Source organism: Kogia breviceps, chromosome 14, assembly GCF_026419965.1.
Source record: "Kogia breviceps isolate mKogBre1 chromosome 14, mKogBre1 haplotype 1, whole genome shotgun sequence".
Lineage (NCBI taxonomy): Eukaryota > Metazoa > Chordata > Mammalia > Artiodactyla > Physeteridae > Kogia > Kogia breviceps.
In genome coordinates, this window is record NC_081323.1 from 7,265,678 (window position 1) to 7,337,766 (window position 72,089).

The following is a 72,089-nucleotide window of genomic DNA, read 5'->3' on the forward strand; positions in this document are numbered from 1 at the left end:
TTCCTCAGTGGAAAATCAATTGGGATGTTGTTATTAAAGGAGGGAATGTGTGCTGAACAGATACAAAAATAAGTAATGGTAATAACAATAAAAATTAATAATATTAATAACACAATAGATATATACTCCACTGGGAGAATGCTTTCTCCTTAGAGACAGAGAAGTGACTATGGCTAATTCTGTGATATGCTGTGACACTACAGCATAGCTGGCTATAAGGAGATTTCTTTCATGGTCCCAAAACATGCAGAATCACGGAAGTTTAGCACTAAATCCACCTTTAGACTTTACGGTACAATACCATCATCTTAGAGATTAACAAATGAATGAGCCAAGAATGTTAAAAATTGGTTTAAGGGCAATCAAATAAATAAGTGGTAAAACTGGGGCATTAAGTAAAAAAGCCTAACATGTCCGTAATTCGTAAAGAGCTGGAGTAAAAGGGAAAACAGATTGAAGAGAGGTGTTATAAAGATGGCACGATTCTGAAGTATTCGTTGAAGACATTTGAGAACTGTTTTTTTATAACTCTGAATGTTAAGTATCCTTCAGAAGCTTGAATCTGTAATTCTTCGAAAACTTATTCACTTAATGTATCTTCAGTTTCCATTTAGTTAAGGCTTATTCATAACAAAACTTTATTTTGTCAGCTAAGGTCATAATAAATCCAGCTTAATAGCATATATACCTAAATTTCTATAGCAGATAATTCATGTTCATACAGTATAATCTTACATTTTAAAAAAAGCGATCCGATTCAACTTTCTTTTTCATGCCAAAAGTCAAACTTTCATGTTTTCATATATTAACTATCAACTTCACTTATATTTCAAAACTACTTTTATTTTAGCTGCTCAGAGGGAGGAAACAACATCTAAAGAACTGATTTTTGTCATGGTTTTCCTAGAAAATCTTCTGGGTTTATTTTATTTGCCTCTTACTAGGACATTAAGCATAAGAAGTCTTACTTACCTATTCTGAGATGTGGGCTACTGAGCCAGTGTGAAGGAGCAGATTTGCAAAAGGTGCCTTCTCATTAACAATCAAAGTGGAGCTTATAGAAATGTCAACTCAGTTCTCTATCTCTGGAGTAGCTGCAAAATATCGTAGGCCCTGGGCATCTCAAAGCCTATGTCCAGAGACCTTCTCCAGGCTCTTATTCCACATTTCATTTCAAAAGCATCATAATTACAAACTGTAGTACTTAATGACTGTTAATGCATATGAAATGATAATAGGAAGCAACTACATCATACTGAAGTAACAATACTAGGAAACTGACTATGCTCAGGCCCTGACTTAGTGACAGACAACTCCACATCTGCATAACAACAGCAGAGGAAATTTAATTTCTCAATATTTTTTATTATGAAAGATTTCAGACAGTAGATTATAATAGAAAATAACATTTTAAGCACCCATTTATCCTCTACCCAGACTAACATCTTAACAGTTTACAATATTTGCCTCCATTTACTTTATTTTAGTTTTTAATAATTCATTACAGGCACAGCTCAGGTCCCTTTGTGCTACATATGGCAGATATGTGAATTAAGAGTGAACATGGAGAGAGGACCTTCAACATGGCGTAGGAGTAAGACATGGAGATCACCTTCCTCCCCACAAATACATCAGAAATACATCTACATGTGGAACAACTGCTACAGAACACCTACTGAATGCTGGCAGAAGACCTCAGACCTCCCAAAAGGCAAGAAACTCCCCGCATACCTGGGTAGAGCAAAATAAAAAAGGAAAAACAGAGACAAAAGAATAGGTACGAGACCTCCACCTCTGGGAGGGAGCTGTGAAGGAAGAAAATTTTCTACACACTAGGAAGCCCCTTCACTGGCGGAGACAGGGGCTGGGCCAGGGGAAGCTTTGGAGCCATGGAGGAGAGCACAGCAACAGGGGTGCAGAGGGCAAAGCGGAGAGATTCCCGCATAGGGGATGGGTGCCGACCAGCACTCACCAGCTGGAGAGGCTGGTCTGCTCATCCGCTGGGATGGGTGGGGGCTGGGAGCTGAGGCTTGGGCTTCGGTTGGATCGCAAGGAGAGGACTGGGGTTGGCTGCGTGACACAGCCTGAAGGGGGCTCGAACGCCACAGCCGGCCGGGAGGGAGTCCAGGAAAAAGTCTAGACCTGCCTAAGCGTCAAGAGACCATTGTTTCAAGGTGAGCAAGGAGAGGGGATTCAGAGCACCACCTAAACGAGCTCCACAGACCGGCACGCACTGCGGCTATCAGCGCAGAAACCAGAGACGGGCATGAAATGCCAAGGCTGCTGCTGCCGCCACCAAGAAGCCTGTGTGCGAGCACAGGTCACTATCCACACCTCCCCTCCTGGGAGCCTGTGCAGCCTGCTGCTGCCAGGGACCCGTGATCCAGGGACAACTTCCCCGGGAGAACACACAGTGTGCCTCAGCCTCAGGCTGTTGCAACGTCACACCAGCCTCTGCCACTGCAGGCTCGGCCTGCATTCCGTACCCCTTCCCCCCCCCCCCCCCGGCCGCATGAATGAGCCAGAGCCCCCAAATCAGCTGCTCCTTTAACCCCCTCCTATCTGGGTGAAGAACAGACGCCCTCAGGCGACGTATATGCAGAGGCAGGGCCAAACCCAAAGCTGAACCCAAGGAGCAGTGCGAAGAAAGAAGAGAAAGGGAAATCTCTCCCTGCAGCCTCAGGAGCAGTGGATTAACTCTCCAGAATCAACTTGATGTACCTGCATCTGTGGAAAACCTGAACAGACAACAAGTCATCCCCAAACTGAGGCGGTGGACATTGGGGGCAACTGTAGACTTGGGGTTTGCTTTCTGTGTCTAATTTGTTTCTAGTTTTATGTTTACCTTAGTTTAGTACATACAGCTTATTATCATTGGTAGATTTGTTTATTGATTTGGTTGCTCTCTTCCTTTTTTTTAATATATATATATATATTTTCCTTTTTGTCTTTTTGTGAGTGTGTATTTGTATGCTTCTTTGTGTGACTTTTGTCTGTATAGGTTTGTTTTTACCATTTGTCCTGGGTTCTGTCTATCCGGTATTTTTTTAGTATACTTTTTAGGACTTGTTATCATTGGTGGATTTCTCTATTGGTTTGGTAGCTCTTTTCTTTTTTTTTAAATTAATTTTTAATATTATTTTAATTTTTTAAATTTTTTATTTTAATAACTTTATTTTTCTTCCTTTCCTTTTTTTTTTTTTTTTTTTCTTTACTCCCTTTTCTTCTGAACCGTGAGCAGATAGGGTCTTGCTGCTCCAGCTGGGTATCAGGCCTGAGCCTCTAGGGTGGGAGAGCCTAGTTGAGGACATTGGTCCACCAAAGACCTCCCAGCCCCTCATAATATCAGTCAGCGAGAGCTCTCCCAGATATCTCCGTCTCAATGCTAAGACCCAGCTCCACTCAATGACCAGCAAGCTCCAGTGCTGGACACCCAATGCCAAACAACTAGCAAGACAGGAACACAACCACAACCTTTAGCAGAGAGGCTGCCTAAAATCATACTAAGTTCACACACACCCCAAAACACACCACTGGACACAGTCCTGCCCACCAGAAAGACAAGGTCCAGCCTCATCCACCAGAACACAGGCACCAGTCCCCTCCACCAGGAAGCCTACACAACCCACAGAACCAACCTTACCCACTGGGTGCAGATACCAAAAACAACAGCAAATATGAACCTGCAGCATGTGAAAAGGAGACCCCAAACATAGTAAGTTAAGCAAAATGGGAAGACAGAGAAATATACAGCATATGAAGGAGCAAGGTAAAAACCCATCTGACCAAAAAACTGAAGAGGAAATAGGCAGTCTACCTAAAAAAAAATTCAAAGTAATGATAGTAAAAATGATCCCAAATCTTGGAAATAGAATGGAGAAAATACAAGAAACATTTAACAATGACCTAGAAGAACTAAAGAGCAAACAAACAATGATGAAGGACAGAATAAATGAAATTTAAAATGCTCTAGAAGGAATCAATAGCAGAATGAGGCAGAAGAACGGATAAGTGACCTAGAAGATAAAATAGTAGAAATGACTACTGCAGAGCAGAATAAAGAAAAAAGAAGGAAAAGAACTGAGGACAGTCTCAGAGACCTCTGGGACAACATTAAATGCACCAACATTCGAATTATAGGGTTCCCAGAAAAAGAAGAGAAAAAGAAAGGGACTGAGAAAATATTTGAAGAGATTATAGTTGAAAACGTCCCTAATATGGGAAAAGAAATAGTCAATCAAGTCCAGGAGGCACAGAGAGTCCCATAAAGGATAAATCCAAGGAGAAAACCACCAACACACATATTAATGAAACTGTCAAAAATTATATACAAAGAAAAACATTAAAAGCAGCAAGGGAAAAGCAACAAATAATATACAAGGGAATTCCCATAAGGTTAACAGCTGATCTTTCAGCAGAAACTCTGCAAGCCAGAAGGGTGTGGCAGAACATATTTAAAGTGAAGAAAGGCAAAAATCTACAAACAAGATTACTCTAACCAGAAAGGATCTCATTCAGTTATGATGGAGAAATTAAAGCCTTTACAGACAAACAAAAGCGAAGAGAATTCAGCACCACCAAATCAACTTTACAACAAATGTTAAAGGAACTTCTCTAGGCAGGAAACACAAGAGAAGGAAAAGACCTACAATAACAAACCCAAAACAATTAAGAAAATGGTAATAGAAACATACATATTGATAATTACCTTAAATGTAAATGGATTAAATGCTCCAACCAAAAGACATAGACTGGCTGAATGGATACAAAAACAAAACCCATATATATGCTGTCTACAAGAGACCCACTTCAGACCTAGGACACATACAGAGTGAAAGTTAGGGGATAAAAAAATATTCCATGCAAATGGAAATCAAAAGAAAGCTGGAGTAGCAATTTTCATATCAGAGAAAACAGACTTTAAAATAAAGGCTATTACAAGAGACAGAGAGAGACACTACATAATGATCAAGGGAACAATCCAAGAAGAAGATATAACAATTGGAAATATTTATGCACCCAACATAGGAGTACCTCAATACATAAGGCAAATGCTAACAGCCATAAAAGGGGAAATCGACAGTAACACAATAATAGTAGGGGACTTTAACACCCCACCTTTCACCAATGGACAGACCATCCAAAATGAAAATAAATAAGGAAACACAACCTTTAAATGACACATTAAACAAGATGGACTAAATTAATATTTATAGGACATTCCATCCAAAAACAACAGAATACACTTTCTCCTTAAGTTCTCATGAGATATTCTCCAGGATAGACCATATCTTGGGTCACAAATCAAGCCTTGATAAATTTAAGAAAACTGAAATTATATCAAATATCTTTTTCGACCACGTTATGAGACTAGATATCAATTACAGGAAAAAAATCTGTAAAAAATTCAAACACATGGAGGCTAAACAATACACTACTAAATAACCAAGAGATCACTGAAGAAATCAAAGAGGAAATCAAAAAATACCTAGAAACAAATGACAATGAAAACATGACGACCCAAAACCTATGGGAGGCAGCAGAAGCAGTTCTAAGAGGGAAGTTTATAGCAATACAATCCTACTTTAAGGAACAAGAAACAACTCAAATAAACAACCTAACCTTACACCTAAAGCAATTAGAGAAAGAAGGACAAAAAACCCCAAAGTTAGTAGAAGGAAAGAAGTCATAAAGATCAGATCAGAAAAAAATGAAAAAGAAATGAAGGAAACGATAGCAGAGATCAATAAAACTAAAAGCTGGTTCTTTGAGAAGATAAACAAAATTGATAAACCATTAGCCAGACTCATCAAGAAAAAAAGGGAGAAGACTCAAATCAATAGAATTAGAAATAAAAAAGGAGAAGTAACAATTGACACTGCAGAAATACAAAGGATCATGAGGGATTACTACAAGCAACTATATGCCAATAAAATGGACAACCTGGAAGAAATGGACAAATTCTTAGAAAAGCACAACCTTCCAAGCCTGAACCAGGAAGAAATAGAAAATATAAACAGACCAATCACAAGCACTGAAATTGAAAATGTGATTTTAAATGTTCCAGCAAACAAAAGCCCAGGACCAGATGGCTTCACAGGCGAATTCTATCAAACATTTAGAGAAGAGCTAACACCTATCCTTCTCAAACTCTTCCAAAAGATAGCAGAGGGAGGAACACTCCCAAACTCATTCTATGAAGCCACCATCACCCAGATACCAAAACCAGAAAAAATGTCACAATAAAGAAAACTACAGGCCTATATCACCGATGAACATAGACGCAAAAATCCTGAACAAAATGCTAGCAAACAGAATCCAACAGCACATTAAAAGGATCATACACCATGATCAAGTGGGGTTTATCCCAGGAATGCAAGGACTCTTCAATATATGCAAATCAATCAATGTGATATACTGTATTAATAAATTAAAGGATAAAAACAATATGATCATCTCAATAGATACAGAAAAAGCTTTGACAAAATTCAACACCCATTTATGATAAAAACTCTCCAGAAAGTAGGCACAGAGGGAACTTACCTCAATATAATAAAGGCAATATATGACAAACCGACAGCCAATATAGTTCTCAATGGTGAAAAACTGAAACTATTTCCACTAAGACCAAGAACAAGACAAAGTTGCCCACTCTCACCACTATTATTCAACATAGTTTTGGAAATTTTCACCACAGCAATCAGAAAAGAAACAGAAATAAAGGGAATTCAAATCAGAAAAGAAGAAGTAAAGCTGTCACTGTTTGCAGACGATATGATACTATACATAGAGAATTCTAAAGATGCTACCAGAAAGCTATTAGAGCTAATCAATGAATTTGGTAAAGCAGCAGGATATAAAATTAATCCACAGAAATCTCTTGCATTCCTATACACTAATGATGAAAAATCTGAAAGTGAAATTAAGGACACACTCCCATTTACCACTGCAACAAAAAGAATAAAATACCTAGGAATAAACCTAACTAAGGAGACAAAAGACCTGTATGCAGAAAACTATAAGACACTGATGAAAGAAATTAAAGATGATACAAACAGATGGAGTGATATACCATGTTCTTGGATTGGAAGAATCAACATTGTGAAAATGACTATACTCCCCAAAGCAATCTACAGATTCAATGCAATCCCTATCAACCTACCAATGGCATTTTTCACAGAAATAGAACAAAAAATTTCACAATTTTTATGGAAACACAAAAACTGCTTTGATTGCCAAAGCAGTCTTGAGAAAGAAAAACGAATCTGGAGGAATCAGGCTCCCTGACTTCAGACTATACTACAAAGCTACAGTAATCAAGACAGTATGGTACTGGCACAAAAACAGAAATATAGCTCAATGGAACAGGATAGAAAGCCAGAGAAAAACCCATGCACATATGGTCACCACCTAGAGGGATGGGATAGGGAGGGAAGGAGGGAGACGCAAGAGGGAGGAGATATGGGGATATATGTATATGTATAGCTGATTCACTTTGTTATACAGCAGAAACTAACACACCATTGTAAAACAATTATACTCCAATAAAAAAGAGTGAACCTGGCTTAGGGGTAAAGTGTCCTATTCTGGTGCCAACATTCTGGATTTGAATTCCAACTCTGCAACTCCTGGCTGTGTGACCTTAAGCAAATTACTTAACTCCTCTGTGGGTCAGTCTGCTCATCTATTAAAGGGGAATAATGATAATAATTTACTTACCACATATGACTGTTGTGAGGACTAAACAAATTCATTCGTGTAAAACACTTTAAATATGTCTAGCACCCAATGAGCATGCTTGCTATTCTTCCCATGGAATTCATGTTAGTTGCATTTTCCACTAGTGTTGAGACAAAAATAGAAGTGTTTGCCTGCATGCTCTAAAATACTCACCTTATTTCATAAATCTGAACTTTAAGGGCCTTAACTCCTAATGTGAATTAAAATTGTGACTGACACAAAATGTATCTAATATATCACAGTATATCAAGTAGAAATATATCACATCATAAATGTTGGGAGACTTTGAATACATCTATAACAAAACATCAAACTTTAAGTGGAAATGGCTAAAAAATACTCTTACTCCATAACCCTGAGACTTAGAAATAAATTCAAAAATATTTGTTTTATTTTATGTAAAGTTTTAAGTTTGACACTTGGTAACAAATAGAAGTAAATAAAAGTTTTTTTTAAAGATGTTCAAATACCTTGCAGATAAATTAGAACAATATGCCTGTGATTATCATCCATTCCACCAGCATAGTTTATTACATTCAGAGAGCCAAATTCATTTAACATGCTGACAAATTCAATTTCCCTACCGCTTTATTACCCAAATTACTTATAACCCAGGAAAATGTCAAGTGTCAACTCTTTTAAAGGGTAGGCATAGCTCTTAAGCAAATTTGTGAAGTCTCTGATTGGTTGTCTAGAAAAACAGTTTTTTTAGCATTCATTTTCATGAAGTTCACTCTTTTGCTCATTTTCTATCTTTCCAATTATTAATTTGCTTAACTGATCAGGCTGTTGAAGTTGAAATTCACTGATAATTATTCATTTAAATAACTTCATAGGAAAAAAACATTACACAATTTAACTGTAGACTTAGTGAATATTTTGGGATTATCCAATTCTTATTTTAAAAAATCTCCTCATAGGGTTTCCCTGGTGGTGCAGTGGTTGAGAGTCCACCTGCTGATGCAGGGGACATGGGTTTGTGCCCCAGTCCGGGAAGATCCCACATGCTGCGGAGCGGCTGGGCCCGTGAGCCATGGCTGCTGAGTCTGTGCATCCGGAGCCTGTGCTCCACAACGGGAGAGGCCACAGCAGTGAGAAGCCCGTATACCACAAAAAATAATAATAATAATAATAAATAAAAATTAAAAATCTCCTCATAGACTGGAATATACATTAGAAAAATGCATACACACTATAAAATACTGTGAGACAAAAACTTGAAACTTAGCATTTGTGCAATAAATGATTCTTCAATATATAATCGTGTCATATACCTACGCTAAAATATATCTTACATTCGTAGTCATAGTTTCCTTAAGAAAAAGGAATAATTATTCTGATGCTAATGATTGGCATACTAAGGCACAGACAAATAAACTGTCCAAAATTACAGATAACAAGTGTATAGTGAAGATATAATTTGAACCTTGAACGTCTGAAGCCAACATCTGTTTTCTTAACGGATCTGAGGTATGTTTGTATCAAGAAAGAACACTTTTGCAAATCACGTACATTGACATGGATAACATTTGATTATAACATCACTATGCTTAGCCATAACAGGATAGTAGACATCTATACCTAATCAATGCACTTCTGTCAAAGAAATGGTCACTGGTCACTTAGAAACAGCTTAATATGGAAGGTGGTGAATATTGTGACTTAGCACTTCTAGTGCAATGAGTTATCTTTACATGTAGTTTCTATTCCTGTCTATGAGCCATACATATATTTCTCCAATGAATTCGAAAAGTCACAGATACTGCTATTTAACTATAATTTACCTAGTTAATTAATTCTCTTCAAACAGTAGAAATCATTAAAAATACCAACTCCCTTTCCTCAGCCATGTAAACTTGTGATTACATCTTACAGTTTCCAAAACAAAAATGACAAAGAAAATTAAGTGCCCATAAAAGAGATGGAAATGTAATAAGTCTAACACTGATGAGAGAGAGAGAGAATGAGATTGAGAGGAAGAAAGGGCATTGTAAACAAATTAATCTTTAGGCACATCAAATGTGGAGAGATTGAAAAGACTAATAAAATGCCTTTCTTATCGTTGTACCTTATGTCACCAGAGAAAAAAATTTTAAGAGATAAAATGACAAGATGTTAGCAAGTGATCTTGTTTTTCTGTAATTCTTTTTGTACATCTTACTGATTTTTACTAAATGATAATTTGCTAAACAATCAAAGGTGATGCCTCCAAGTCAGCACCTGTTCCATTATTCTACTATAAATTTATATATAATTACATATGGAATATGATAGAGTGCATCTGGTGCATCTTAATAAGGTGTGGATATACACGTATATGACAGTAAGTAGGCTCCATATTGTTGAAACTAATTATTTATGAATCCCCAATTGCCCAGAAAAGTGCAAATCTTCATCTCTTTATGTTATGTATAAGTATGCAAAATATCAATATCGTAACATTTTTCCCCAAAATAAATAACCAGAGAGTCTCAAAATATCAAAATCCCAATTTATTTATAGGCTCTTTTTCTAGAGGAAAATATGAGATGAATGGAATAAAAAAAAAACAACAGGCAAAATGCTACTACATAGTTGGCATTGCATTCATTATGTTAACTGAAATATAAATGTATACCCACTATACTGGAAAGAAAATTAAATGAAAACTTTTACATTGCAAGTGCTCCTCAAAGCTTGGCCTTTAGCAATCCTTTCAATATCGGAAGTCCCTTTACAAAAATCTTCAAATTACTGATATATGTATTTAATTATCTTTAAGGAGGTCAAAATATTCATGAACTTCACCATCTACTAAAATGTGTGTGTGTGTGTGTGTGTGTGTGTGTGTGTGTGTGTGTGTGAAATCAAGAAAACAAACTAAATGCTGGTCCTTCCCTTTTATACAATCTATCTGAAAATTTACTAATCTATGCATATAACTTTAAAAACCCACATATAAATTATGCTTAAGTATACAAACTTATTTGGCAGTGCTACATAATGGGCAACAATGTGAGCTGTGGACTCAGACTTCCTTTGACTGTGGCCCTGTTTTTTCCCTTGAAATCATTGTGCGAATGTGGGAAAGTTACTTAGTCTCCATAATGTCCAACTCTGTAATATGGGATAACATCCTTACATGTATTAACTTGACTTTATACATATAAATAGTTTAGAAAAGTACCTGCCACGTGGTAGACTTAATTGTTTGTTGTCATTTTCTCTTGATAGAAACACTGAGTTATTGGTGATGCAAAAAAACATTATTTACTAAATAAAATGATTTATCATAAGAATGACTACTTGGGGAACTCTAACAGCCTATTCAAACTGTTTCCTTTTAAAATTACATATTTGCTATACAACTGTATTAGCTTTGCTGTGCTAATGTTGCATAACAGATAATCCCAAAACATCGTTGGCTACAACAAATCTATATTTCTTCCTCATAGGTGGGGTGAGTGTGCTGTGACTGCTCTACTCCAGGCTTGAGTTGGAGCTTTGTGTTGTTCCACATGTCTTCTCATTCCAGAACTCAAGCCAAATAGGCACTGGTTACCTGAGTCTTTATGTTCTCATCACAGAAGCCAGGAGCTCAAGAAGAGTGGAAACTCACGGTGGCTTTTAAAGTCTCTGCTTGAAATTTTCACACTGTGACTTATACCCATATCCCACTGGACAAACCAAGCCACCTGTGCAAGGCCAAAGCTGACAGAGCAAGGAAGAGTAATGCAAGAAAAAAGAACTTTTAAAAATAACACAGGGCTTCCCTGGTGGCACAGTGGTTGAGAGTCCGCCTGACAATGCAGAGGACACGGGTTCGTGCCCCGGTCCGGGAAAACCCCACATGCCGCGGAGCGGCTAGGCCCGTGAGCCATGGCCTCTGAGCCTGCACGTCCGGATCCTGTGCTCCACAACGGGAGAGGCCACAACAGTGAGAGGCCCGGGTACCGCAAAAAAACAAACAAACAAAGAATAAAAAATTAAAAAAAAATAAAAATAACACAACCGGGCTTCCCTGGTGGCGCAGTGGTTGAGAGTCCACCTGCCAATGCAGGGTCGTGGGTTTGTGCCCCGGGCCAGGAAGATCCCACATGCCGCGGAGTGGCTAGGCCTGTGAGCTATGGCCGCTGAGCCTGCATGTCCGGAGCCTGTGCTCCGCAACGGGAGAGGCCACAACAGTGAGAGGCCCGCGTACTGCATAAAAAATAAATAAATAAATAAAAATAACATAACCTACTGCAACAATCTGTTGTTTATTCCACCATTTCAGAAAACTAGGCACATCTATACTCAAGACATTTTCCTTCCCACCACTGAACAACCAGCTTCCAGTCTGCATTAAAGTGAAGAACACATATAACCAGGAGCTCCCCTTGTTCCAATCCTGACGCTTCTACCTACAAGATGTGAGAACTTGAACAAAATATTTAATCTACCTAAGCCTCCAGCCCCTCATCTGTAAAATGGAAACAACAGTAATCATAACTTTGCAGGGTCGTTAGGAAGATTGATGCATATAAAATGCATATAAGGCATAGAATAAAAAGGCAGAGGAATGGGCAAATTCATTTTCTCTGTTTGAGCAGAGTTATCTTAACTTTCCCTGGGCTTGGATCCTGGGCTTTATCAGGATTTACACTATTAGCCCCAATTCCCAGGCCCTTAGACTTGTACTGAATTGTATCATTGGCTTTCCTGGTTCTCCAGCTTGCAAATGGCAGATCATGGACCTCTCTGTCCCCATAACCACTTGAGCTAATTCCTATATTTCCTATTAGTTCTGTTTCTCTGGAGAATCCTGACCAGCACAGTGGTGGGACACCTTACCAGCCTTGTCTTACCATCTCTAAATGTCTTTTAGAGGAAAGAAACAAATACCTATGCTGTGTAATCCACTATGGTGGTTATTTTTCACTTTTGGCAGAGCAGGGAGAGGAATCGTCTGCTCTGAGCATGTGAACTAATTCCCAACTATACAGAACTCAACTAATATTTGTAAATAGATGAGTTCCCTGCCTGTTTCCCCTAGGAGCTCTGGAAACCCATCTTAACACAACGTGCTCAGTACACAGTTGTGAATTGTGTAGGGGCACAGGTCTAAAGTGTATGCACACAGTCATGATTTTCAGGAGATAAAGCAAAAAGGGAATGTCACGGATCTGCAGTACAAGCTAATCATTCATTCTTAAAGTAGAACTGCAGACAAGCATTTTCTTTCCATAACGTTGCTTTATGGTGCCTTTTAATGGTATCCTTATTTCCTCCCAGTGTCCATATTTTTCTCAAATGTTGAAATCACAAATTCCTCTGAGTCACCCTTCTCTCTTCTATAGGTCCGTCCTCTTATTCCACCTCCCTCACCACAATGAGATAGATATAAATCAAAGTGTAGGAATTCATCAAGGACGCTCTCCATTTCTGTGACAAGCAGGGGTACTTTCTTTAACCAAGAGAAGCAAAATGTTAGTATTTGCTTTGTTGCTATTAGCATTAACACTCTGATTCTTTTCTGGGGCAATTTCCTTGATAATCTACATGAGCAATGTGAAAGTTGAATATATATGTGATGAGAGCTGATGTGTATATAACTTCACCTGTTAGTTCTTCTCTGAGAATGAGCAATCTATTTGCGTATACCCATCAATGGATTATAAAAGAGCATGTATTTCCGTTCCCCACAGGAAATACTCTAACCCCTTCTGATAGAATTCCACTTCAGTATTCAAAATATGCCTCACCAAAGACTCCCATAATTTGACTGATATTAAAAAAAAGGCTTCATGGCTTTTATGACTGCAGACTGAGTAGGGTCTTAGATAAAGAGGGTAGGGGTGGTTTTCCCTAGAATGGTTTTCCCCCAGATGTAAACATGGCTTACCTCTCCCAGGCCCAAGTTCAAATGTGCACCTTCTCAGAGCTTCACCTGGCCATTTCATTTAAACTTGCAACACCCTACCTAGCACTACCAATTTCCTGCATCTGTTCTTTTTGTTTGCTATAATGTGTATCACTTCTAGATACATATATACATATATATGTATCAGGGAAATATATATAATGATTAATAGAATAATAGAATATAATATATAATTATATATAGATTATATATATAAATAATAAATAATTTTCACTGCCCGCCTTCTTCCCCACTAAAATATAAACTCCATGAGAGCAGGGATTTTTTTTTCTTAATAATATAATCCTTAAAACAGAAATTCAATATATATTTGCTGAGTGAAGAAAACAGAAATGTATTTCTCAATTGTGTTTCTGTAGGACTAATTATAGGAAAATATTTGTGAGATCCACAGGATACCTTTTACTCATTATTTTTAGAACCTGACTGTAAAAAGAAAATTTTGATTTAAAAATTGTTTAAATTAAGAAAGAACCTTAGAAATTTTGTACTTAGAACCTTTGGAAGACAATGACAGTTGCCTAACCAGGTTCTACTTCCTCCTCCTCCCCTCCAAAGGTACTCCATATTTTTTTTTTTTATATTTTTTGTTTTATCCATATGTTGACGCTTCTAGTCGGCAAAATTCTAGAGATGTTCCCACAAGATTCTCATCTCACAGCTAGTCAATCAAATAGTAATCTAGGTACTGCTCTGAAGGGGATTTGCAGTCGGAATTAAGGTTAGTACTAATGAATTTAGATATCCTGGATAATCCAGTTAGGTCCAATGTAATCACAGCCCTTATAAAGCAAAAAGGAAAGACAGATGTGGAGGATTAAAGAGCAGAAGGGAGATGGAAGGGAGGTTAAAGGGATTCAAACAATTCAAGTTTCGACCTGTCATTGCTGGCTCTGGCTTTGCAGACGGGAAAAGGAAGCCATGAGCCAAGGACTACAGGCAGCCTCTCAAAGCTGAGAATAGCCCCTGGCTGATAGCCAGCAAGGAAACAAGGATCTCAGTTCTATAACTACTTAGAACTGAATTCTGCCAACACATTGAACAAGATTGTAAGCAGATGCATCCCAGAGCAAGCTGAGCTATGCTGGCCCAGACTTACAACTTGTGGGCTTGTGAGATTATAAATGTTATTTTCAGGTGCCAAGTTTGTGGTAATTGTTACGGAAGCAATAGAAAACGAAGTCAACACCTCCCATGTAGGAGCCATGTGCTTCTGATGGATGCAGTCCTTTGAAGGCTTTGGGGATTGGTTTGATTAGAACTTCAGGAATTCCAGTTCCCCCTTCCATACTGATTAGTTCCAGAACCCAGGCCTAAGCCAATCACCACACGGCCTTCCCCTAACCACGGGAAAGTTCAGGAAGAGTCATTTGCCCTAATATCAGCCAATGACACATTAAAAGAGATTTGCTGAATGGGTTCTAAAAACAAGGTTTGATCACTTTGCAAAGCTGCTAGAAAAGCTGTTTTCTCTTCTGATGATGATGAACGTATGTGGATACGAACCCCAGCACTGCTCCGGCCATTCTGCTCCCCTGGGACACCCCAGGCTGAGGGTGAAGAAAATTAGAGAGGAGAGCACATCTGAGTAAACACCAGAAAAACAGATCAGCATGCTGCAATAACTCAATTCTGAAGGCTGGTCTATATTTGCTAAAGGCACAGAGTTTTAGAAATTTTTTTTTTTAATCGCAAATTGTTGTTTACTTGATAACTACAGTCCAGGTCTCCACGCTCTGCATGGAGTTCTTACAGAGCAATAATTACAAGGCAGCAATACGACAGCCCTCAGCACACCATTACCCATTGTCCCTACACTCTTGGACGTTTCCAGGAAGCTGGTTTTAAAGGGTAAATGGGCACAGCAACATTTTACATGTAAGTTTCAGGGTAACACTGCAAGAAAACCATCAGTGTTAAGTGTCAGAATACTAGAGAGTGTCTACCTTTTTCTGAGCTGAGCCAACGCTTTTGTTTTAAGAAATAAAAGTAATAACCCACTTTGGGACCATGGTTTTAAATCAAGTGTAAACCTATCATAGTCAGTAGGGGGGTGAACTACATCCTGTAAGAAAATGACTTATGACAGGTGATGTATCTGAAACTTGCAGAGGTGCCTTTAGCAGCCACTTAAAGTTCATTTAATTTTCTTCGTAAGATCTCCCCTCGCTCTGTCTGCCTCTCATTTCACAGGTCTCTACATCTTCATTTACTTTACCCTCCCTACCTCTTTAACCAACCCGGTGAGTGCCTGCATTTGAAACACTGATTTGAGAAGGAGCTGTCATGTACCAAAGACAGCTTGGCAGTTGCTTTTGGATCAACAGATGAATTTTCCCCAAAGCTGATGTGGTTTTTTTTTTGGTTTTTTTGTTGCAGTACGCGGGCCTCTCACTGCTGCGGCCTCTCCCGTTGCTGAGCACAGGCTCCGGACGTGCAGGCTCAGCGGCCGTGGCTCATGGGCCCAGCCGCTCCGCGGCATGTGGGATCCTCCCGGACCGGGGCACAAACCCGTGTCCTCTGCATCGGCAGGCGGACTCTCAACCACTGCGCCGCCAGGGAAGCCCCCCAAAGCTGATATGAATTTCCCCCGTAACATGCCTGGTCGGGAACCCAGAGAAGCCGTCAGTGCTCAGACCGGCCTCTCTTCTGCAAAGACTCCTCCAATATGCTTTGATTTAATGCCAGCCTCGGTATGGACATTGCATCCCATTTGTGTTTTCCTTAGCTTTAAAACCTTCCACACTGAGTTGCAGATGACATTTCCTTTGACACAGTGTGACAGACCCTCACTGCTACACGTATCTATGCATCACTCGTGGGGCCCTGGAAAACTGGAGGGAGCTGGTGTCGATCACAGGCCTCCTTCTGTGTCTCCAACTTCTTTTGGCTCTTTATTACCGCTAACGTAGCTTTTAAGGAGTCAGACCTCCCCCTTGCCTAGGCCTGCTGTCTCTGCTTTCATACAGATATGGTTTGCATACCTGTGGAATTGCCTATACACTCAAGCCAAGAAAGTGCTAGAGAGTCAGTTTGTTACTAACTACTGTGTGCAGGGAGGTTGTAGATTTATCCATGCTACAACTCATTCTTCAGTGATAATTTCTTGGTCTCTCTTAATCCCAGCCCCTCCTCTCTGCAGCTCCTTTCTAAGAGCGTATAGTTGATCATACTGCATGACACATCTTACATGAGATCAGGTCAGTTTCAGGTTTAAATCATTCCAGTGTGGAAACTGTGGTTGCAAGAGAACACCTCATTCTTAGTAACTCCCAGGGAAAAACCAAGACTGATACTGCCTCCGTCCTGTGTTGAGTTACACACCCATCCTGAGCCAATGTGAGCAAGCTAGTCAAGGCCAGGCATGGACATTATGAAAGCTGCTCAGGCACTAGCACATACGGTGATTGAGTGAATAAAATAAATAATAAATGATTGTCCAGTGAATAATTATCCAAAACTCACAGTAATGGTTTGGGAAAAGACAAAAAACAAAATGATCTTTGAATTGATTGAAGGGAGAAGGAAGGTCTCTGTTACAAACAGGAAGTGACCATTTATCTGGTAGTAAAGGGAAAGAGCATGTGAATCGACTCCCGCTCAAGGAGAGCCAAGATACAGGCATCAAACCACTTGGATTTGACTTTGGCTCCAATTTGCTTACACACTGACAGCCATTCTGGGACTCAGTTTCCCCATGTGTAGAATGCACATAATAATAGTCCATCAATGGGTTTCTGGGGGACCTGATGAGATAATGCAGTTAAAAGACTGTTAAACAAGTCCCTGGCACGTTGTAACCTCTCAATAAGTGGGAGGAGTAATTACCATTATTTATGAGAAATAAAGAAAATGGAGAGCAATCCAGGGTAAAAGGACTTGCATCACCCTCCAGTGGAAAATCGGGGGGTGTTCAGTTGCATGGATCATCTATTGGTTTATTTAAGACTGTCCCCCTAAATAAACTATTAGCCCCATGGGGTGGTTGGGGGGTGAGATCACTCTAGTTAACTGCTTTTACCCAGCCCTAGTCCAGTGCCTGGCATGTAATAGGTGGTCAATACTTATTTCATGAATGAATAAATATCTGTGTATTAGAGTAAGGGAGCCCGGCAGAACAGTTGTGCTGACTCATCATTATCACGTAAATCAGAGCAAAATTGGAAATAAAGCTGTAATCTCCCAGGAAACCTCAAAAAATAGGCTTACCATTTAGTCAGCCATTACAAGTTCACTGGTGATATTTTGTAAGTTTAAGAATTATACACAAAAGGGGATATTTTCAATTTTTTAAATAAAAGTCATTTGTGTTTATTAAACATGTAGTTAAATATATTTTAGAAATATAAATTGAAGAGTGCTAGGAGGAAAGAAAAAATAGACCGACCCTGTAAGAGTCTACAGAAGTAATTACTTGCAGAGAGTCCTGAAAGACGTTGATGAGAATATTACAATTGTAACTTTAAGTCCTGATGTTTGTTGCCTCATCAATTTATCAGAAAAGTGAAAAAAAAAATCACTTTTTAAAAGTCATCAATTTGATGGTTGGGGGAGGCATAGTAAAAGAAACATTACCTGTGAGTAGAAAAGCAGAAGAGAAAAATTAAACTTCAAGAAAGTGAGCAGTAAAAGAAATTCACTATGAGGAGAACATGCACAAATTCACTTCCTTGGGGCCTGGGGGACAATTATTCATTTTGGGGACAAATGATAAGAAAAATTAACTTTGTGATAACAATAAAAGATAAAGCAAATTCACTGTTGTGGGAGATAAAAGAAAAAAACAAATCTCCTACAAATAGAAAGAAGAGAAAAGCAATAAAAAATGAACCAGTATTTCATTTTAGGGAAGAACACAGAAAGGGCATTTTCAGAAGAACCGATGATTTTTGAAAAAGTTGGTCTATGATTATGCCTTATTATACAATGGATACTGAAAAGAATGCCAAAAACTAGTATTTCTTAGAAAAATCCCAATATGATGACTAAGGAATATATTCACTTCTTTCAGACTAATCAAAATGGAAAAGAAAAATGCAAAACTGCGGACATGCAAAATGGTTACCCCACTCCTTTAAAATGCATTTCAGATATGTTTGTATTTCGGAATCCACCAGTATTCTGAGAACCCAGTCTGCTCTTTGCAATGTGTTGCGTTTAGTATTAACTCAACCCAACCATTGAAAACCTTATTTTCAGCACAAATTAGATAATAACCTTGAACTACAGAGATACTGTGTTAAAAATTAGAAGCCATAGCGGAAAGTGATATAAAACTATAATTACATTCAAATCTCAATTAAACTTAGCATATCAGAGTTTCGTAACACAAATACCCAATTTGGCCAATGATTATGCTGTACCACACTCACCCCAAACCATGGTATCTGTCATGTTGTAATTAGCTACCATTTAAATGTGTTGCTATTTAATTGCCACCCCCCCCAACCCCAGCCCTCCCATCCTCTCCAAATTTGCCTGTAATGCAGCTCTTTCAGCTGAGCACAACTGACACATAGCACTCAGCAAAGAATCCTGCAATCGTAACATAAAATGTTGATTTGATTTTTTGATCCTTAAAGCAAAATTTCCAAAGGAATGCACAGAGATTTAAAGTATCTCATGTGGGCAACATATCACACGTTATTGATGAGAGTAAATGGGAAAAATAAAACAATGTAAAGTAAGAAAAATAAGTTGTCCCCTCCAACTTCTCAGAAAAAAATCATTTGAAGTTGCCTGTGAAAATTATTAAGGACTTTATCATAAGTTATCTAGAGGAGTGACTTTTTCTTAAGTAATCTGAAATTAGTCATAAGCTCTCACAATTCCCTTCAGGAAAATGGGCCCAGAGTACTTTTTCAAATAACAAACAATCTTCTCTATTCTTACAGTGGTTGCCTTAATCCCCTAAATAGGTAGGTGGGAAAAATACAGAAATGTATTTTTGAAAACTGACTTCCCACTCCCAAAGGAACAATGAGTACTTTGGTGAAAATGTTTTAGTTGTCATTACCCAATACTGAAGAAAAAAAGAATTTAGGCTTAGAAGTTCAATATAATATGTTCATATAAGAATTACATTAAAACTAGAGCAATGTCACAAATTAAAGGATGTGTCAAATGAACTTTTATCTCTACTTCCCTTTGTAACTCCCTCCCTCTCTTCCTTCCTTCCTTCTTTCTTTCCATTCTTCCTTTTCCCACAAAAACAAAGAATTATTCAGCCCCAAAAGCTCAACAATGATTGATAGCCTCTACTTTAAAAGCATCAAGTATTAGTGCAAGATCAACTGTATTAGCTAGTATTATTCCCCAAAAATACATTCACAAAATCTATTTTTAGTTATTTTTCTGTACTATACCACTAGCTCTATATCACCATATTAGAAGGAGATAATGCCAAAATACTTACTGGGGCTGATCATTCATGGCCCAACAACTTTGTCTCCTAAGTGATACACACTGATCATTTCCATTGATTTTTTTCTTATTCTCGTGTCTTGAGAACTGTAGAACATGCTATTGTATTCAGATAACTAACAAATCAAGATCAGATTTCTCAAGCTTTCAGTGCCTACATTCTCATAGACGTATAAAATCTAAACTGTTAAATTAGATGGTCATTCTTCAGGAAGGCAACCCATATATATAAAGGTAATTTAAAAATAGCTATTTAAATTGAAATGACAAGTAAACTAAGCTCAGTGAACAACTCTGATGGGAACCTCTCTTGACTCAGGCAACAGCAAGGATGAGAATAAGAAAGTCAGCAAAATTAATATCAGTGAGAGAATAAATCTCTATACGGCTCTCTTTTCTCTTACAGAGATGGATGAGAAAGTGTACATAGCTAAGCCTGTGATAGTTGGCGGAAAGTCTGCAAATTTAATAGCCCATAACAGATGGACTCTTTATAGCAAAACAGATTGGTGGGTCATAGGAGGGGGGTTCCAGGATAGAGGCTGTATTAATCAGGGACCTCCAGAAAAACAGAACCAATATAGTGTGTGTGTGTGTGTGTGTGTATACAGAGATTTATTATAAGGAATTCTCTCATGTGATTATGAAGTCTGGTAATCCAAAATTTGCAGGGTGGGTGGGCCAGTGGTGTCAGAGGTGAGGAAGAGCTGATGTTTCAGTCCAAAGGTCATCAGGCAGAAAGAGACAATGTTGAAGATAAAGTTTAAAAGCAATTAGCTGGAAAAATATCTGTCTTACACAGGGGAGAGTTGATCACTTTGTTTCACCCAGACCTTCAACTGATTGGATGAGGCCCAGCCACATTATGGAGGGCAATCTGCTTTACTCTATTGATTAGAATATTGATATTATCTAATATCAAAGTCTACCAATTTAAATGTTAACCTAATCCAAAAGCTCCCTCACAGAAACACCCAGAATAACAATTGACCAAATATCGGAGCACCTCATGGCCCAGCCAAGATGATACATAAAATTAACCATCACAAAGTCCTTCACTGGACCAGTCTGGAAAGGTAAAGAAGTGAGATCTATGAAGATCTATGCAAGAAGAAATATGAGTTTTATACTCACTTCAGTGATTGGAGAGGAAGAGTCTCATGAAGGAACCCATGCAGAAAGAGGAACCTGAATAACATGTCCAGACAGAGAGATCAGCAGGAACTTGGTCAGACAGAAACTGATGGTGGTGAAAGGAGTTGAATGACCTTCAGAAGAACATGGTTGTATAATATTCATTTATAGGCTGTGCTTCAAAATAACTCTCTTCCATTAACCACAAACCACAAAGAAATGTCTTCATAACACAACTACTTTGTGATCATGATGTTTTGGGAAAATCAAGGGAAAGAGTTGGTCATCTAATTTTTGGTCAGGTGAGCCAGAGAAAGAGGATAAGACATTTGGGCAAAATGGCAGTGAGATTAAGAATTCAGTGAAATCAAAAATGAAAGCAAGTGTTGACTGGACTGAGGAAGAGATGTAGAAAGTATGGTCATTTTAATTACATTATTACTTATTTAATGAGAATGATTATTCCAAGTGATTGGATGTGTAGGGAAAAAAGGTGTTGACACTTGGATTGCATGTAGCTCAGTAGAGATAAATGAGATGCTTCCAGGTAAATGATTTCACTAACCAAGATCAAATTTATTTTTAAAAATTTTTATATAATATTATTTACTTTGACATGTTAAAAAGGTTATTCACATAGTTTGGAATAACTAGAAAGGATACTTTAATGTTTTCTGTTATTTGATCATTGCTCTGGAGATCCCCAAAACCCTAAAATATTGGGAAACTACAATAACAAACAAGGGACGGTTGACAGCTGCATTATCATTGTCTATGAATTTGCAAGTCAGCGCCAAGCTTTAATTATAATTAATATGGTTTTAATTACTTCTTGGAAATAAGCTATCTAAAATGGACAAATCTTCTTTAGGACTAACTCAAATATTTCTTTTTATCTTCTAATCTCTTTAAAAGTATGCTCCTTCATAGTGCTTGCTCCTATGTGACAGTAATTGAATTAGTTAAAAATTAGATTATTTAGTAATACCATAAATGCAACATACATACATGCACAATGTTTATGTATATGTGTGTATATACACATATATAAATTGATTTTTAGAGTCAGCCTCTGTCCATGTGCAGTAAAATAAATAAAGACCATGTCAAAAACATGGTCTGTATCATGGCATCCTATCAACATATTGTTGGATATGAGTTGTCTCTCTAAATATGTTGACATGAGTGATGTCACCTCAATACACACACAACACAGCATAATCACACTTAATACAAAACTGAATTTTGTAAATTTGAAATTGTATGATATTCAAATATTAATAAATCTCCACTTAGGCTCAAAACTTTCAATAGTGCAAATATTCCAAGAAACAATCAGGACCATATGACTTCAGAGCTGAATGAGTAAATTACAAACTTGGCTTTCATACTTGTTTCATGATGATCTCATTTTCTAGCTGGCACCGAGAAATGACTGCCAGCTTTTGGAAGTATTGTATGAAACATGTTTCTTAAATGAATCCCCATGAATGAATCTGTGACTCTTTTGCTATCATTTAACATAGGCTATTATAATTTAAACTCTTTACAGATTCTATAGAAATGCATCCCAAGCATCCATTAAGTGATGGCTGTTTTGTGCTAATGCTGGAAACCAAACCTGAAAATCAGTATTAGGTATGATAAAATGCCATTAAGAAGTTTAAGTAACCACAATGATATGCTGTGTCATTAAAGAATAGCATTACATGAAATATTAGTGCTTATACTGTGAAAATTTAAAGAAAAAAAAATTTTTTAAGTATGCTATGATAATTGTAGATGTACCTGATTTGAGAATATACTCCTGTACACTTTACTTCTATTCCTACTGGAAAAATAATCTTAAATTGTGTAAGTTGGAATAATGCTAGGTCTCTAGGAAAAGATCTTTTGCATAAAATATCACTGTACCACAGAAGCTAAGAAAATGTGATTTTTTTTTTTTTTTTTTTTTTTTTAGAAATTTACAACATATCCTATGAGTAACAGCTACATGTCTGGTCTTCATTATTTCCTTTTTTATCCAAATCTCAACTTTTTATTTGCAAGTTTCCCACTCTAACATTGTTTATTTGTGAAAAATTGGCAACTATCTAAATGGCCATCAAAAGTGAATTTGTTAATAAGTTATGGTATATCAAACCAATGGAATAATATGCAACAATTTAAGAAGTTGAAATAGGTTTATATGTATCATTAAGAAAAGTGAATAAAAACATATAACAATGGAAAAATTCATCAATCCAGAAAAAGACCAATCTAAGCAATGGAACTTGGTTGGGGAGGAGGTGGAAGACAGTACGATAGAGAAACTTGCAATTTTCTTTTATGATATTTTAATTATTTAAATTAATATGTATTTCTTCTATAATCAGCAAAATAATCTCATCCTACAAAATCTCATACTGTGCTCAGAAGTAAACTTACACATATTTATTTTAAACATCTTTATGGGAGTATAATTGCTTTACAATGGTGTGTTAGTTTCTGCTTTATAACAAAGTGAATCAGCTATACATATACATATATCCCCATATCCCCTCCCTCTTGTGTCTCCCTCCCACCCTCCCTATCCCACCCCTCTAGGTGGTCACAAAGCACCAAGCTGATCTCCCTGTGTTATGCGGCTGCTTCCCACTAGCTATCTATTTTACATTTGGTTGTGTATGTATGTCCATGCCACTCTCTCACTTTGTCCCAGCTTACCCTTCCCCCCTCCCCATATCCTCAAGTCCATTCTCTATGTCTGCATCTTTATTCCTGTCCTGCCCCTAGGTTCTTCAGAACCATTTTTTTTTTTTTTTAGATTCCATATATATGTGTTAGCATACGGTATTTGTTTTTCTCTTTCTGACTTACTTCACTCTGTATGACAGACTCCAGGTTTTAAAGTTGGCTTTTGACTTCTAATTAAACATACATGAAGCAAATGCAAGCATTTATCTCTGCTCTGTCCAGCAATCCCACTCAAGCAGCCATGGCAGCAACTTAAAAGGCATAGAGCCATGACAACAAGGGGAAAGGGAAGACGAGCAGAAGAAATATGTTAATCAAATGTGGAATGTGGGAAGCTGGTGAGCAAGTGGCAGTAACATATCAAATCTAAGTGAAGTGGCTGTGAGGAAAGGGTACCTAGAGTTTTTGAAAGCAAGGGGTGTAAACAGGAATGATCACAAGATTGATCATGAATTCATTCAAGAAGCAATTAGCTATCTTAGCATTCCTTATCTCAGCAGAAAAGGAGTGTTTGCTGGACATTAATTTCCAGGATTAAGTTTATATCAAGAAAGAGCACTATAAGCGTACTATTTAGAGGTATTGAGGTAAACACACACACCTGCAGACACACACACACACACACAAAACCTTTGAAAGTTGAATATGGTTTTTCTCTGGAGAACAGGTATCAAGGATGGGGTAGAGTGAGGCAGGGACCACCGTATTTTATTATCTCTAACAAATATTTTACCTTATGTTACTTTTAAGCTCTTTGCATGCATTACCACTTTTTGAAACTACATACATGAATTACATTAGTTAACATAAAAATTAAAACAAAAAAAAATTTACTTCTTATTGACTCACCACCAATATATTACGTTCACTGGTTTATGGATTAAGCACAAGACAAAATTTTCTTTCTATACTGACATTTGATGCACAACCAAAAATAAACAGACACATATCACAAGTTTTAATATTAGACATTCTGAAACCACTATACCCATAAACTGGAATTGGGTGCTTAAATAAATGGGTAAGGGTGATGGGAGCCAGGTTTCTCATGACTGGAGTAGAATATACAGATAAGCAATGGGAGGAGGCTAGAATGAACAATGCAGAAATGAGTTATAGTTGGAGACATCAGTAGGAATGCATGCTTAGCCTAATCTATATACAGATATTATATATAGAAATATTGATAGATATGTGTATAAACCCAGGTTAGTATACAAACATAGATTTCCTTGCTGTCTGCTGAGGTCACCTAGAAGAAATGACACCCCAGTAGCAATGAACACATCTAGCAACCAGATCTTGGTTTCTAATACCACTTTTTCAAAAAGGAACCAGGTATCCTTGGAAAAGTTACTAATTCTAAGAGCTGGACAGTGAATACACACACAAACTAGAGATCAGGTAATGCCAGAAAGTAACAAATTCTGGCCAAATTCTGCCTATAACTATGTCACCTTGGAAGAGGAACCTGAGCTCAAGAAGGGAGCACAGCTCAGCTGGGATCTGTATTTCAGCCTTTTGGAAGTCTAAGCAGAGGACCCAGCTAAGCCATATCCAGAATACTGAACCACTGACACTGTAAGTTAAAAATGTGTGTCATTTTAAGCCACTACGTTTGTGGTTATTTGTTACACAGTGTAGAAAACCAATTCAATATTAATATTATTGTCATTAAAGAGACAGAAAAATTGAGAATTACTGGCAAAGCCTGTAATGTCCTTATGGACACTGATGTTAAGTGAAAGGGTTGGGGTTTGAACCCAGGGATTTCTTACTTCAAACTCCATAGTTTTTACCATTGTGGTGTTCAACCTTTGTGTTAGATTCTGAAAACTTCTGGAATATAAACCAAGCCTTATTAACCTTTGAATTACCTATGTCCCCTACAGTGTGCTAGATTCTCAGTAGATGTTCACTAAATTCAACACAGTTTTGAAATATTGAGCATCACAGACAAGCAGGCTAATTTCTAAGGGCCCAAAAGTCGAATCTCATTCATATTATCAGAACCTCGGAGAAAAGTTTTCAGATACAGATTTGCTAAGGTTAAGCACTTTTTAATCTGTGCTTAGAGTGGGCGGATGTTTTACGTGCAAAATTAGACTATGACATGAGATTTTTACAAAGCCTTTCATTTCTGCTTAGCTGTTGCCTGACTGCACAATCTGAAATTAGAATTTGTTCCCTTTGTATGTACCCCAGGCTGTCATTTTCATGACAATTATTCACTGTTTCTTTCTTTCTTTTTTTTTTTTTTTTTTTTTTTTTTTTGCGGTACGCGGGCCTCTCACTGCTGAGGCCTCTCTCGTTGCAGAGCACAGGCTCCGGACGCGCAGGCTCAGCGGCCATGGCTCACAGGCCCAGCCGCTCCGCGGCATGTGGGACCTTCCCAGACCTGGGCACGAACCCGCGTCCGCTGCATCGGCAGGTGCACTCCCAACCACTGCGCCACCAGGGAAGCCCCACTGTTTCATTTGTTTAAGATCCATGTACTCTATATTATCAGGGGTTGGTTCTGTTTCCATCTCTATCCTCTGAGCAACACCATTTGGAAAAAACCACAAATTTGAATACTCGGGTAGACAAGAAAACACTCTCCTATATTTCACCTCTTCTCCTTCAATGAATACAATGTGGGTAACTTATAGACTAACAGGAAAATATGAAGCCATAAACTGATGCATTTTTGTGGATAATTCAAATCAATATATCTCCCTACCTTACTTCAATTCCTCATAAAATAGCACTCGAACTATTGCAACCATCTTCTTCCTCCTGGCATTCCACTGTTGTTCTACTCCACTATGTTATTTACACCGTCACCATAAAATCATCTAAAATACAGATCTGATGTATTTCCAAATCAACTAGGAGTGCCACGAGATCAGGAATCATCTCTGGGTTTGCTCACCATTTATAACCCAAGCACCTAGCACCAGACTTGCTACAAAGCAGGTAGCTAACTAACATATACTAAATAAATAATGGAGTATATTAAGAATATTATTCTTTCCCCAGTTAAAACCCCTCAGTTATTTATATTTATAGTTAAATATTATTCACATCTCATCTTCATTTTGGTGTCTTCCCAGATATCAAATATTTTCATTGCTCCGTATATGTTATTTCCTATCATTGACGAGTTCATCAGTGGATGGATATATGGATGGATCTACGGATAGATGGTTGCATTGGTGTGGCTGCTTTTGCTCCTTGAATATAAACTCATTGAGAATAAAGACTAGCTTTGCCCCACTCACAGTTGGCACAGGTGCTCAGTACAAATGTATCAAACTGAACAAAACTCTTTTACTTCAAAGTATAAATACTGAAAATACTGACTCAAATTATTCAGGGGCTAAATTATTTTAAGATGATTCAACCCTCTACTTTAATCTGCACTGAATACATGTAGCTTAATGATCACAATTATCCCCGTTTCTCAAATGCAAATTACTAACGTGCTGAAAGTGCCATATTTATGTCACAAACACATAATATCCATGCCCTGCCGTAAGTTGACAGGTGATAATAGGATGACTCTAATGATGACGATTACACTATTACTTATCAAGACCTTAGAGCACTTTGCAAATTTCTTCGCAAATATTATCTCATTGAAATCCTCACAATGACCCTATAAAGTGGTGGTGATTATGTCCATTTTGGAGACGTAGAAATCAAGGATAAGAGAGTTTTCATGGTTCACATAGTGAGCTATCTAGATGACACAGTATAAGCAAGATTTTACCAGAGTCAGTCTGCGACAGCTCCCAGTCTTTACCATAAGGCTTTCTTGCCCTGATAAATGAGGTGATGCATGGGGAAAATGGTGACCTTTGAGATGAAACACAGATGCCAATAAAATAAGCATCAACAATATTTTCTTTGTATCAATAGAAGGATTTTCACATCTCTGTGGCATGTTGATCACCAGTTCCCCTCACACCTGGACCTACCTGCTTCCTGCCTGGGCAAATGTTGTAGACATTCCTAATCAGAAACTGGCCTCTAGTCTGCTCCATTACATCCTCATACCAGAAGCAAAAGGGTCAAGTCTTAGGCACATGCTGCAATTAAAAATCAACATAGCATACTGGTTGATAGCTTGGGTTCTGGAATCAGACTCCTGGGATGAAAGCCCATCTCCGCTACCTTGATCAAGCCGGTCGACCTCTCTGGCCTTATTGTTTCCTTACAGGTCAAATATAATAATAATCATACCTAAATCAAAAGGTCATTTTGAAGAATAAGTGTATTTATACCTATGACATGCTTTGTCGAGTGCCAGACATATAGAAGGACTCAATCAAGGTGAACCTTTTTTTTTTTTTCTTTTTAAGACAGATGACCTCACTGGTAGCATCTATTTATATGGAGTTCTACTTCATTTTTCTTTGAAGCAATTTTCATAAAGTGATACATTTGTCAACAATATCCATTTGAAATCTTCTTGGCTACAGATGAAAGAAGATGGAGTCAGACGATTACCTGTGGGAGTGAGTGCCTCTGCTGACAGATCTTCAAATTTATCGCTTATTGCAGGCCATGTGTGTCCTGGCAACCATCTCCTTCCCCAATGCCATGCACCCAGAATTAAAGCAATGAACATGATAAACGGAAGCTCAGTTTGTTTTTGTAATGACAAAAAAGTTCCAAATGAGCCTGTGTATCTTATTAAAAGCAGCAGATTTTGCCCCAGAGTATTGAAAGTTTTAATTCAACATTCTGTTTGCCTGCAGGCAAGGCATGCTGCTAGGTAAAATAAAAACACAACATTTCAAGTTCGGCTCAGAATGTGATAAATCAAGATTTTAAACAAAAATGACAAATGTTCTTTTTTATAAAAGTAATTTTGAAGCCCAATTCTGTAACTGCCTCTAGATATTTTATTTCTTCCCATATACTTCTTAAACTTCAGAATATTTGTTTCCTTACTAATAAGCTCTAAATGCAAGCTCAGTTTTCCTTTAATAAAATATAGACTTGTCTGTCTTGGATGAAGGGGATCGTATGAGCTTGATTTCTTACTTACTAAAACCCACAGTGGAGAAAATTCAACTTGTTTACGCTCAATTAAAATTAGCAGGATGCATCTTCAAATCCTTTTCTTAAAATTCGTCCTTGAAAATTTTAAATCTCCCAAATAGTTGGTCAATTGAGAAAGCTAAGATGTAGCATGGAGATAGGACCACTGGCATTTGAAAGCCAACTGAACAGCCCAGAAAACCTCGTTTCCCTTTGGAATACATTATATATTCACCTTTTATGATACACACTTCTGAATACTTGGGAATTGATAAAAACACAATTAAGGAGCCCACCTGGTAATTATCTGATAGAAGCAACTGGGAAAATATCCAGCCTCCCCATTTTTAACATCACCCTTAGTACTCCCTCCCTCCTTCCCTGTACCCAGGACAGCCATGCTCTACTCCTCCCTATAATAAGGAGCAGCCTTTGAATCCAGCATTAGGCAGGGTTATCCTCACTTCCTGACACTTTGTTTAAGGGTCATTTCTGCAGTGAAATGAAGAAACTAACATAAAGTGTGCAGCATTAAAGCAAATAAAATATAGTCATCAGAAGACATTATCTTCTCCCGTTAACATCGCTACCTGTGTGTGGCCATGGGTAGGATTCTGTCCAAGATGATAATATTGTGAGACCACTAAAGAACCATGAAACTTTCACCCTTTGTACCTTGTGTCCCCTCAAAATTTACCAGAGTTTTGCCAACTCCAATCGGATATTTGTTTCCTTAACACATCAGTAACTTTTGGGGACTTGGATAAAAAAAACTTACAGGAGGATATTTTTTTCTTTCAAGTATTTTCCCAGGCATGTTATAATTTTTACTTTATTCTAAGCAATGCATGTATATTGTAATAATAATTATTATTATAAAAAGAAGAAAAGATAGAGAAACAAAAGGAAGAAAACAAAATTCTCACAGCATTATTGTGCACATTAAGTAAATTGCCATGAGTAAAATTTAGGATAATTCCCGACAAATAGGAAGCACTTGGTAAATATTGGTTATTATATATTAATACTTTCATATAATTCAATCACACCATATATGATATTCTGTTATACAACTGCCTTGGAACAATATATCATCAATACTTTCCAACTTCAATTAATATATTTCTACAACATTTTAAGTGTGTGAATGGTATTCCATCATACATACACACACACACACACACACACACACACACACACCACTCTAGTCATTTAATTCCCTGTTTTTTGCATATTTGGTTGATCCCAAGTTTTCAATATGTATGGCCTTCTAATTACTCTCTAATCAGAAATCATAGGTGACCTGACTGATTCATCTTTTATTTTCCATATCTCAGTCCATTCTTCTTTCCCACTGTATGAAAGAGTTTGTGTGAACAGAGACTAGGGGAATCAGGAATAAAAACGGTGAGGCCTTGAAGACTGACCAGGTGGCCAAAGCCTAGAGTGAGAGGGAGTCCATGGGGAATTATAATACATTTGAAATTAGATATATTACACAGGTTCTCACCATGTTGGCATGCAATCTTGGTCAAATCAGTAAATCTCAGTTTCCTAATCTCTTCAACAAGGAGAAAACAGATATGAATTAATAGGACTAATATGAGGATTAAATTAAAAGGCATGCAAGCAAGCACTTTATAAACTAGGAAATGTGAGCCATATATGAGCTACTGCTGTTATTATGGATTGAGCAAGAAAAGTACTATTTTACATTTTATAAAGTTGAGGTAGACAGTTCTTTTTTTAATTTTAATTTCTTATGCTTTTTTTCTTTAAAATAATCTTTATAAGAAAAAGGATGTTTACCACTTATATAACAAAGGTATATAATTTTAATATATAAAGAGATTCTATAATCAATAATAAAAATACCAACAATCTGATAGAAAACTTAGGCAAAGGATATGATCAGGCACTCACAGGCAATGAGGTTCAAATGGCCTTTAAATATGAAGAGTCACTCTACCTCATACAGTAAAAAGAAGCAAAATAAAAATTTCCATGATCTACCACTTTTCCTTGATTAGATTGACATACATTTTTAAATCTTGACAATATATCGTGTTGTCTAGGGTATGGGAAAGGGTATTTTTATATGTTAATGACAGATGTTTAAATGAGTACAACTGGGGGAGGAACTATAGCTATTACAATTTTAACATAAACGTAACTTTTGAACCAGTGCTTCAAGTTCTGAGCTTTATCACAGCATATACACAGAGAAAATACGATTTCTAGGAGGAAAATACTAAAATCAGACTCATGGCCCATGAAAAGATGATTGGTTAAATAAAACATGGAACATTTTTTTCTTGGCATATCGTGCAGCCATTACAAAGATGGGACCACATCAGGGACGTGAAATTTAAAACCAGAGTAAGGAACAACTACATATTCACCAGAACTGCTAAAATGTAAAAAGACTAATAATAACAAGTGCTGGCAATAATGTGGAACAACCATAACTCCTAACCATTGCTGGTATGAATGCATTTCATACTCTTTGTATGGAATGCATTACATACCATTTTTGAAGATTGCCTGGCAATATCTACTAGAGCAAACATATGTCTACTCCACTCCTAGGTATATATCCAACAGAAATTAGTGCTTAGGTCCACCAAAAGATTAGGACAAGGATGTTTCTAACAGCTGTACTCATAGCAAAAGACTACAAACAACCCAAATAACCATAAACAGTAAAATGGGCAAATTGTGCTATAGTCTTACAACACACAGAACTAAAACAACATTGAATCCATGCAACAAGATGAGTAACTGTTTTTTTTTAATTTCAAATATCTTTTTTAATAGTGAAGGACTATACCAAACACTTCTTTGTTAATACAATTTAATTACCACTGGTTTATATTGTTCTATAAATTGGGCTTTCCTTCTAAATCAATCTAGTTTGTCTCTTTTTTTTTAACATCTTTATTGGAGTATAATTGCTTTACAATGGTGTGCTAGTTTCTGCTTTATAACAAAGTGAATCAGCTATACATATACATATATCCCCATATCTTCTCCCACCCACCCTCCCTATCCCACCCCTCTACGTGGACACAAAGCACTAAACTGATCTCCCTGTGTGATGCAGTTGCTTCCCACTAGCTATCTATTTCACATTTGGTAGTGTATATATGTCCATGCCACTCTCTCACTTCGTCCCAGCTTACCCTTCCCCCTCCCCATGTCCTAAAGGACATTCTCTACGTCTGCATCTTTATTCCTGTCCTGCCCCTAGGTCCTTCAGAACCATTTTTTTTTTTAGATTCCATATATATGTATTAGCATACGGTATTTGTTTTTATCTTTCTGACTTACTTCACTCTGTATGACAGACTCTAGGTCCATCCACCTCACTAAAAATAACTCAATTTCATTTCTTTTTATGGTTGAGTAATATTCCATTGTATATATGTGTCACATCTTCTTTATCCATTCATCTGCTGATGGACACTTAGGTTGCTTCCATGTCCTGGCTATTGTAAATAGAGCTTCAATGAACATTGTGGTACATGACTCTTCTTGAATTATGGTTTTTCTCAGGGTATATGCCCAGTAGTGGGATGGCTGAATCGTATGGTAGTTCTGTTTTTAGTTTTTTAAGGAACCTCCATATTGTTCTCCATAGTGGCTGTATCAATTTACAGTCCCACCAACAGTGCAAGAGGGTTCCCTTTTCTCCACACCCTCTCCAGCTATTTTGATAAAGGAGGCAAGAATATACAATGGAGAAAAGACAGCCTCTTCAATAAGTGGTGCTGGGAAAACTGGACAGCTACATGTAAAAGAATGAACACTCCCTAACACCATACACAAAAATAAACTCAAAATGGATTAAAGACCTAAAGGTAAGGCCAAACACTATCAAACTCTTAGAGGAAAACATAGGTAGACCACTCTATGACATAAATCACAGCAAGATCCTTTTTGACCCTCCTCCTAGAGAAATGGAAATAAAAACAAAAATAAATGAATGGGACCTAATGAAACTTAAAAGCTTTTGCACAGCAAAGGAAACCATAAACAAGATGAAATGACAACCCTCAGAATGGGAGAAAATATTTGCAAATGAAGCAACTGACAGAGGATTAATCTCCAAAATTTACAAGCAGCTCATGCAGCTCAATATCAAAAATCAAACAACCCAATCCAAAAATGGGCAGAAGACCTAAAGAGACATTTCTCCAAAGAAGATATACAGATTGCCAACAAACACATGAAAGGATGCTCAACATCACTAATCATAAGAGAAATGCAAATCAAAACTACAATGAGGTAACATCTCACACCAGTCAGAATGGTCATCATCAAAAAATCTACAAAGATGAATGACTCTTACTGACATAATGATGAGTAAATGAAGCCAGGCACAACCAAGTCCATAGTGATGATTCAGTTTATATGAAGTTCAAAAGCAGGCTAATATCTGGTAACAGAAGTCAAAATAGTAGCTGCCTCTGATTATACCATGTCATTAATTGCAAAAGTTCTAATTCGATTTTCTAAAATTAACTCATGGGAATACACCAACGTTTTGGCAAAAGTAGCTGGACCATTTGACTCTGGACCACTTGGATATATAATTGCAGGAATTCCCTGGTGGATGTGTAAGTATTGATTTTCAGAATTTCACGAGTGAAATTTCAAAACGTAAAATTTTTGCTGTAATTAAGCAGAACATCAGAGGTGGTGTCTCCAATCCACGTGAAGCAGCTTTGGAAAATAAATTTAAAAGAAAATAATCTGGCCACATAGAGCTGAACAGTGTTGGTGCAGTCTCATTCCCTGGGATGTTGAAGAAAGAAATTCAGTGATGGAAAGAAAAGTTAAATCCATAAAAAGAAAATGGAAGGGCAAAAATTAACCTTTGTAGAGTTGGATGAAATAGATGAAACGTGTAGATCTAAAAGTACATCAGATGCACCTGTCCTGTTGGGTTTACTAAAAATACACATTTGTATGTTTCACTCTAGAACCACTGAAATAAAATATCCTGGGTGAATCCAGGATGTGACATATGTGCACGTGCACTGTGTGTTTTTGACAGCATGAATGAACATGGTGCTATCGTTTTTGTTTCTCACCCCAAGAACCATTCCATTGGTTAAATGTGGTCTGTGGAACATGGATATTCTTAGCTTGGAGAGCCACTGTTTAGATTTTTCTCTTCATTTCAATCTATATGCCATCTCTGTACTAGGAAACAACCAGTGTGAGAAAAAATCAAAACACATTTTGATTTCTGGATATTTCTTACAATATTGAAAAGCAAACTGCATTCTGTCGGTTTAGAAGATACCAGAGGCATTTGGGTGTGGCAGGAGTATTAGAGTCCTGGAGTAAGACTTCAGCTTAAAACCAGACCATTCAACCATGTTCATGATTCTTTGCTCATCTAGAAAACGGGAACAATGTTGCAAGATAGAGAAATAATGTTCACAAAGCAACTAGCAAATAATAAGCGCTCATGGAAAGTCCACTATTACATTATTATTGTAAATGTCTTCACACATTCTACCCACACATACTTCAGCATTTTTATTCATGTAATTCAAGAGGGAAATAGGATGTCAGTAGGTTTCAGATGGGAATTTTCACATCAAAAGTGTTATATTTCTTGTAATTTTCTATATATAGTCTTCAAATCTCCGTTTCACTTTGCTTATATCAACCTTGTAATGGAAAATGATTTCTAAAGGGAAGTTTTGTAGTAGATTGAGCAATATTTGTCATGAGTGATTGAGCCCAGGACTTTGCCCCCTATGCCAGCATAGCCTAACACATAGAAATGGCTCAATAAATATTTGGTGAATGCACAAATAAACAAAATGATCCATCAAGGCATTACAGTGAATAGGACATATGAACCACTTTATTTTCCCTTAAAAATCTAATAAGAAAAACAGCAATTTGGGGGCTTCCCTGGTGGCGCAGTGGTTGAGAGTCCGCCTGACAATGCAGAGGACACGGGTTCGTGCCCCGGTCCGGGAAGATCCCACATGCCGCGGAGCGGCTGGGCCCGTGAGCCATGGCCACTGAGCCTGCGCGTCCGGAGCCTGTGCTCCGCAACGGGAGAGGCCACAGCAGTGAGAGGCCCGCGTACCACAAAAAACAAAACAAACAAAAAAAAAACAGCAATTTTTTTTCAAAGACAGGAAGGTCAGATTGTTAGTATGAAAGGTTAGAAGAAGGACACAGTAGAGTATGTCTTAGGTCACATCTAATTACACAGTTGAGTTTATGAACACTCTATCATGTTTTGTTTCCTCTCACAAAAGAAGGATGACATAAAGTACAGCCGATTTGAAGCTGTCATAAGATTTATCAGTTGAAAAACTGAAGATAAAAAACCTTCAATAAAAGCATCTAATAAATATTCCATAAACAGAACTCTAGTTGATGAATTAAATATTTAACAGTGCCTATTATCTGGCAAAAATACCTTGGAAGGCAATAAAATTAAACAAATGGATACAATTTCAGGTCGGTTAATCAGCAAGATGAACTGAGTTAGCACAAAGCCGGGCTCTCCAAATTTCTTACTGTGGGACGATAGGACAAAGGTACATCTGGCATTTGGCTTATGTCACAAGCTCAGATTCCCTCAGAAACATACCTCTGCAAAGGTGTGTATGAAACCCTGAGATAAGGTAACTCCTAAAGTGACAGAGGAAAGATTCATGAATAATTCTGATGGGATGCTCTACACACCACTTACTATCCAGAAATCTTCAAAGAAAATATCTCAGGAAGGTAATTGAGAAATTCACTTCCTAAGAAGCAGTTCAATCTAGCACCATCCCCACCAGCAGCACACACACATTCCCTGTAACCCCACGGCAATTCTTTTTATTTTTTTTAACATCTTTTGGGGGTATATTTGCTTTACTATGGTGTGTTAGTTTCTGCTATATAACAAAGTGAATCAGCTATACACACACATATGTCCCCATATCTCCTCCCTCTTGTGTCTCCCTCCCACCCTCCCTATCCCACCCCTCTAGGTGGTCACACAGCACCGAGCTGATCTCCCTGTGCTATGCGGCTGCTTCCCACTAGCTATCTATTTTACATTTGGTAGTGTATATATGTCCATGCCACTCTCTCACTTTGTCCCAGCTTACCCTTCCCCCCTCCCCGTGTCCTCAAGTTAATTCTCTATGTCTGCGTCTTTATTCCTGTCCTGCCCCTAGGTTCTTCAGAACCTTTTTTTTTTTTTCTAGATTCCATATATATGTGTTAGCATACGGTATTTGTTTTTCTCTTCCTGACTTACTTCACTCTGTATGACAGACTCTAGGTCCATTCACCTCACTACAAATAACTCAATTTCATTTCTTTTTATGGCTGAGTAATATTCCATTGTATATATGTGCCATATCTTCTTTATCCATTCATCTGTTGATGGACACTTAGGTTGCTTCCATGTACCCCAAGGCAATTCTGACTGTGGTCAGAGCACAAACATTATTACCCTTGGAAACATGTCCAAGATGGCTGCAACAGTGTCTGAGCTCCACTCCAGTTCTTTCAGTCAATAACCAATGAGGACTGCAAATAATACTCTTCAGACCTCAGTGTAAGGGTAAGGAGGAGAAAGAAAGACAAGATCTCTACTCTTCTAGAAACTATTCCAGTGAGGGGAAAAGGTAAACCAATAAACAGTGTAATCTCAGATATGAGAAGCGCCCCGAGTAAATACAACAGGACGATACGGTGGGAAGTGGAAGGGTAGGCAGGCAGCAAGCTAGGAAGCTAAATGAGATTGGGTTTTCCAGGACAGGAAAGCCTCCTCTAAGAGTCCAGAGGAGGCGACTTTTAAGCTAGGACCTGAATGACAATAAGAGCCAGAAAACTGAGTGAAGTTTTAGGTTATTATAGACACAAAGAGTAAAAGGAATTAAGATCCCTGAGTTGGAGCAAACTTGTGACTCAATTCCAAAGATCAGCAAGCATTCTCGATAAAGGGTCAGAGAATAAGTATTTTTGGCTTTGCGTGCAATACAATCTTTGTTGCAACAACTAAACTCTACCACTGTAATTCAAAAGCAGCCATAGGCAACATGTATATGATAGGTCTGGGCTGTGTTCCAATAAAACTTTATTTAGAAAAACAGGCAGCAGGCCCTATTTGGCCCTCAGTCCATAATCTGCCAAACTCTGCGAATTATTCCATTATTCCTAATGATAATATGCTATTCATACTTCTCTCGCCTTAAAGTTCCAATCACAAGTGTCCACTTGTGTAACAATTTAGTAAGCTCCAAATCCCCACATTTTCCAAACTCCTTGGATATTTTAATTTTAATTCAGTCTTATTTTAGTGTTTCCTTTTTGCACTGACACCAGAAACTAAGATTTTATGTCATGCATTAACAGTAAAAACCATTTTTATTTATATGCAAAATACCACCATCCATGGATAATTAATACAGCAATCATTTAAAGCCACTATACTGTATTATGCATTATAAAACAGAAATAAAAGAATCTACAGTGATGGTACAACTCAGAAAAAAAAACTACATGGCTAGAGTTTTCTAAATGATATTATTGTCTTTTATAGGCAATTCACTGATTCACATTTTAATTGTTCTATAAATCAGTCTATTTCCCCTCTTAGCGCCTCTTCACATATTTTCCCTTTAGGAGATAGGAGCAGTCAGAAGAGAAAAATAGAAATAGAGATACTTGGAGATCAGAAAAAGCAAACAAACACACTCAAAAAACTAGTTATAAAATTATTCAATATATTCGTAGTTTGTATGAAAGACAAAGTATTTAATCACCGAAGTTGATCTGGATTTTAGAAATTGTATGTCATTGCTACCATCATCTTTCTGACTAGAACTGCCAAGTTGAGCATCGTAATGATCATTGTATATTTGCTTTTCCATCCTAGACTTTAAACCCCTTGAAAGTAGAGAATTTTGTCTTATTCATTCCTTTATCAGCCACAGAGCACACGAGAATACCTTGCTAATAGCTCAAGAAACGTTTGTTCAATTGTTCAAAATATAATAATTGTTCAAAAATAATTGTTTGCAATGAGGGAAACAGAGAGTTATGCATAGGAGAAAAAGATAAAGACGGGAAAGTGGAAGAGACACTATTAGCAGGTCTGCAATGAACATCTGAAACATTCTGCTGAGCCGTCCATTGACAATGTGTATTCGTGAGAGGTCTTTGTGGGCGAAAGACTTATGAAGTTGATACTTCTTGGATCTTTGGAACATTTACCCATGTGTTAATTTTTGAATTCAAATTGCAAAATCAGGACTTCCCTGGTGGGGCAGTGGTTAAGAATCCTCCTGCCAGTGCAGGGAACACGGGTTCGAGCCCTGGTCCGGGAAGATCCCACATGCCAGGGAGCAACTAAGCCCACGCACCACAACTACTGAGCCTGCACTCTAAAGCCCGCGAGCCACAACCTCTGAGCCCACGTGCCACAACTACTGAAGCCCGTGCGCCTAGAGCCCATGCTCCACAACAAGAGAAGCCACCGCAATTAGAAGCCTGTGCACTGCAACGAAGAGTAGCCCCCGCTCGTCGCAGCTAGAGGAAGCCCGCATGCAGCAACGAAGACCCAATGCAGCCAAAATAATTGATTAATTAATTAAAAATTGCAAAATCAATGCCCTGACATACATTAATTCATTTATTTTTCAAAGTAACCAGTGAAGTAAATATTTTAATTAAACATAAATATTATTAGTACAACTAGTAATCATTTTACTGCTGCTACAATTGCTATCACTACTAATCCCAATTTAAGCAATTTGTGTGAGATCACAGCTATTTAGTGGATACAACAGGACTTCAAATCTAGCAGAATATTCAGAACTGACTGAATATTGAATACAGCAAAATAAAGTTAGAGCCATCCCTGAAAATGACACAATTTATGATTGCAAAAGCTCTTTCCATTTCTTCTCAATATTATTTTAGTCTCCTTCTCCTGAATAAATTCTTCAGGAAAAAAAAATCCTGAGTTTTCCACTGAATGTTCTTTACTACTTATTGAAAAATAACACGTACCTATTTAAGAGATACAGAGATAATGAAATTAATACTTAATGTTTTATCCAGATAGTTTTGTGGGGTTTTTTGCAGTACGCGGGCCTCTAACTGCTGTGGCCTCTCCCGCTGCAGAGCACAGGCTCCGGACGCACAGGCTCAGCGGCCATGGCTCACGGGCCCAGCCGCTCCGCGGCATGTGGGATCCTTCCAGATCGGAGCACGAACCCGCGTCCCCCGCATTGGCAGGCGGACCCTCAACCACTGCGCCACCAGGGAAGCCCCCAGAGAGTTTTTAAATTATGGTTTGAATTGGCACATTTCCAAGGGAATCAGAAACGTTTAACGTGTTACTTTTGTTGCAGAGTGCTAGTTGCTCCCCTACCAATATTCATTTCTTTCCTTCCATGTTAGAGGAAACCCTAAAAAGTTAGCTGGGCATATGGCAGCCCAATTTTTAAAATCCATTTTTATGCTTCCCTTGTCACTAGTTTTGACCATGTGAGCAAGTTATTAATAAATGGGATATCATGACAAGTATATAGAATATTTTGGGAATTTTCCTAAGTGATAGCTGATATTCATCCTTTGTCCCCTTTTCCCTCTGTTCTTTCCTTTTTCTGCTGTGTGGAATATAGATGCAATGGTGGGAGCTCTAGCCACAGTTTTGTACCCTGAAGACTAGGGCCTCCCCCCAAAATGTTGAAGGCCTGGACCTAGGTCCATGAGAATTCAAGAATCAGGAATATGACACCAGCCTTTAATTGATTACCTCCTGACTTTTACATGAGAGAAGAAAACTTTCATTTTGATTAATCTACTGTTATTTTCGATCTCTGTTACTCATGGCCAAAACTCATCTTAAGTGGTACAAATATGCAAAAGGTGTTAACTTAATCCTATTCTAATCACAGATTTTTGTGTATCAGATGGTGTTTAGAAAGGATAAAGAAAATATGTCATAATCCCTATCCACATCAAATATATTAAATACTAAATATATTAAATAGATATATATGTACAGGCAATGCTACAAGATGTAAAAGTTAGTTAGTTTAAAACAACAGCTGTGGCCTCATGGTGAACTATTAAAGGTACACAAATGTAATCAGAATTTGAAAAATTGTCTCCTAAATTAATCTTCCACTGACACTAGTTACAATTTATAATTATAATCACAGAAATTCAAGGATATGTGAGAAAACAAATCCATAGAAAAAACAAGACACTCAAGCTATTACTACCTGGCCAAATAAGACTAGATGAAACAATCACCAGACTTCAAATTAAAGCTCTCATGGTTTTGAATTTAATGAAAAAACATAGCTATTTGTGTGTTGAAAGTTGAACATATCCTTGGAAGGACTCCCTAAATTATCCTCAATTCCTTTGCGAGTCACTGGTCAGTCTTGATCAGGGAAGGCATGAGAATTTTCAGTAGGTCAGAGGACCAGGTGAGAGGGGAGTGAGACTCTAAGGAGGCTGGTTGTCCTTGTAGCTTCTTTGGAGGCATCACACACCTGGCCACCACCTGCTGTTCAATCTTCATCTCCTACCACTGTATTCCCTTTCCACTACACTCCAGCCTCGATGAGCTCTTTGCTCAAACACTCCAGGTTTATTCACACCTCACAGCCCTTACATTTGTGGTTTTCTTTGCCTGGGATGTTCCTTCCCCACATCTTTACATGACTAGTTACTTCGTATCATTCAGTACTCAACTCAGATAGCAATCCCTCAAAACAGCCTCCTTGGACCTTCCTAAATTAGTGCCACCTCTCTAGCACCCAGCAGTTTCTGAGCCATTACACCCTGTTTTATTTTATTTTGTTCATAGCGCACATAACCTTCTAAATGTATCAATATCTTTTTCTTAAAACCCGTTTACTGCTTATCATCTGCATTCTCCCATTTGTCCACATCTGTCTGATTTATGTGATATTCTCAGGCAGAGTACTTGGCATACAGTAAGCCATCAATTATTATTTGCTGAATGAATAAATAAATCAGTAAATAAACCAATCATTTAAAAAACTCCTTCAGTGTTTTGAGTGCAACATGTCTATTTTCATACTCTAAAAAATCTGGTAATATGAAAAATAGAAGAGAAATTATCAGGAATTTATGAATGAAGTCTTCAGGTAGAAATCTTACTATTATTTCATCTATAAATGCCATCTATATAATTTGTAAATGACTTACCAAGTAAATGCAGCTCACCTTTTTACCTCATGGATCCACAGAGGCTTTCTTCAGGTACCACTGTGATCACTTAACTAGCTGGTTCCTTCTAAATAACGTCACTATTTATTTTTGTCTTTCCTTTGGATCCCAGGGACGTATCCATATTCTTGCATAACATTTCTGTTGCTTGCAACCAGAGAACCTTAAGTGATATATCTTTGAGAGCAAGCTGAAGAGATGGCAAGCAAGTTGCAGAATCATCTTCTGAGTCAACTCTCCCAAACGCAGACCACTCCTCATTTTGAAAGGCTATAGTCGAAATTTGGACGACTACAAATTGTAATGATGTATTTGCAAAGTAAATAGCAATATAATCCTATAGCAACTTTTAAGAAGACCTTTGAGTCTAATACTGAAACTGCAAACAAAATGATGTGAAAGGTGGAACCCTTACTCATTAATATTGAGATGGAGATTCATCTTTCATGCTTGTCTAATTTATTTGGACTGAAAGCTTTTAACTTTTAAACTGAATCCAAGTGTGAACACTTGCAATTTAGTGCCTCTTTTAAAACTTATCTGTTCAGAATGCATGAATATTCCTCCAGCAGAAGGGATAATAGGAGAGTAAATTAATTATATTTTAACTTTCCAAGCTCATTTTCACTTTGCAAGAACTGTACAGGATAACTATTAACCTTTCATTTTAAATGAAGAATTTAAAGAATTACCATGAGGTAATTTCAAACTACAACAAAAAGCAACCACATATCACAGATTCCTTCTGGCCAAAAATAGCATCCTAAAATGTAGATTGACTTAGCATCATCCAGAAGTACTTTTAATAACCTTTTTTCAATTTTATTCACAAGTATTCAAGCAAGAGTGCTCAAAAAATTGGCAGTTATCAAAGCAGAGGAGTGTCAAAAACTAAAGCTTGTTTGAATCAACTTTCATTTGTTTCCATGAATGTTGAACAGAATTACATTTATATATGTGTGATCTCAAAATCCCTTCATTAGAAAATATAGATTTACTTCTTTTATTTAAAGCTGCTTACTATTTTTGGATTTCAAAGAACTAAATTTTTTTTTTTTTTTTTTTTTTTTTTTTTACCCAGTATGGTTTCGCATCTACAGAGTTGAACTCTAATTTATACTCCACGAGGATCAGATCAAGCCATTTTCCAGCTTGAAACCCCTCAAGGATTCCTTTTGTTTGGGGGATAAAGCTTAAAATCTTCAGCAAGCATGATCAAACAGCTGTTCTCTTCCTCGCTTCGTCTCTCTCTATTCACCACTTTGCTATCTTCATTCCAAGCAGAGTCAAGTCATGGATATTCAATGTGTTCTACTCTGGACACTTAAGCTGGTGTTTTGTTTTGTTTTGTTTTGTTTTTCCTTTTATGCTACATTAGCAGAGAGGCAGGACAGCCCCACCACTCACATAGTAACCTCCCTTCGCCTTAGGCTCCAAGATGGCTTGACATAGCACGTCTTGATTTAAAATTTGGATATTTCATTCGTCATAGAATTTTTTCATTAATTTTTATTTTTAAAAATATTGCATTAAAATAGTATTTATCCTGATTACTGGATTTTTGGTGTCTCCTTCGGCAGTCCCAAGGAGAGTGAGGCACTCTAGACCCTGCCCTGCCCACTCCTCACATTGCCCCCTCTATCCAGCCCCAGATAGAATGCCAATCATCTTCCTCACTCTCCAGGAGTGTTTGAAGACTTAGAAGCCACTGCCCTCTAGAAAAATGGAACGGGGTTTTTAGTCAATGATATGATAAACATAACTCACACATACACAACATTTGCCATGAGCCAGTTTCTAAGTCTATTAACACTTTTACCTCGAAACAAATCATCAAGGTAGGTCCTCAATGAATGGTTAAACCTTGAGAAACACAGAGGTTAAGTGACTTGCTTAACCACACACCTTTTAGATTTGAATTTCAGAACTCACACTTGTAATCAATATACTATACTATACTGTCTCTCAATAATTCCAGCTAAAGCTTCAATGGACAACTGGAGTCTCTTAAGAAAGGAAAAGGACTAAGGTTTGGGAGTGTGGCAATACAAATTTGGGAGGAAAAGTATCAAAAGATCTGCATGGATGAGACGCAAGAGAAAGGATCAGGACTGAACCCCAGGGTGTTTTCCCCGGGGTGGGGGGGCAGTGGGCAGAGGCAGCATACACAACCCAAGTGGCAGTGAGTGAGATCTAAAGACTGTGCTGAAAAGCCCAGGAGCATCACTGGAGCCAGAACCCTCCTTCACCTGCACTCAGGTTTGGCCCAGTTCATGCTGCTATTGGCTTAGGATGAAGACACATGAGCAGCATCAGATTCTCCCAGTCTTCAATCAATACCAGTCTGACCACCTTGTGGATACTTTCCTGCCAGTCCCCCAGGATTCCTAAAATTCCAAAATCGTGCTTGCCTTGTACATCTATGGGTTAGTGGTGATAGGGAATCCCACCTCTATCCTTAGAAGGTGATAAAAATCACAAGATGCTGTGCTGGGACCTTGGTTACTAACTTTTATTCACAGTAAATATTTCAAGTCCTCAAAAGCAGCATCCTGTTTCACCCAAGGACTCATCACAAGGAGTTTCCAAAGCCTAAAACGTTCTTATCTCTCTGCTGCCCTCCTCCATCCCACCCTACTATCCCTGGAGAATTCCTATCAATGTGACAGCTCAGGTGGCATTTCCTCCAGAATGCTCTATCTATCTGTAAATGTCTGGCTACTGGTCTAGAAGAGAGGTCAACAAACTATGCCAGAGGTCAACAGACATGTCTGGCTTTGCTGGCCATATAGCCGCTGTTGCAATTACTGAACACTGCCACTGTTGGGCAGCTACAGACAATGTGTAAACAAATGGGCGTGGCCGTGTTCAATAAAACTTTATTTACAAAAACATGTTGTGGCTCAGATTTGACTTGTAGGCCATACTCTGCCAACTCCTGGTCTAGACTATACAATCTCGTGAATGCAGAAACGATGTCTTTTTTTTTCCACCATTGTATCCTAGAACCTAACATCATATCGAATAATGGGAATTCAATGGTACTTGTTACATATAAGCTGAATTAATTATTCAATGCTAAAGAAAAGTAATTGGATTCTCCCTGCAGTTAGGGGGACTAATGAATTGCAGTCTCTATTTTAAACTCTACTTCAGTGTCTTGAACCAAGATGGCATTTTATACATTTTTTTTTAATCTGTTATAGTAGCTAAGTATTAAACCCTAAAAACAGACAGATCTGTGCTCATACCATGTGTCCTTAGGAAAATAGCTTCTCTGAGTTTTAGTTTGCTCATTTATAAAATGGGAATGATATTATTTCACTTTTAAGGCTGTTGTGAGGATTAAATGGCATAATTCATATGAAATATTATTATCCATAAGCAATCCAACATTTCATATTGTCACCAACAAAAGTTAATTGTGCCAATAAAGAAGAAAAAAGTAAAAAATAAGGGAAAAACATTGCCACCACTTCATTAGCATGACTGAATCCATCTGAGTTTCCACACTGCGTTGTATTGATGCTGACAGACCTGCTCTCAGTATCTAAGTGATTACTTATGAGACTTTGCATCTCCAAATCACCAAGGTAAACACTTCACTGCTGCTGAGAAAAATCAACCCTCACTTTGTGTTTAAGCATAGAGGACACTCCTTCCAGGTGGCTTAAAGGATGTTTTTTTCATCACAAACACGCTTTTCATCTTTAATACCCAAGACAATGATTATGAACACCAATGTGAAGAACCATTTAAGAGTGAGAAAAGCCACCACTGGGAAGGTAGAATCAATGTGCAATTTAACTTTTTGCATTCAAAATTGGGAGGGATGGCTTTCATGGAATTGAAGCATGGCGTAAAAGGTAAAATGAAAGGTTTTTAATTTTATGTTTTCATGTATAACAATCATTTGAATCTTAATTATGTTGCGAGTTTACACTGATCTTTGCAGCAATGGCCTGAAAAAACACTTTACATTTAAATTGCAAAATCAAAAATTGAAAAGCTAAAATGTAGGCAAGATTTTCAAATATTGTTTTGTTTTCTTTTGTTGTTGTTTTTATTTTATTGACGTATTTAACAAGCATTCAGTACTATACGTAGTCCTATGCATTTTAGGAGATACTTAATAAAAATTTGTTGACCTTGTATAGAAAAGAAAAATAAGACGCTATAGCCATCCTCTAGGTGCTTAAAATCTAAACAGAAAAACAATGAAGGTTCACATGAGGAAGTTAGGTTTCATTTGATATTGCTACACAAGTAATCAAACTATGAACAGTAGCAACATGCTATATACAACACAGGTGAATTTTAGCATTCCAGTATTTTTTTTTTTTTTTTTTTTGCGGTACGCGGGCCTCTCACTGTTGTGGCCTCTCCCGTTGCGGAGCACAGGCTCCGGACGCGCAGGCTCAGCGGCCATGGCTCACAGACCCAGCCGCTCCGCGGCATGTGGGATCCTCCCGGACCGGGGCACGAACCCGTGTCCCCTGCATCGGCAGGCGGACTCTCAACCACTGCGCCACCAGGGTCCAGCATTCCAGTATTTTGCATTTGGCTTTACTGTAGTCTTTCCACAGCAGTCTATTCATCTATTCACCCACTCCTCCATTTATCCATCCACCCATCCTATTACTTCTACAAGAATGCACTCTGCATTTTTGTTATTATACCCACTGAGTCCTGGAATCATTTAAAAGAAGATAAAGAATAGTTGGTGATTTGATATATTAATAATCCTCATAAAGAGAAAAACTTACATGAAAAACGGTCAATACAATGACTTGGCCTTATCTTCAACCTTCGTGATTCCCAGCGAAGTTGTTACCCCCAAAAGAGTATTATGCAATAATTTCCCAGTCCCAGCTTCCTTCAAATACCAACACAAAAAACTAAAATCTTTGGGAGTGAGGCGAGAACTTAGGGGCTTGTTGAATTTAGCGGTTCAATGCCTAAACTGAAAACTACAATTTTAGAAATTAATGATTTAGTCCAGCTCTGTCCCATCACTCACCCCCAAGTGTCTATGTAAGAAGATACTTAAACCCAGAAGTTAAAGTAGAGATAGGAAAACAAAACCTCCGTTTTAATTTCCTGAGCTCAAATAGACTCGTGGACCCTAAAGAAAAATGGAACGTTCTCTCTATCAAGGAAAACATTTCACAAAACGTTGTGGTCTTTTCTCTCAGGTGGATCTGAGTCAAGACGGAAACTGAAACACACTTGACATTAACTCACCCTCTTCTGAGAGCAGCGTGATCACCAGATGCACTATTTGCTTTGTTAGCTGGGGTGATCAGATGTGTTCGGCTTCCAGTTACTGAACTCAGATTCCTCCGAGTCAGGCACGGAGCGAATAAGCACTCTACATTTTCTCCCTTACTCATTCCCCAAGTCATTCTTCATCCCTGCTTTGATTTTATAGATGCAGAATCTGAGGTCCAGAAAAGGAATGTAATCTACCCAAGATCACACACCTAACTAAAAGATAACAGTCAAGAAGTTTAAGCTCCTGTCTGTCTTTGAAACCAGTATTTGGAAAACGACTTTACACCTGATGGAGCCACTACAGGTCTCCAGAAACCCCTCCGTGACCTGCTTATAAGGAGTGCGTGGAGCTGTCAGAACCCTTATCCTTCATGGTCGCCACAGCCAGAGTAGTATGTGTGCCATCTGCTTTATATGTTGGATGAGTGAATAAGAGCCTCTCAAGAAATGTGTCCAGGCCTAGAAATGTGTTTAGAACCCAAAGATCCATTTCATCCTTCTCACTTTTTTAGATGGGAAAACTGAGAGCCAGAAAAATAAAAATCTATAGTGTCATGAATGATTCACACATGAGTGTCATGTTAATAATACCTAACGCTTAATGAGTACTGACTCTGTAAAAGCATTCTCCTAAGGGATTTCAATAGATTAACTCACTTATTCCTCATAAAACCTGAGATACTTACTTTTCTAGAGTAAAGTAGTAGGCTTATCAACATTTCCATGTAATAGAAACAGAAGCTCAGAAATTTTAAACAGCTTGACCAGGATGACACAGCCAGGGAGAAAAAGAGTTGAGTTTCAAACCAAGCAAGTTTGGCTTTAGATTTTAAGCCCTCAACAGCAACTCAATACTGCCTCTAAAATCTGGATTTAGGATTTCAACAGCAGGGTTCTTCTTTTCTATTTTTTTCTTTACAACATGCTGCTTCTATTTGTTTATTAAATTTGAGTTGATTGATGAAAGATGCCCACAGAAGTCAGCTGATCAATATAACATTCTTTCCAATGGAGAAAAATCTTCCCCTCCTTTTTGGGTCACACAAGTAACTTTTGGATCTCAAGATCCCATCTCATCATTTTGTTATTTAAAGTTCCACAATGAATAAGACCACAGAAGAAGCAGTCACTCATGAGTTCATCTTGTGGTTCTTGGTACACCTGAATGGCACCACATTGCCCATAATTTTTCTAAGCCCTCTTTTTAAAAAAACATAGCTAGAATTTCATCAGTTCAAGTGTTCTAGCCATGATTCCCCATAAGGCCTGGAAATGCATGTTTAATAGTCAGTAGTTTGAAAAGCAACTATTTTACATGCAAAGACTGGATCCAATAAATGCCAGTAAACTTCCCAATCACATAATTTATGTACAGTATTTAGAAGTGAAACTTTTCAGATCAGCAGGCATGTTCCACCTGGCAAGAACCTAGAAAGGGTTTTACTTTAGCAAAATTACCCAAAGGGTATTGTATAGAAAAGTATACTTCGCCTTTCATCTTTTCTTATTCTAGCCTATTTACTAATGGGAAAAGATTTCTATGCATCTTATTTTTAGCCTTCTTGAATAATAAGATAAATTGAATCTAGTGGTTTAAGGAACCCAAATCAAATCAGTATTTACCCCCAAAATGAAAGAATCATAAAGTACCGTGTAAAATACTGACTGATTGATCATGAATCAGTGTAAGATCATTAACTTTTTATTAGATTTGCAAGTGGTGCCACCAAAATATTTTTTGCCATCACTCAAAGTCTTTAATAAAGCTATAAATTTAACTTGGATATTGGTTGTCTGCATAATTCCCAAGAAATTGGCCAGGTGAATCAACTCAGTGAGATAAGTAAAAATTTGACTCTCCCCATCTCACCTTGAATTGTTAAAATGTTCAGCTGAGTTAAAGAGTCTTTTCTGGTAAAATATTTGATCCATTCAGTTTATAGGATGCTTTCCATTCCTTTAATACCATTTATAGGAAAGCATTTCTAATGGTTAAAATGTAAATTTGGCTAAATCTTTTCCCAGTAGAATGCCTTACTTTACATATTTCAAAAGAAAATGAGATTGAGCTTTCCCTTTTAATTTTTCCAATCATGACCACACACTTTTCCAGAGTAACTATCTTTCCCTCTCCAGCATGCCTCCTAATATTACAGAAAGATTTTTACCAACATTGCCTTTTGTCCTTACTGGCAGCGTATCTCCCTGTCACCTCAGTAGATCTGAGCTTCAGAATCCTATTAATGTAGTATTTCTGCTTTCCGAATCTGCAGACACGGGAATATGTGATTAAATTCCAGAACATATAGCATGTCAGCTTTACGACGTTTCAAGTTAAGTTAATTTCATACTAATTAAGGCTAAAATTTCCTACCTTGATCCACACTAGGGCATTTTAATGCACAGTGCACAATAATTCCTGCTCGTGGAAATCACTAAGAAAGGTAAGTGTGATGCCTAACGAAGATGAACTTTGTGGTGAGCTCCTGCAAGTAAGAGTCTGTGAACTTCCCTTGGAAGTTCTGAGGGCAGGAGAGTCCCTTCCCAGTTCAGAGCCACCCACTACCTCCTCCATCCCTACTCTTATATTATCTACTTCTAAGTATGGCAAATAACTTTCCACAGATGTAAGAAATAGTGAGGACATCAAATATAAAGTACATTTGACATATTCTCCGTTTCCTGAGCATCGATTAATTCACACAGACTTCGTAACTACAGGTCATTCAATGTCAGACATAAAAAATGAAACATTCAAATGACTTGGAACTCTGTGTTTTGGAGGTTTTCTGTTTGTTTTTTAATTATAGTAAAATATGCATAATGTAAATTGTACCATTTTAACCATTTTTAAGATGACAAATCAGTGGCATTCAGTATATTCACAATGTTGTGCAACCATCACCACTACCCAGTTCCTCCAGAACTTTTTCATCATCCTAAACAAAAATCCTGTACCCATTAAACAGTAACTTCTTACACTCCTCTTCCCCCAGCCCGTGACAACCAGCATTCAACTTTCTGTCTCTATGAATTTGCCCATTCTAGGTACCTCATATAGGTGAAAACATACAGTATTTGTCCTCTTGTGTCTGGTTTACTTCATTTGGCACAATGTTTTTCAAGATTCATCCATGCTGTAGCATGTATCAGAATTCTATTCCTTTTTTTTTTTTTTTTTTTTTTGCGGTATGCGGGCCTCTCACTGTTGTGGCCTCTCCCGTTGCGGAACACAGGCTCCGGACGCGCAGGCCTAGCGGCCATGGCTCACGGGCTTAGTTGCTCCGCGGCATGTGGGATCTTCCCGGACCGGGGCACGAACCCGTGTCCCCTGCATCGGCAGGCGGATTCTCAACCACTGCGCCACCAGGGAAGCCCTCTATTCCTTTTTAAGACTGAATAATATCTCATTGTGTGTACATATCACGTTTTTTGTTTATCCATTCATCTGTTGATGGACATTTGAGTTTTGGCTACTGTGCACAGTGCTGGTACGGACACTGGTGTACAAGTATTGCACCACTATGTTTTTAATCAGCAGGAATATTTAGCATTTGATCTTATTGGAAGGAATTAACTATTAATTACTTGGGAAGTATTAAGCTTTATGATTCTCTTCACTTTCCTATTACTACTAAACAAAACAACAAACCAATAATTATAGACTAATAACGTGGAACCAAAATGTATATTTAGGACTTACTACATGTCAGGCATATCTTAGGGACTTTATATGCACTTTCTCATTTAATGCTCCCCAAACCTTATTAAGAATTACGATTTTTACACGCATTTCACAAATGGGAAAACAAGCAGTAAAGGTTAGGTATTTTTGCTCAAGATAAAATAACTAGTGGCTGAGCTGGGATTAGAACTCAATTTTCTGATCCCTGAGGTTGCATTCTTAAGTTTTATGCTTTACTGCCAGATCAACGCTAAAATATAAATTGCTTTAGATGCTGATTTCCTATCTACTGGAGAGTAGATGAGAGATGACAAACAAACAAATCTGTGAAGAAGAAGGCAAGCTTGTTTAAATTTTTGCAGAGCTCAAGGGAAATTTAAAATGGGTTAAAACATAAAGAGAAAGGTCCAAAAGCATGGGGGCAGATCCAACAAATTTTCTGCCCTCTCCTCCCCTACTTCTCCGCTCCCTCCTCTTCCCTCCCCCTCCTCTCTTCTCTTTCTGTCTCTGTCTTTCTACACACACACACACACACGCGCATACACACACACAAACATGCGCGCGTACACACACGCAATGGCAGGAGGCTGTAAGAAAGAATATGGAGAAGATGAAATTTTAAAACAGAAATTTTAAAAGAGGAAAAATAGGGGCTTCCCTGGTGGCGCAGTGGTTGAGAATCCGCCTGCCGATGCAGGGGACACGGGTTCGTGCCCCGGTCCGGGAAGATCCCACATACCGCGGAGCAGCTGGGCCCGTGAGCCATGGCCGCTGAGCCTGTGCATCCGGAGCCTGTGCTCCACAACGGGAGAGGCCACAACAGTGAGAGGCCCGCGTACCACAAAAAAAAAAAAAAAAAAAAAAAAAAAAAAAAGAGGAAAAATAGAAGACAACCTATTAGAAATGAAAGAAATTTGTTTGTACTGGAGGGCTGCTCCACCTCCTGTTTCCCAACTACATTTTAGAAAATATGAAGAAGTGACAGGGCCAAAAAGACTGTACATATACCAGGAAAGAAGAGTTGTCTAAAATTCCCAGCTGACATCAGGCTTATGTTTTTTGGCCTGATACTTATCACAAAGCCATCCCAAAGTTCATGAGATTCTGGAAAATATGGTGGGTTTTTTCGTTCAGAATGAACCCACTTCCTTCCAAAAGATAACTGGGATTCTATTAGCAAGAAAAAAGAAGAAAGTAGGTATTATGTAGGCAGCTAACAATGATGAACACAGGTGGGAGACAATAATAAAATATGTCATGAAATTTTGGTATGAAATCATAAAACATCAAAATAGATAAAGAAGAATTTTAGAATACAGGAGAAATGGTCTGAAATAATTTAATAGCTAGAAGCTGTGAGTTTTGACAAATATGAAAGCAGGTAAAACATTAATAAGACCTTGATAATTTAAATAATATAACTGATAATGTTGCTTCAAGAGTTGCAATTGCAGCCTACAAAGAATACAATTGAGAATGTTTAAAAAAATTTATAGGGCCACAAAGAAAATTTCAAAATATTGAAAAACAAAAAAGCATACCAACGATCATTGATATCTGACCAAAATACAATAAAATATGTGTTTTAAAAGAAGGTTAAACTGAAACTCAATGGAGAAAGGATAATCTTTCAATAAATGGTGTTGTGTCTATACACAGAAAAACCTAGATATTGACCTTAAATCTTATGAAAAAATTAACTCAAAATGGATTATAGACCAAAATGTAAACTGTAAAACTATGCAACAGCTAGAAGAAAACAGGAGAAAATCTATGTGACCTTGGATTTGATGATTTCAGATACAACACCAAAAGCATGATCCATCAAAAAAAATGTCATAAACTGGACATTATTAAAATTTAAAAATTTTGTTCTATGAATGATACTAATAAGAGAATGAACAGACAAGCCACAGGCTAGGAGAAAACTTTTGCAAATAGATATCTAATAAAAGACAGGTACCAAAATATACAAAAAGAGAACTCTTAACACTCAATTATTTTTTTTTAAAAAACCCAATTAATAAATGTGCAAAAGACCTGAACAGACACCTCAAAAAAGATGATAAATATATAGATGACAGCTGGACAGATGGTGAGATAGCTAAATATATAGATCTATAGATAGATATAAAATAAGATATGAAAAGATATCACTAGGAAAATGAAAATTGAAACAAGATACCACCACATACCTATTAGAATGGCAAAAACAACAACAACAGAAAAACCCTGACAATCTTCCAATAACTCATCAACCCAGCCTAATTGTGCGGAAAAAAATCAGACAAATTTCCATTGAGAGATATTCTTCAAAATACCTGATCAATACTCTTCAAAATTTTCAAAGTCACTAAAAACAAGGAAAACATGAGAAACTATTAAAATAGAAGCCTAAGGAAGCATAACTTAATCTAATGTGAGATCCTAGATGGGCTAGGAATGGGCTGGAACAGAGAAGACGTTAAGTAAAATCTAAGGAAATCAGGGCTTCCCTGGTAGCGCAGTGGTTGAGAGTCCGCCTGCCAGTGCAGGGGACACGGGTTCGAGCCCTGGTCCAGGAAGATCCCACATGCCACAGAGCAACTAAGCCTGTGTGCCACAACTACTGAGCTCTAGAGCCCATGAGCCACAACTACTGAAGCCCATGCGCGTAGAGCCCATGGTCTGCAACAAGAGAAGCCACTGCAATGAAAAGCCCGAGCACCTCAATGGAGAGTAGCCCGGCTCACAGCAACTACAGAAAGCCCACGTGCAGCAACAAAGAGCCAACGCAGCCAAAAATAAATAAATAAAATAAAATAAAACTAAGGAAATCTGAATAGAGACTTTAATTAATAATACTGTATCAATATCGGTTCATTAATTGTGACAAATATATTAATTCAAAGACATAAATAACAGAGGAACTGGGTATGGGGTATGTAGGAACTCTGGAAAATCTTCACAACTTTTCTGTAAATCTAAAACTACGCTAAAATATAAAGTTTTTAAGTTTAAAAGATTAAATCTGAAAAACCAACAAGTTTTTCTCTAACAAATACTTTTGAATTAAAAAGGAAATCAAAACTGTAATTGTGGGCCATTTACTATAACTTCAGTAAAAATAAAGCACATTAAATTTTATAGCATTTGACCAAAAATGGAATCAGATAAAAGCCATGGCTCTAAAAGTTATAATTAATAACTATAATGAATAGACATTGAACTGATAGCCCAACTTGAGAATTAGAAAGACGACAATTAAACAAAGCAAGAAAAGTAGGAAAAATACATAAACATACATCAATTGAAAACTGAAAAAAACAGTGGATTTAATAAACCAATTCAAAAGCAGATTTAAAAATTTACTAATATAAAAAAGTTCTAACAAATCATTTTTAAAAGAAAAGAAGGGCTTCCCTGGTGGCGCAGTGGTTGGGAGTCCACCTGCCGATGCAGCGGACGTGGGTTCGTGCCCCGGTCTGGGAGGATCCCGCATGCCGCGGAGCGGCTGGGCCCGTGAGCCATGGCCGCTGAGCCTGCGCGTCCAGAGCCTATGCTCCGCGGCGGGAGAGGCCGCAACAGTGAGAGGCCCGCGTACCGCAAAAAAAAAAAAAAGAAAATACAGTCTACCTTACTACAAATTTAAGCATATATTATTTGCACATATATGTATGTATAAGTATTTCCCTCATACAGAAATCAGAATGAAAGGAATGCATTATTAATAAGAATTATCTTCAGGTGAAAGGAGTTATATGCACTTTTTTTTTTTTTTTTTTTTTTTTTTTTTGCGGTACATGGGCTTCTCACTGTTGTGGCCACTCCCGTTGCGGAGCACAGGCTCCGGACATGCAGGCTCAGCGGCCATGGCTCACGGGCCTAGCCGCTCCGCGGCATGTGGGATCTTCCCGGACCGGGGCACGAACCTGTGTCCCCTGCATCGGCAGGCGGACTCCCAACCACTGCGCCACCAGGGAAGCCCACATGCGCTTTTTAAATCTCTTTTTTATATTTTCTATATGTTCCAAACTGTCTCCAAGAGTTATGTCTGTCTTTTAGAGACAAAAGCAACACACTTTTTTTAAAGTAGAAAAAAATAATATGAGTTTCTGTAACCCACAGAATATTGTCTATGAGGTGATTTAACAATAATAATCCAAATAACTGTTGCCTGGGAGATATTTAAAGGCAAGATACAGAAAGAACTTCCAAAATGCTGAGTTTCAATGAAATCATTTTCATGTTGGTGTCCCAAACAGAAATAGATTTTTCCCAGCACTGGAGTGAGGCAATTCTTTCCCTCCTCCCAGCACACAGTGTAAAATCAAGCAGTAGTCACGGCCACATAGAAGGCACTAATGAATGAACAAAGACATCCATCCCAAGGATTCACGGTAGAGCCACAGGGCAGCAGCAAGAAACAGCTGTTCCCGAAGTTAAGAAAGAGAAGCAAAGTCTTCCATGACTGTTCCCCTATCAAGGGCATAGAAAAGAGTAAACCTCATTCCCAGAAGGGCTTGGTGGGAAAATGGGCAACGCATCACAGACAAGCATAGGATAAAACTAGCACTGGATACACAGAAGTAAATCAGCACGGGTCCTGAATTATTCCTTGGGCACATCCTTTAAAACAACGGTCTCAACAGTGGGTTGCACACAATCCAGAGCAGAAACTGCACACGCGTCAGAGTAAGGTGGGAAGAGAAATGCAAGAACTTGTTGCAAAGTTCAGTGTTGATAACACAAGCTCCTTTACAGGCTGCCTGGGAATGATCCCACCTCTATCACTTGTTAACTCTGTGACTTTGGGCAAAGCACTTAATGTTTCTTGTCTCAATTTCCTCATCTGTGACAAGTGAGTTATAATAGTTCTCACTTCATAGGATTTTTGGTTAGGATCAAACTTATTAAAAATGCAAGAGCATTTAGGACAATGCTTGGAACACACTTGAATAAGCATTCAAATATTAGCAATTACTATTCTGTTTAGATTTAGACTTTTAGCACATCCTTTAAATTTACTTTTATACATGTTTCCCAATGTACATGATACATTAGTTCAGTAGTGCATACATATGATTTATAAATGAATAAACATTTACTGAAGTGCATACTTATTTTACATGGGATATGCAATCAAAATAATCTGGAGACTGAAGATTGCAGAGGCCCTCCACATGGAGCAACAGGAAACATATCCTACTTCCTACCAGCTGAATTTTTCTTATAGTCTGTTACTTCTAAAATGAATGAGCATGTTTAATTTGTGAAAAGTTTAAATACTAAGTGTGAACTTAGTCACATTTAACCATTTCACAGGTGATTTTATGAAATCTTACTTTTTTTTTTTTTTTTTTGCGGTACGCGGGCCTCTCACTGCTGTGGCCTCTCCCGTTGCGGAGCACAGGCTCCGGACACACTGAAATCTTACTTTTAAACCTCCTCCCAAGGGAAAAAAGACACACCCTCCCTAAAGAAGAAATCCAAATATTAAATGTAGATACTCCCCCATCCAGGAGCTTAAGCTTAATTCTACTCCCCACCCTCCCATCACCACCTCTAGTGCAGACTGGACTTAGTTAACTCACTTCCTAAAAACAGAGTATGGAAAGGGAAAAATAGGAAATTTAAACCTGAGAAACCTAGCAGGTACCATCCTATCCAAGTGGTCAAGGTCAACATCACCACTGATAAGTCATGTTGCTATCATGTACCCTGATATGATGTCATGAGGATACACTGCCTCTATGGACTTCATCCCCAAACATCATAATCCCAGTTTAACATACTAGAAATATCAGAGTAATCCAAATTGAGAAACAGTCTTCAAAATACCTGACCAACACTGCTCAAAACTGCCAAGGTCAGGCTTCCCTGGTAGCACAGTGGTTGGGAGTCTGCCTGCCGATGCAGGGGACACGGGTTCGTGCCCCAGTCCGGGAAGATCCCGCATGCCGCGGAGCAGCTGGGCCCGTGAGCCATGGCCGCTGAGCCTGCGTGTCCAGAGCCTGCGTGTCCAGAGCCTGCGCTCCGCAAAAGGACAGGCCAAAACAGTGAGAGGGCTGCGTACCATTAAAAAAAAAAAAAAAAAAGAAAGAAAGAAAGAAAGAAAACTGCCAAGGTCATGAAAAACAAGAAAAATGGAAAACTGCACAGACCAGAAAAGACTACAGAGACATGATGATTAAGTATAACGTGGGATCCTGGATTGGATCCTGTAACAGAACAAGTATATGCGTGGAAAAGTTGGTGAAATCAGTATGAAGTCTAGAATTTAGTTAATAGTAACATACCAAAATTCATCTCTCAGTTTTGACAACACTACAATAGCTACATGAGATGTTAACATCAGGGGAAGCTGGTAAAGGGTATGCAGTAACTCTCTATACTCACTTTGCAATTTTTCTGCAAATTTAGAATTATTCCCAAACAAAAGTTTCTTAAAAACAATAAATGTTTTAAAATATGATAAAAAGCCCTCTAGGTCTGAATAGTATTACAGTGTCTAGATCACGTTTTGAGAGTATGTCAACAGCAGGATAAACTATTAAACATCCTACATCTAAATTGGGCAAAACTAGATAACATTAAGGTGGCTTACTTATGCCTGAATTCACCTATGAACAAGTACAACCTGGTTTGAGTAAATGATTTTTTTTTTACAAATCTTTAGTGTTAAATCCAATTAGCCAATTACGGTAATTTAAAATAATTGGGGACTTTGGGCAGTAAATAACCATTTCAATTGAACTTTCAACTTCTTTTAACATTGCATCAAGATTTTCCATAGTCCTTATGCTCCTCTGATTTTACTAGAAAATTGCCTCTGAATTTTAAAGTGTGTGTTAATAGAATGGCGAGACATTTAAAAGTAAATGAAAAAGTGCCCTGTGTCCAGCAGTGCGAAATTTAAGTAGAAATAGCAGTGTTCTAAGAGTCATGGAAAAATTTTATGACACTGGAAGTGTTATTTGAATATTGTCTATAAATAGTTATAAAGGACTGATATATTGTGCTACTTGAGACTCTTAACATTGTGACATTTTTAACTAGAAAATTTGAAATGTTTGAGAAAAAATAAATACTTCAGTGTGATTCAATCTTCCTGCCTAGATTTAAGAGAGCTACATTCTGTTAAAAGAAATAAAAGCCGTCTTCTCTTACATCCATTTCTCCCTTTCCTCCGTCTGTGACTCTCCTAATCAATTGCATCTCAATGTAGCTTCCAGGTTTTGTTCTTTGTCTGCTGGCAGGTAGATGTAGGGCACGAAAACAATATTACAACTCCAGTGAAATCTTTTTATAGTCAACTTAGCTGAAATCATTCAGAATTGGGTAGTAGGACCTGGAATCTCAGTTGATTCATTTAAAGTCTTACGATGCTCTACTCCCCTTTTCAGGGCATGCTTTTGTATTCAACGGCTGTCCTCAGCCTAAAACACTGTGGTGAGTTTAGTGGGTATGAATTCTACTCTGCTGTACTTGGTATAAGAAAAGTCACATTATTTTTATTTTTCTAAATGGAATTTAGTCTGACTCCACGCACCCCCTGATTGGATAGGTACATATTCCAATGTTAGAGTTGCTGGAACTTTCCATCTCAGTTGTTACTGGGGCTCCCTCACCAAAAAAGAAGACGTGATTCTTCAGGGCAGGAAACAGGTTATATACAGGCCAGATTCAAACTTAGGAAAGATCTTTGGTTTTCATTGACCCCAGTTACTGCTGTCAGGAAGGAAGAAAATGTTCCTCTATCCTTCTAGCTTCTGGCTGGCCTAAGAAATAAATTGACATGAGATAAATTAACAGGAGAATATCAAATTTAATTTTGTATGTACGGGAATGCCACATATATGGGAGGTTCAGAGACAAAGCTAAAATGAGGTATATATGCCATTCTGAGCTCATGCATGGGATGAGGCGTAGGGCTCCCAAGGACAGGAGGGTCATTTACAGGATGATAAGAAGAAGAGCAAATGTTTGGTAATCAGAAGTTTGCCCTGCCATATAGATGAGGCCACTTAGATAAAATTTATCTCTGATAATAACTCTTTTCTAGGAAACTTCTCCAATTTAAACTATTCTAGGTAGTTAAGGAAGGGACAGTAGTTTCTCTTGAACCTATAGGGTCTCAACTGCCTTAAAGCTCAAAAGAATCCTCCTACAAAAGTGGCACATTTTGAGGAGGCTCGTTCTGAACCCCTACGCTGCTTTTTAATGCTCATTTGTCCAAAGCCACTGTGGCCTGTTGTAGCAGGCAGCTCTCTGCTACATTAGAACTAAGCACCAGTGTAGGAGACTTCACCTAAATTAGAAAGTACCACCCAGCCATTCCTCGCGGAGCTCCTTGTAAGTCTTTGGGATACTGCAGGACAGGGGTCTGGGAAGCAGTGTGCCAGAGCTGGCTTGAACAAGCTTACAAGAATTGATGATTAGCTTTTCAGAAATTTTGCAAGTTGGTTGCTAAACCTGAACATTATTGAAAAGTAAACAATGTACGCTTTAAATTATATTAAAAACAAAGGTAGTAAATATACAAAGATTATCATTCCCTAATATTTTACTATACTTTATTATTTACGCTGAGTTTACTTATGTCTACTTTATCTGTACGATGCAAATACTATATGACAGTGGGCTACTTCACTTCTTTTCCCAATTCCTCATTCAGTGTCTTCACATCAGAGGCTTGAAGCCAAGGATAGTGGGAGGATTTACAAATGGAACAAATCAGAAATCCATAAAACTTGTGGATTTCTAGATTTAAGAAAGGGATAGAGGGCTTCCCTGGTGGCACAGTGGTTGAGAGTCCACCTGCCAATGCAGGGGACACGGGTTCGTGCCCCGGTCCAGGAAGATCCCACATGCTGCCGAGCGGCCGGGCCCATGAGCCATGGCCGCTGAGCCTGCGCGTCCGGAGCCTGCGCTCCGCAACGGGAGAGGCCACAACAGTGAGGGGCCCGCGTACCGCAAAAAAAAAAAAAAAAAAAAAATACCCTTCCAGGAATTACCCTATTATGCAATTCAGCAAAGAAGTTTCTCACATCACCGATGAATGAGTGAGGTTACATTATGTCTTCAATTTTTCACTTTCACCTTTTGAAAAAAATCAATCAGCATTCATATTGGAACTACACTTCTTGGTCAATTACAATCATAATTTGGCTAAAGATATAAGAGTTTAGCAAAAACTAATTAAGATATTCTGTGAGATTCAATTGGTTACATGGAATTTACAATAAAGTATATTGTATATTTTCTTAACATTAGTATATTGTGTGCTACACATCCTTTATATCAGTAAAATTTATTATAATCTCATCTATACTATATTTGTATACATGGTTTTTCAAGGAGCCAAAGGTTAAACATTTACTAGCACCCCACTAGATACAGGACCTGTCGACACAAAACAACAGCTAACTCCTGACCCTTCATTGATCCTAGTCATGTGGAATTCTTCTAAGACACCCTGATTCCATCATTTTTCTACCCATCCCCCTAAAAATTCCTCTTCCCTAAATCTCTCTTAAGAACCATTTTTCCCCTCAGTGGAAATGTAGGCACAAAACTCTGGTCTTCCTTCTTGGAGGTAAAGATGGGGAAATGGATGCTCAAAATTGTCAGATTACCTTGATTTAGAGTTTTTGGAGTTTGGTTTTGATTTACTTATCCTAACTAATCCTGTTTATACAGGCTATTAAAGAGTTGTCTAATCTTTTTTTTTTTTTTTTTTTGTGGTACGAGGGCCTCTCACTGTTGTGGCCTCTCCCGTTGCGGAGCACAGGCTCCGGACGCGCAGGCTCAGCGGCCATGGCTCACGGACCCAGCCGCTCCGCGGCATGTGGGATCTTCCCGGACCGGAGCACGAACCCGTGTCCCCTGCCTCGGCAGGCAGACTCTCAACCACTGCGCCACCAGGGAAGCCTGAGTTGTCTAATCTTAAAGGTCTAATCTTCCAGCATGGTTAGCTTGCTCAAAAGGTTTTACAACGCATGGTTAATTTCTCTCTCCACTCTCTCCATCCTCCTCTTCTCCCGTTGACCCATAGGTTTATTGGTATCCTAATTAAACTGCTGAAACTGTAATATATATCCCCTGGGGACCTAAACAGAAAAGGTTAGATTCTCTGCCATAATGACTTGAGAAAACTGAGCTCTGATCACCCAAATACCACATCAATATAGTGCGAGAGCTAAGACAACATCTATTAAAAATTACAAATCCATGCTTTGAAAAATAGGCAGATGGTTTAATCTGTCTATTTCAAAATGGCATATCAAGTCATTCCCTTTATAGGCATATTTTAAATGTAATCAAAGCAACCAATCCTTCATAGATGCTGGTAAAACACCTGAGTAATTGTAATGTAATAACTGGGGTAACCCTCCAACAGTGCTGAAATAACCCCAGAATCTGTGTACAAGAGAAGAGATCCAGAAATAGTTCTGGAATAGGATTCAGTTAGCATATACCAGTATTAAATGATGTCATGATGTCAACAAGCCAATTAACTGAAAATTTAAATCAAATCAGTATCTTGGTAGTCCTGTAAGCAAAATCAACCCAATAAACCCATTAATTATTTTTTTGCATTGTTCAACCAGCCACTATGTCTCAGAATTCCAGCTTGTATAGCATGTGGACGTTTATGTGGACATTTCTAAAGGGGATATTTCCAAAGGTGAACATTTCATGATGATACCAAAATAATGTATTTATTCTCTTGATTAAAAGATCATATTAAATCAATTGTATAGATATTGTTAAAAAAAACAGCTGATTGTGTTGGCAAAGGAGTTACAACATTAGCTCTCTATTTTTTAGAAACAAATCAAGGACTTCTCTGGTGGTCCCGTGGTTAAGAATCTGCCTGCCAACACAGGGGACACAGGTTCAAGCCCTGGTCCGGGAAGATCCCATGTGCTGCAGAACAACTAAGCCCGGGCACCACAACTACTGAAGCCCACACACCATAACTACTGAAGCCTGCACCCGTGCTCTGCAACAAGAGAAGCCACCGCGATGAGAAGCCCGCGCACCGTAACGAAGAGTAGCCCCCGCTCGCCACAACTAGAGAAAGCCTGCGCGCAGCAATGAAGACCCAACGCAGCCACAGGAAAAAAAAAAAGCGGGGGGGGGAAGAGGGGAATTAAAATTTTAAACAACAAACCCATGTGAACCAAATATAACTGGGTGTATAACTTTATCTTTGGATGGTGAATCAAGAAAGTAGAGGAAGGCAGGGTTATAAGAGTTTGTGTGTATATGCGTATTTGTGTGTTTTTCCTATCACACCAGCAATTGCATTTTCTCCATGATTCCAAGCCTCATTAACTCTGATTTTCTCATTCATCTCAAATTGCTATATTTATTATAATGGCTTAACCCATTTGAGGTATTCTCCTTATGGGAAAAAAAGCCCCTGATCTTTGTCATTGCCATGTGGCAAAGTATAAGATGCAGGCTGTAAAATTCCATTTCTGAGTCAATGCCTGTCATAAGATGGCTCAGCTACATAAACAAAGCTGATTGGGACAACACCAGTCATGCACCCAAACTGTTCATTTAGACAGGATCGGAGTAGATGCATTGGGTACAGTTAGAGAAGTACTGCTTCTCAAAAGCCTCTATTTAGCAACGAAAAAAATCACCTGGTTAGGCTACAGAATATTTCTCATCACCAAATCTTATCACTATACATTAGCAGTACAGCACAGCTGAGTAGCGAGTTCCGTTTTCTGCCACGGCTGAATTAATTTTTTTAATATTCAAATTTGATTTTCATTACACAGAGTCAGGCTCCACAATAGAGACCTTGACCTCTCTGACAGGCGCATATCAATTCCTTTCAGACCTTAGATACCTGTAACTTCAGAGAGAATGTTTCAAGTTTAATATCCTTGGGAAATTACCAGAATGAATAAGACCAGACATTAATTTCTCTCTAAAAGTGTTGAATTTTGGAACCAACCTTTAGTCTGTAGATATTTACACCCTTGATTCATCAAACAGATAACAAACACAAGGCTGAAACAGAACTCTAACTCCCGTTCTCCAACTCTCTTGTTATATATCCTGAATATATAGATGCCTGCTCAGATAATAGATCTGTCATGAAGGCGGTGAAAGGCAAGGTGAAAATTACACTAGTTTAAAATACCTTCAATCATAAGAGACCTGAACATTATGTATGATTTTTAGGGGAGCTGCAGGGATCTCATCGAAACTCATTTGCATGTGTAGCTTCTAGACCTCAAAGCAGAGATGTAATCAGCTGTCAATCAACAGGTATTTATTGAATCCCTGATAGTCTCTTAGAAAGCTGCTAAATTCTGTGGAAAATTCAGGAGCAATAAAAACAAATAGCATTTACTCACAAAGAGTTGACAGGTTGGGTGTGAGAGATAAGACACATAAAATCATCAGTAAATAAAAGCGCATATAATCAGGTTATCAGCACCAGAGTTAGCACCCTGGTTGCTATAGCTCACAGGGTTCTGAAATAACAGACTATGCAAGAACCCTGGAAGATTACATCAATAGTTTGGCATCAACCAAATCATGAGATTTTACAGTGCCTGGTGCCTGGTTCAAATCTGAGTTTACAGAGCAATTTGCAAGAATTGTCTAAGCCCCAATATTTCAATAGCTTCCAAAGTTCAGCTTCTTTCTATGATAATAAGAGGAAGGGCCACAGCTATCTTTCTGAGACCTTGTTCCTTTCTCATTTTATAAGTTCAGAACGCACCTTGAGATTCTAAATTTTCCAAACTTTATCTAGCATTAGGACTGAATTCTTATAAGAGGAATTTGAGGAAAGGGGGGAGATATCAAAATCAATTAGTTGAGTCTAGAGAAATAACAAAAGATAAAACAGGGAAGTAATTACTAGATGTACCACCATCAGACGCTACAGAGGGGAGATGGTTAGATAATAGACAAAGAATTAGACTCAAAAGTTGTCTGCCCATCACTCCCAATCTCTTTGAATATAAGACACTGCTGAGATTAAGCTTTTGTAACATTAGCCCCCTGCAGCTTTAAATCATTAAAATTCCACAGTTGTGCTAAAGATTATAAACAGACACAGGAGAAAGTAATATATGCAATAGGAGGAGAGGTAGGAGAGATGGAGAAAGAAACCAATATTGAGTAATCATTTTTCTAAGGGCAAAGCCATGAGAGAGGCACATTCAGTATTTCATTAACTGCAACCGGGATGTGAGGTGCCCACGTAATTCCTATTAGCAGATGAAAGAAGTGACTCTCAAAGAGAAGATGAGGTCACATGCCAAAGCTCAGCCAGCAAAGTTTCCACTTTGGGAGCTAGAGGAGAGATACAAGATGAGGGAAGGAAGATCAGCCCTCCCAGTAAGGAGATGAAGGAGTGCAGGAGGGCGTGCAAGGTGTGAGGACAGTCAGCTGCTGAGCCCACGGGCAGCCTTCTACTTACTTCTGCTGGTACTGGTCCCTAAAAGAAAAATCCATGCCCATCGTGTGTATGTCACCGTTTATGAAGCTCAGACAGGTCAGAGGATAGAGGTTTTTGGTCTTGTTTGTCTTTGTTTTGTAATGTACAGCTGTGCTTACTCTCTTCTGAAGGGGGACTGCACCCACTTTTCTCTTTGTGTCTACTAGTCTCTCTCTTGTTAAAAAACAAAATTCAACTGAGTAAATCTGAAGTTCTAATTGGCTTTATTCAACAATTCATAAATCGGGCAGCATCCCATCAAGCAAGTAGAAAGGGGCTCCAAGAAGTTGTACAAAATGAAAGGTTTATTTTTTGGTTTGGTTTGGTTTCGAGTTTTTGTTTACTCTAAATTTACTTGGTGATTGGAGCAGCCACCTGTGTTGCTAATGCCTTTTTAAAAAATAATAATAATTTTATCATATCTCTATGACCTGAACTAGTTTGCAACTTGGAGCCAGCACCAGTTGAAGTTAGGGTCCCACCTTCCCAGGAAACTAGGGGACAGGGGGCCCTCTCTTCCTTGATGATTACATTTCAAAGAGATGGTTCCCAGGTCCTTAAGGAAAATACTCCTGAGTTACAAAATTGGCAGGAGGCTTATTTAGCTTTTAAAAAGATTTTCATACCAAAATGGGAGGTTTTTAAAGGCAGAAAGGGGGTGGGACAACGAAGTCACAAACAAAAGAAAGGATTATTTCAGACAAGGTCAGCTTCCTTTGGGGGAAGTTCCTGGGGTCTGTCATGCAGATTACCTAACTCCTGTGTCTCTGTATCTGTGTGTATGTGTCTATCGGCCAGCTTCCTCTCTTCTCAAAGTAAGACAGAACCACCTTTTTCCCCAGCATTACTAAACACGGGAGTGAACAACAGGAGATGAGGTCAGGGTACCCAGAGTGAGTTTACCATCTACCTATAATTGAGGACATGTCCTTAAAGGGGAGCAGACTTTGTCACCCCCAAAATATACCTCTTTGGCATAAGCATTATTTTAGGCTAATTATTTTTAAGAAACAGCAGACACAGGAGAAACTCTGAAAACCAAGTAGAAGTTACCCTTTTGTAAGAGACATTTACATTTATAAGGGAAATCTCCATTTGAAAGGCTCTTTCCCTCTCTCTCCAGAGGACGATGCTCTAAATCTCTAGAAACTCTTATCAATGGAGAAGGCAAGGACTAAAATCTGCATAACAATCTTACCCTTCTTTATTGGGCTTTCTTGGTCACGTCCCATAACTCCACCACCCCCCCACCGCCACCGACATCTTCTTTTGTCTAGCTGGAGGTAGTATTCAGTGTGGTAGCTTGGGCCATTTGGGGGAGTTACTCAGTTTTCCTGAGTATCTCCCATGTATACAGGAGGTATACATGTCATTAAACTTCTGTTTTCTTTTTCCTGTTAATCTGTCTTATTACAGGGTTGGTCTCAGCCAAGAACCTAGAAGGGTAGAGGGAAAACTATTTTTCTTCCCATACACCCTGTTGAGCCTACTGCCTCGAGCCATCTTGAGCTCCGTCTTCTCATTTCCAGTATCACAAAGGGGGAAAAAGAACAATTTGAAAGAAAAACACTGGCACGAAGATAACTTGGGAAATAAATGTTTAAATGTCCACCACTTTCTAGATAAAAGAAATAATTAATAAAACAAAGTACAAATTTCAACCCTTTCCTGTGTGTGCCGTGAGAATCTTCACTTGAACTTTTAAGAACCAAGAAGAAAAATTTGTGCAATTCTTACTTTAAACTTTTCAGGCCAAATGTCCTAAGCAAATACTCTCGTTTGCAATTCATTAGAGGAAACAATTTGGAAAGATAGGCTAGTTTTACATAATGGGTTTAATTACATATGCAAGTTTTATTTGTTTGCACCAAGATAAAAATCTTTCAAAGAAACAAATTAAAAAGGAACCATCACTTGCATTATATAATTTCTGATTTTTAATCTGTTGTTATCTAAGAGCTAATATTTCCATTTCTCATATTTAATTCAAACAGATAGACAGAGTCCTTGCTACAAAGCATCCTCAAAGATTAAGAAACGTCCCTGCAAATATCAGATCAATTATAAGAAGAATACTCTGATTAGATGTCATTTGAATTGCATTACCATTCACCAAAGGGTATTTTGGGCAAGTATTTGCAGTAGGGTAGAAAATAAATTGGAACTGCTAAAGGTTGACACCATTTGAAAATAAGCCAATGTGGTCTTTGAAGCCCAGGGTGAGAACTTTCTCTTCTCTGGCAGATGTGCTCTCAGCCATTATCTCATTTGCATCCGTCCGATCTCAACCGAGAGATTAGGACTGCACTCTAGAGCCGACAGAGATTCAGGGCAAATCCTACAATATCCTCGTGACAACTAATCTTTAAACAAAAGGTCAACATTTTTTAGATCATAGTTATAACATTTTTCTAACCAGGGCACCAATGAATGGCCTTTTGAAAAAGTTCTACCTGTAGCCCAAGTCTTTCAGAATTTTTTTAAAAGGCATTTTTGCAGTCATTTGAAGTTCATAACCTTCATTTTGGAGCAGTTTTACATGGACGGACCTATCCTGTGCATTCTGCAACTATTAGAGAATTTATCGATAAGGAGTGCATTCTCCTTCCCGTCCCACCTTCCTCCCTTCTTATTCTCCCTTCCTTTCTTCCACAAAAATATACCGAGATCAGAATATGAAACAGTATAAAGCAGTGTATTGTTTATATACTTTTAAATTTTCTATATATCATATTTTGACTTTTTTTTTTTTTTTCCAATTTTCAACACTTGACAAAACCTTTCTGGATGCGAGGAGACTCCCCTCCCAGGGCTAGTCAATACTGAGAGCAAAGGGCCAGCCTGGAGCCCTCCTTTGATATGTAAACCAACCCAGAGCCACACTTCCTCTACCTGGCCTCCACACCCACGGAGGTAACAATATCCCTCTACCTTATTCATCCCAGGGCCAGGTGCCAAGCAGCCAGGGACCACGCCTGCAGCCCAAAACCCACTGAATTGATTCACACTAGACAGTTACACTGTTTACTTTGCCCTGCTTTGCCTTTCCTGCAGAAACCCCAGTAAAGGCCCTAGCCTTGGCTTTCTACTCCTGTCTTCTGAAATCTGAGCAAAACCTGGCATTTCCCCTGTGATGCTGGGTGGCACATGGTGACACCTTCCCTGGAAACTAGGAGTATCATGAACTTTGTTTTTCTGAGTCTTTCCTGTCTCCTCTTGTGGCCACACCTGAGTGACCATCACATAAAGGAACACCGAACAAGTAGCCATTAAGCGCACAGGGTTTGGCAACAGGGCAAAACTTGCTACCACAGGAGCAAAACTACTTGATAATGAAACTGCCCAAGGCAAAGAAGAGTGGCAAAGTGGACAGGAAATTACAGAGAGAGGGAAGAGATTCAACCAAGATGAAATTATGTGAGCCCTGGAATAGAACTGAGCCTGGACTTTTAAAGTTGTGCTGACAGATTCTCTCCAAGGCCAAACTTTCATCAGGCTCTTCTGAGGTTTTTTTAAATTAGGCCTGACTTTGGGGCTTTCGTGTTCCTCCCTACATTTTCCAATTGTAGTAAGAATCCTGCTAAGTCATTTTAGCCAGAATTCCCCATCCTCCCAATCTAATTGCCCTGCATCACCTGGATCTCATCAGTCCCTCAGCCTCCAACATGCCACAGGTGATGTCTGATCATCCTGGCCTGTTTGCAGCAAAAATCCTGTTAGGTCAGTTTAGCCAGATTCCCTCCCTTACCCTTGGTGCCTCCTCTTAGTAATTTTCCACCCACTGTCCCCACCCTGCTCCTAGGCTATAAATTCCCACTTATCCATACTGTATTTGGAGTTCAGCCCATTCTCTCCCCACCACAAGACCCCACTGCTTTGGTCCCTCCATCCATCCCAACCATACCCCTTGAATAATGTCTTCCCGATCATCTCTAACAAGTGTCACGAATATTATTTTTTCTTTGACAATGTGCTCACGAATTCCCCCTTAACTTATAAACACATTTTAGGTTGTGTTCATATCATTGGCAACCGAATCCTAATTAGTAAAGCATTTTGCTTTTACCAGAGAATTTAATGTATTTCATCATTTATTCAGTATACCACACCCGTAGTATATTTTAGGTCTTATGTGGCAAAGAATGACGATTAGTAAGATATGGTCCCTTGATGGGAACACAGACAAATACTTGCTTCTGAAGTGTTAAGTGCTGCTCATATTATAGATTTATGTCAGGAAGGATTTTACTAGGAATATTGAATTTTTTTCTGATACTCTGTGGTTTAGTAACCTGAAGTAAGTAAAGAGGTAAGAAAGAAATTCCAACGACTCTGATCTATTGAATGGCCTCCTCAGTATATTTCACACTCAGTATATATCAACACCAGGGTACAGTGGTTCCTTAAACTCACATTTTATTTCCTTCATTTGGGAACTTAATTCTACCCATATCTATTACTGAATTTGTTTTCTGTGCCTGGCATAGCTATATCTCAATCAGATCTCCCAGGTTTCAAGGTTTCCTTTCCTTACTCACGATACTTTGAATGGTGTTCTACACCATTAAAAGAAAATTTTATAGAACAGGTAAAATAATTAATCACACCATTAAAAGAAAATTTTATAGAACAGGTAAAATAATGAATCTCATACAGATAAAAAATCAGCCTGCATTAAAGTTTTTACTTAATATTCACTGATTAAATGAGGAAACCAGGCAGATACAACCAGTTCAATGGAAAAGTCAAAGAAGCACAATATATAAGGAGTAAAACATTGAAATGAATTATCAAATGGGCACCAAAACTAGCTTTTATTGGGAGTGGAGCAAAATTCATTTACACTTCAACGGACAGGAATTATTTTGTATTGTTCCGGTTATTTACAACTTAGAGAGTTGTAGACTAGATCCCATAAAATCAGAATCAGATAACACAAAGGGTGTGCTCTAGATAATGTGCAATTTTCAATAAGGAATAAATTTCTCCTACAGTACTTTGTAAATGAGCAATATCAGTTTTAATGAAAATTTTAAAATTCATCATTTATGAAGTGCTTATATTGGTCAGGGCCTGTGCTAAACATGTGACAAAGTATCTCCTCATTGTATCTATACAACTACACTCTCTTCACAGACGGAGAAACTAAGGCTTAAGAAATATCAAGGTCACACAGTTAATGAGGGTCAGTTTTAGGAACTGAACCCAGAACCCCACTGTTCTTATCCTGAAATTGGCCAGCAAGCATACACTGTGGAGGGTATTTTGTTAAACTCCCACTATACTTAAAAGATGACGTCAGTCTGTAATTTAGTGTATACTTTCTTCTATCTGACTGCTTCATTTAGTTATGTTAACTGCAGGCTCCCCTGAATGTGTCTGTGATCTTTCTCTATACTACCATTCAAACACATATGTACCACATATTAAAAAAGAAAGCTTAGAGTCTTGGGGGAGAGAGGGGTGCATGTTGGTTGAACAATGATTTCCAAAGAGCAAAGACTGTAAGTATCATTGATTTTTCCTTTTCCCTCTACTCCATATCCAGTGAATAGTACAGATCTACATAATAGTATGAAAATAACAATATAAACCAAATCAAATTCCAAGCAACTCTACTTCTGCCATGCCTTTTGTCACAATCATATTCCAGCAGAACCAAAGAATTCATGCTCTTATTCATAGCAGATTGCAGTGGCATCTGACATCCATTTGGCTTTGACTTAAAGAAAACCTTTGGGAGCAAGCATACATCATTTCCCTAAGCAGGCGCAGAAAGGTAGCTTAGCAAACTAAAGACTGGATTAAGCACCTGGTTTAGGGAGATTTAAATCTGATTTAATGATATTGCCAGTCCCTGGAGCCACTGGTTCAAATCCTGATTGAAGCTTTTGCTCTTCAACAGAAAATGCCAGCAAATTTGCCTTATTCTGTAGATTGGGGTAAACCTCAGAAACGTTTCCATGTCTCCTCTTCACAAGATAAATATGAATTTTCTGAAAAGACAAGTCACTGCCCCACAGAGGATCTTGTAAATTCCACCAGGCCAGATTCTAGCTCAGAACCCACTCTGTTCCCAAGAAAGAATTTCAATAACACTGGACTAAGCGTTTTGTCTTCCCCATCCCTCTCTCAGCCTTTCTGGGTCTTTGCTCAAATGTCATCTTCACAGTGAAGCCTTTACTTTAAACCTTTTTTAAAAAAAAATTGCCATCACCTCCATTTTCATATATTCCTTCCCTGCTTTGTCATCACTGCTCTTACTACCATCTAGTATGTTACGTATTTTATGTATTTTAGCATCTGTTTCCCCATCTAGCATTAAAGCCCAATGAGTATCAGGACTGCATTTGTTTAGCTATATAACCAGAGCCCAGAACAAGGGCTGAACATAGCAAGGTTCAATGTATTCCTGCTGAACAAACACATGAATCTCAGTAAATGGCTTCAGCTTTCTAAGGCCCACAAGGTATCTCCCACCTCTGCTCCTGTCCATATATTTATCCCATCCCTGTCTCTACACCTTGTTTGTGGTCCTACACAGCCCCACCACCCATGCAACTGCATCTTTTCAATCCTACTCCCTTTCTCTTCCTTGATTACTAACTCAGCGTCTCTGTTCAAATTCTCAAACAGGGGAATCTGGCTGATCATTGATTATTCAATGGACTGCCTAGTTTTGGGTCCTGTGTCTATTCCTTGCATGTCTAAAATATGGCACAGACACCATGGACTATGTCACTTTGAAAGGAATACTGGGCTCTCACCATTCTTCCCATGGACAGACAGTTTCCTTGACCAGTACTGGCTAGTATACCAGGCACCATTTACCAGCCAGACAGGACTTCCACCAACGGCCTGCTATCAACAAGACCTGCTGTTTTACCTATTTATCTAGGTTTCCTCATTATGATCATTCACACATTTATTCAACAGATAATTTTTGAGGGTTAACTATCTGCTAAACCCTCTGCTACCTGCTGGGGACACAGTAGTGTCTGTTTTTATGAAACTCACTGCCTAGGGAAAGATAAGTAAGTAGCTTTCCCTTAACATCTCATAGATAAATCTGTGAGCTATGGAAACACATAAGAAAATAATTTACACCTGGCAGAGGGACATGGGCACTGGGGGATTTGAGAGAGAGGTCTTACCCAAAGAAAATGAAATTTCATTGGGGCTTGAATGGAAAAAAAATAAAACTTAAGAGTTAGCTGGGCCAAGAAGAACAGGAGTGGGAAGAGATTTCAGATAATACGAACAGCACGGTCAAGTCCAGAGGTGAAATGTGCACTGTGCTTTCTGGGGAACTAAAAGTAATTCACTTTGGCTGCCATGAAGATAGTACAGTAGTTCTCCCCGATCCACAGGGGAAATGTTCCAAGAGCCCCAGTGGATGTCTGGAACCAGGGATAGTACCAAACCCTATATATACATGTTCTATGTTTTATCCTACAGTAATGGGTGGGTAGCACATACAGTGTGGATAAACTGAACAAAGGGGTGATTCATGTCCTGGGTTGGATGGAGTGCGACAGCATGACATTTCACCATGCTACTCAGAATGGTGTGCAATTTAAAATTTATAAATTGAAAAAAATTAAAATTAAAAGTTATAAACTCCAATAAACTCCAATTTCTGGAGTTTTCCATTTAATATTTTCTTATCACAGTTGATCTCAGGTAACTGAAACCACAGAAAGTGAAACCATGGATAAGGAGAGACTACTGTATGGGATAAAGTGCTGAAGAAGTAAATAGATGTCAGATGTCAGCAGGACTCATGAACCAACTTAAGAAACCTGGGTTTTGTTATGAAAAAATGAAAGGATATTATGGGTTAAAAAAAGGATATTAGGGTTTTAATCAGATTAGTACCACCACCTTGTTACTTGCTTCTGGATCCAACACTGTGTATCAATTCCACACCCAGCCTCTGAATTCTAATCTGTTCTTAGTGCTAGTGAATTCTTGGTAAAATCTGACAATTTCTAATGTCTTCCTTCCCACAATATTTGAAGCCTTAACACTTAGCTGAAGGAGCACAAGCTAGGCATTTTTGAAAACACTACCTTATCTTTTTCTGAGCTTCAGTTTCCTCATTGATAAAATGAGGATAGAACTTTCCTCATTGTGTTATCATGGTAATTAAATGAGACAACATATGTGTAGAACAATATCTGACATATAGAGATACTCAATGACAATTATCAGTCAGCCTACATCATTTCTGATGGCTGTTATTGTTGTTTTCATATGCTAATAGAACCAAAACAACTATCAGAATCACCATTTTAGTTCTGGGAGTAGAATAAAATAAGTACGGTGAAGGGACCTTCAAGATGGCAGAGGAGGGCTTCCCTGGTGGCGCAGTGCTTAAGAATCTGCCTGCCAATGCAGGGGACAGGAGTTTGAGCCCTGGGCCAGGAAGATCCCACATCCCCAGAGCA